The sequence below is a fragment of the Eleutherodactylus coqui genome, chromosome 4, assembly GCF_035609145.1.
Source record: "Eleutherodactylus coqui strain aEleCoq1 chromosome 4, aEleCoq1.hap1, whole genome shotgun sequence".
Classification (NCBI taxonomy): Eukaryota; Metazoa; Chordata; class Amphibia; order Anura; family Eleutherodactylidae; genus Eleutherodactylus; species Eleutherodactylus coqui.
The window spans coordinates 75,333,360-75,405,448 of record NC_089840.1 but is presented as its reverse complement, the minus strand read 5'-3'; the positions used below and the strand labels follow the sequence as shown (position 1 = coordinate 75,405,448).

General features: G+C 45.5%; 1 protein-coding gene across 1 annotated transcript; it reads right to left on the bottom strand.

Moving 5' to 3' along the window:
• Positions 1 to 13,296: 13,296 nt before the first annotated feature.
• WDR81 (WD repeat domain 81) lies at positions 13,297 to 59,558 on the bottom strand. The gene is made up of 11 exons (XM_066599686.1): positions 59,408 to 59,558; positions 52,576 to 56,128; positions 51,363 to 51,470; positions 49,659 to 49,834; positions 44,527 to 44,708; positions 39,104 to 39,269; positions 36,831 to 36,996; positions 35,721 to 36,386; positions 31,647 to 31,792; positions 28,464 to 28,643; positions 13,297 to 16,815 (listed from the first exon to the last, which is right to left on the bottom strand). The coding sequence occupies exons 2-11, from the start codon at positions 56,066 to 56,068 to the stop codon at positions 16,489 to 16,491; spliced, it is 5,610 nt and encodes a 1,869-aa protein (XP_066455783.1). The 5' UTR covers positions 56,069 to 56,128; positions 59,408 to 59,558; the 3' UTR covers positions 13,297 to 16,488.
• Positions 59,559 to 72,089: the final 12,531 nt, after the last annotated feature.

Here is a 72,089-nt window from a genome sequence, read left to right as displayed (position 1 = left end):
GTTCGGGTGTTTTTGCACTCGAGCACCGCTTTTTCCGAGTAACTGACTACTCGGACGAAAAGATTCGGGGGGCGCGGGGGGGGGGGGGGGGATGCGGCATGGTGGAGTGGGGGGTAGCAGTGGGGAACAGGGGGGAGCTCTCTCTCTCCCCCCCCCCACTCCCCTCTGCAACCCCCACGCCCCCCGAACCTTTTCGTCCAAGTAGTCAGTTACTCGGAAAAAGCAGTGCTTGAGTGCAAAAACGCCCAAACCGAGTACGCTCGCTCATCTCTAACTACCATTATTTATGTGCACCAATACAGTAAAATCCAACCACAAAATGCCCCCTTGCACAGCCACTCAAGTCTTTCTTTTTGACATTTTCCATGTGGATCCTAGTGTGTGGTCTGCTCCTCCTGACTTGTCCAACACTGGCCATGAGCAGGAGTTTTTACAGTTACAGTATGTATATCAGTCTTCTGTAAATCAATACAGATTTGTTTCTCCTTGGAGAACAACTGGCCATATTCATGAGGTATTCCTACCAACTATACAATATTCATGCACACTTGGCTCAGCTGAGCATACACATTATTTTGCTATGGGTAAAGGGGAATAAGCTGATGCTAGACACTTTCGGAAACAAAGGTTCTTTGTTTTATGTGATGCTGCCATCATAGGAGAGTCGGTAGGCTTGTCAATGTGGTTACCTTACGTCTTGCAAGTAGCGGCAACTTGCAGATTACAAGAAATCCATCATTTTTGATTTCTTGTTACATGCAGGCCACAACTACTTGAGAGCCACAAGGTGACCATATTGACTAACATTATATTGTGAAGTCACAGGCCAACACTACGATCTTTGGCCACGTGACCCGTGTCTTGACCAAAGTCGCCATGTAGCCCTAGCCTTAATGTTACTGGCTCTCATACTGACAAAAAGATTTCTAAGTAACCTAAAAGGCTTAGAAAGTAAATTGAAACAAATGCCAGTAAATCCACAGTGTTCAGGAACATTCCAGCGAGATCTGTGATTTATTTCATTGCTAGTTTTTGCATATTAAAGGCCCCCTTCTGCTGCTGATTACAAGTTTCGCTCTTGAAACCGTAATCAGTACAATGTGTTGTACAAAGAAAGAAATTATTCCAAAGTTCATGGTGTTCTTGACTACAGAAAGAAACCTCCTAAGAGTTCATCTGTGGTCAACACTTCACCCGAATGACCTTAATATCACAGTATTAGAGGTTACAAAGGGCCCATCTTGAGTAGTTATTTTAATTCTTCTTCCCATTTTCTCGGTAAAGTTTAATATTTGTCTTTGCAAATTCAATACTGAGGTATAAGCAGAAATAAATAGATTCATACTGCTTCAAGAACTGCTGCTTTATTTTTAGGAAAACCTAGTCCATCAGCAGCAATAGAGATTGTTATTTTACTGTGTAACAATAAGGTACGTCACAATGAAATGTAGACTTCTTCAGTAGCATAATATACTACAAATAGTAATATAACTAAGAATACGGAGATACTAGGGGCCAATAATAGATACCTGGAGCCATATACTAGGACCTACAAGACCATTTAGTGGCCTCTGAGAATGAAGCCTCATATTCATAGACATCTTCAGATGGGCTCTCTACTGTACCTCTGTAAACCTTTAGTTGTGTATGGAGGCAAACAGTTTGCGTCCATATTTCACCTCATACAATAGCCAGAGTCATGGCATGCTTCACTGGATGCTGTATTATGAAGATCTTAAAATATTTCCAACATGTTAGGCCAAATGGCGCAATATATGACCACACATATAGAGTTGCTTGTAGCTCTCTACCATGGAGCTACCTTCGGCTCCATGTGCCACCAACCATTTCCCAGCATTAGGCTTTGGGGGTCTTAATTCTAAAGTAGATGTAAAGCTAATGAAAATGTCTTGGGGTGTCTAAAATGAAGAATACACAATAAAGTCTGATAGGCAAAGACAAGATGAACCCATGCCTCCCGGGCACAGAATTTACGAAACAAATATGAGAAGATCAGACTTGAAGGCACGTCTTATTTTTAGGTTTTATAACCTCATGTCTTACTCCAGTTGCTACAAGTAAAAAGTGTTGCGAACCTGGTTCACAGCAAATGAGTTAGCAATTTGGCTGAATGGGTTTCATACTTTTCCTCTAAACAATGTCCTCTTTGGTTATGTAGGGGGCTTTTTTCATAGTTGACCCATGCAGCGATGTCACCATTATCAACACACAGGACTAAAACGAGCGATGCTGCTGAAGATAGAGGCTGCTCAGAGTTGTTGGTAGTCTTATCTGTTTGTTGGGTAGTTTTATGGTAGTAGATAAAGGACAAGGCTTGGAGTATTTAGGCAACATGACAATATAGTCCTTATTGAGAGATTGTTCCAACTGCTGCCAATAGCGTTCGAAATTGCCTTGTTGGGAGTAAATATACCTCCTTCTCCTTGTGGGTAGATGCCATATATACTTCCAATAGATTTGGATTTTGGTACCATCTGTATACTGACAACAGCCAATTATACACTTTCCTGTGATATCACACCTTCACTGCTAGAAAACAGCAGTGATTGTCTGTCCACTGTCTCGAACACCATGTCATCTCTCTATTTAAAACTGAATTTCTCAAAAACTTCTCGTGTTTCCATCATTAAATAGCTGACCTATACCTGATATTTTCATCTCATCTCAGTTTGTGGTACCAACATACCTTCTCGGCACCAGGCCTGTTGTCTTGGGAGTCATATTTGATTCTGATCTTTCCTTCATTCCCCATATGCAATCATCTCCCTTATCCTTGTCTACTATCCTACTCATTCTCTCCTTACCGCTAATCACATTAGATTGGGAATTCTTCTTTAATCCAAACCTCCCACTCCTGCGTCGAAGATTTTCCCAGAGCTGCATCAGTTCTCTGGAATGTGCTACCCCAGACAAACAGGTTACTTCCCACCGCCTACAGTTTTAAACATGCCTTGTATATGTGTATAGCACCCAATATAATTTTTTTCTCCCTGGATTGTACAGAACAAGCTTTTATACATCTTATAACACCCCATATTTCCATATAGCTTGTAGCATCCTGCAAACAGGGCCCTGACTCTTATTGTTGTAACTGTTTATTGGTTTAATATCGTATGTTACGTCTATGCTCCTTCTGACTTGTAAAGCGCTGTAGAATATGTTGAGGGCTATAGAAAGATTTATTATGTAAAACAGATACACAGAAGTATACTGTAACCTTGCTGTACTATCAATAGAAAATGAGAATAGAGAAAGCAACACTTGACTTTCACATAATTTCGTTCTAAATAATATCACAGTGCTTGAATCTGCAGGGAATACAATCAGGCAGTCATCAGTGCCACAAGTACTTCAGGGAATTTTAATATTTTTTATTTACTTGTCAACTTGAAGATTTTGATGTAGCTCTATCAATTAGTACTTGAAGTTTAGAAATCTGACTTACAAAGTTAAATGAGATGCCATTGGTTTACTTCATTAGGATGTCCATCACAGAACTACTGTATACAGACACATGTCCATGGGCTTTAAATCCACAGCGTTTCTCCCGCACGCGGATCCGTGCCCCATAGGGATGCATTGGACACCCTCAGGTAGTTAAATACCTGCGGATGTCATTTTTCCTGTCAGGCACGGATCTGCGTGCGGGAAAAAATTGGACATGCTCCATTTTCGTGCGGGTCTCCCGTGGGGACAGCTCCCGCAGGCTTCTATTGAAGCCTATGGAAGCCGTCCGGATCCGTGGGAGAACCGTACCAGAATTAAACTCACCTGCTCCGGACGATGCGGTTCTTCCCTTCTTCACGGCCGAATCTTCTTTCTTCGGCCCCGCGGATGTGCCCGGCGCGCCGAGCACATCGGCCGGGCCGAAGAAAGGAGATCCGGCCGCGAAGGAGGGAAGAACCTCATTCTTCTTTTTAGGCCTCATGTTCGTGGGGCAGGAGGGACCCGCTATGGATTCTACATGAAGAATCCGTAGCGGGCCTGAGTTTCCCCGTGGACATGAGGCCTTATAGTTTGCTATCAGTCCTCACATTGCAGTTGAGAAATGTTAATTCAGCTCTAGCTTCATTCCGACACATTGTTATCTGTGCATGAACAGTCTCTGCCACAGCAGCTGTATTGGGTTCAAGTCAGGACTTTAACTAGACCATTCCAAAACAAACTTTACTTCTCAGCCATTGAGGTGTGGACTTGTTTTTATACTCTGGATCATTATTTTGCTGCATGACTCAATTAGGATACATCCACACTTGTATTCTATTTCTAATGCATTTTTGTACCGAGTATTTATGTAAAAAATACAACCCCAATTCCAAAAACGTTGGGACTCTGTATAAAATGTAAATAAATGTGAAGAAAAATAGAAATGGTATGAGATTTAGAAATCTCATATAACCATATTTTATTCACAATAGAACATATCAGAGGGTGAAAGTGGGATATTTTCCCTTTCATTTAATAAAAATTACAAATTTAGAAATTGATGGCAGCAACACATCTCACAAACGTTGAGCCAGGGCCATGAATACCATTGTTTAGCACCCTCTCCTATTTTACAACAATCTGTAAATCAGGTTTGACTGTTGATAGGTTACCTTGAAATACTGCCTTGCTCCTAATCTGAGTTGTCCATGAGCAACTCAGCACCATTCTTGAATATGCCCATAGATTCCAACATCTCTGGCAATTTTAGGATAATGACTGGGTGTAATTAACAATAAACTGTACATTCAGGATACCTGCAGTTGGGCTGAGCCAGTCATCTATATTACGGACATATAAATGAGTTTGTGATATGCTTTTGTGAAATCGGCCTTGCAGTAAAAAGCACCAGGACTCACATTGTGTTTGTATTACTGGAATGTCAGAAACATTTTTAGTTCAATCTCATGACACAAAAGAGATTCTCTGGGACTATTCTATAGAAGAAGTGCACACTCATGGAACACACAAGGCAAAATGGACAGAATTCAAATAGATCTAGACTAGAGATGAGCGAGCATACTCGCTAAGTACAATTACTCGAGTGAGCATTGTCCTTAGCGAGTACCTGCCCGCTTGGAAGAAAAGGTTTGGGTGCCGGCGCGGGTGAGCGGTGAGTTGCGGCAGTGAGCGGGGGGGGGGGGGGGGGGGGGAGGGGGGGGGGGGAGAGAGGGAGAGAGAGATCTCCCCTCCGTTCTCCCCCGCTCTCCCCGCCGCTCCCCGCCGGCACCCGAACCTTTTCTTCTGAGCGGGCAGGTGCTCGCTAAGGACAATGCTCGCTCGAGTAATTGTCCTTAGCGAGTATGCTCGCTCATCTCTAATCTAGACAATCTTGCACAGTGGGCAGCGACTAACAGAATGGTATTTAGCAAGGAGAAATGCAAGGTCCTACATCTGGTTAAGAAAAATGAAAAAAGCACATACAGAATGGGAGCAAATGAGCTAAGCAGCAGCACATGTGAAAACCACTTGGGTATACTAATAGATCACAGACTGAATATGAGTCAACAGTGTGATGCAGCAGCAAAAAAGGCAAACACAATTCTGGGATGTGTTAAGAGAAGCATGGAGTCTAGATCACGTGAGGTCATTATCCCCCTCTACTCTTCCTTAGTCAGACCTTATCTGGAATACTGTGTCCAGTTCTGGACACCCCAATTTAAAAAGACAGACAAACTGGAGCAAGTTCAGAGAAGAGTTACCAAGATGGTGAGCGGTCTGCAAATCATGTCCTATGAGGAATGTTTAAAGGATTTGGGAATGTTTAGCTTGCAAAAAATAAGGCTGAGAGGAGACTTAATAGCTGCCTACAAATATCTGAAGGGCTGTCACAGTGCAGAGGGATCAGCCCTATTCTCATTTGTACAAGGAAAGACTAGAAGCAATGGGATGAAACTGAAAGGGAGGAGACACAGATTAGATATTAGAAAAAACTTTTTGACAGTGAAGATAATCAATTAGTGGAACAGGTTGCCGCAGAAGGTGGCAAGTTCTCTTTCAATGGAAGTCTTTAAACATACCCTGGACAGACATCTGTCTGGGATAATTTAGTAATCCTACACTGAGCAGGGAGTTCCAATGAAACTGGAGGTCCCTCCCAACCCTACCATTCTATGACATACAACTGGAATGGCATGGTGTGTGGCACAGTATCTATTTTAGGTGTTCCATAAAGCTTGGGTCACGGACTACTAGGCATAACACAGGATCAATTTTGCCTGGAGTGTTCCTTTAAAGCATGCCACACTGTTCAGATTCGGGGAAGGTGTTGAGTGTTAAAAATGCAGACAGCTCTCCTGTTACATCCTATAGTTCATAGCTAACAGCACAGTTGATAATAGCCCCATCATGTCCATAACACTGCACTATTTGGGTCCTAAATAATTGAGAAAATATGTAGTTGCATGATGTAATGTTGGACAAGGAGGGATGTGGACTAGAGCTAGAGCATGATGTGAGCAGGATACATCAGAAGAGCTCGCACCTGTAATGCTAGCCTCCTAACTTGGTTTTCTTCCTGAGGCAGTGTTTTTGACTCTGCTATGCTGGCTGCATTGCTGGTCCTTGGGACTTTGGTTGTGCTGCACCATTGTTCCTGTTGTGGAGGAGCAGTGATATCAGAGGCCAGTCTTTTGTGAAGCCTGTCTGTCGCTTAACTGAGTTGCGATGATGAGAAGGAAAGAAGCCAGTTGTGCATGTGCTCTAATGATGGCACTAAGGAGCAGGCATCTGTGAATGTTACTGCAAATACTTTGCACCGTGAGGCTTCCAGTGCATGATTGGAAGCAATATCGAATTATTGAGATGGGTGACCATTCTGATGTGGCGAACAGGTTGGCAGAATTTGCCTGTTCAGCTCCTGCTAAACCCCAGTAAGAAATGCTCATGGAACATCTACAGCTGTATTTGCTTAATCTCATGGGATTTTTAATGTTATCTCACTCTGTGATTGAGAAGGGTAAGCATGGCCCCGTTTTATATCCTTCATCTGGCTCTGTGAATACTATTATGCAGGCCATTTCAGCACAAGCTAGTGATGTGGATATGTAAAGTAAAATAGAACCAAACCTACTCTATGTGATGTTGTTCTATCTGTGTCTACAAGCAATACTGTTTTGGTTTCCCTCTCTGCTCAGGTTGGTAACCTGAAAAAGAGAATGTTGGATTTATAAGACACAATTTTCAGAAAGTTTCTGGAAGATTGTTTAAAGCAGAGACACATATAAATGAAATAGAAGAAAAAACGTTTACAATTAGTAAATGCGAGCAGTCTATCCATACTTTGCAATATAAAGCAGATGATCTGGAAAATAAACTACGGAAAAATAATTTGCAACTGATGGGGGTTCCAGAAAAGGGGAAAGGATTGGATCAGGGAGAATATTTTGAGGGATGGCTAAAATGAACTGTGGGGGACGGGAAGATGTTTTGTCAGCTTTCTTTGCTGTGGATGGGCCTCATAGAGTTCCGGCTAAACTACCTCCACCTGGTGCCATGCTGAGAATTGTTTTGATAAAACTCCTGCATTATAAAGATCGGGACATTATTTTAAGGAAAGCAAGAAAAATGAAAGAGTTAACTTTGGACGGTCATTCTGTAGCTGTCTTTCCAAATTACTCCATGGGTATCCAAAAAAAACAAAACGTATGCGGTTTCAAGATAGGAGAAGGTTACGGGGTTTACAGCTGCTTTATGCTATTTTGCATTCTGCATGGCTGAGAGTTGTGGTGCAGCGGGGAGACTTTTTTTGATGATTCTAGGGATGTTGCCTGTTTTTCGTTCTATCCAGCACTTTCAGCCAACTATTGTTTGTCTATTAGAAACACATTTAACAAAAAACTGGGGCGGGGACGAACACGGCTTGATGCTCGTTCGAGTAACGAGCACCATCGAGTACGCTAATACTCGAACGAGCATCAAGCTCGGCAGAGTATGTTCGCTCAACTCTAGTAGTAATATATATTACCCCTCCATATTCCAGTGAATGTATTAAGAAGGTAATGGAATTTGTGGCTATACCCCCTGCTGTTCCTACATTGACTGTGAGCAGTTTTAATAATGGGATTCATAAATTCAACCTCCAGGAAGCAATATTTCTGATTGGTTTTCAAACACTGCTCAGCCAATCAATGCAGCGCTCAATGAACCAATGTGATGGCTGTGATTAGTTCATCGAGTACTACATTGATTGGTCCTTAGTCCGCTGCTCAGCCAATCAGAGACATAGCAGTGTGGAGGCGGGATTTATGAATTGGCCAATCATTGCCACGGCTCAGACAATTCATAAATCGCATCTCCACAATGCAATGGCTGGGACTAGTTCTTCAACCACTTCTCAACCAATCAATGTAGTGCTCGATGAACCAATCACAGCCATCACATTGCTTCATTGAGCGCTGCATTGATTGGTTCTCGAGTGCTGCTCAGCCAATCAGAGCCATCGCTTTTTGGAGGTGCGATTTATGCATCCTGTAACCAGAAAGTGATCTTCTGTGAGCGGCCAAGGACTGCAAGAAGCGCGTTGGAGCTCCGGAGAGCAGCGGGCGGGACCTGGCCTGAGCCTGCTAGCATAATAAGACATCCCCCCAATAAAAGAGCTAGTGCCTCTTTTTTGGGCAAAAATTAATATAAGACAGGATCTTATTTTCAGGGAAACACTATCTCCAGTAGTCCCAATCAAATGAGCGGAGCAGTGGTGAACATGTGTGATCACTGCTGTCCTCTCTTCAGGATGCACCACTCCTGTTCTATGCATAGTAGATATCTTTTAATCATGGCACAACCCCTTTCATTTTATAAGCTTTCTAATACTGATGTTAGCTCTTCTTCAAATTGAATGTTCATGAATTATACACAACATTTTTATTCAACATTTCCGCCATTTTGACTTTTACAAAAGAAGTAGGAATCTCATTTAGAATAAATGCATTCAACCTGTTTCGTTTAAATGAATTTCTGTATGCAGCAAAAACTAATACATAGTTTGTGAATTCAAATTTCATTGCCTCCATAGGCTACTCAGATCTTGCATGGGGAACAAGATCTCCATAAATCATGATGTTCCATTGATATGCCCTTATATAAATATTGAAATAAAACATGGTTATTACAATGACACCTGATTTATGAAAAGCCTTTGCAGCTGTGTAATGCATATTCCATTTCTAATAAAGAGCTCTGGCTGGTCCTCATGTTTATTACATGACTTGAGGCAAAAATGCTGAATACACCTGAAAAAGTAGACAAATGCTTAACAACAAATAAGACGCGGCATAACGGATTCTCTATAAATATGAGTTATGGAAGGAGGAGGATGGAGGACACCACGTCTAATTTAAGGGGAATTTGTCCCTAAAAAGTCCCCTGTAAAAGTCTTTGAGTAGTTAAGTTGTAAAAAGTCTATGAAATTGTTATTTTTTGTTGTATTCATTTCTATAAAGGCTACAAAAGTAGTTTTTACAGCTTTCCTGGACTCATAGATCCCAGACCAGTCTAGTTAGACTATGCTCAGTACTTTATCATCTCCATTTTGCTTACATTGTACAGCACCATACAGAGATCAATGCTATACCAATAACATAAAAGCCGGTACGTACGCGTATGGAAGTTGGAATAGAAGCCATATTGGTGGTCAACAAGCTCTTCCAGAAACCGATAAGCAGCTGAATGGTCATATTTTTTACAAATTTATATTAGGTAAAAATGCCCTTTAACCCTTTCAGTGTCAGGTTTAATATTACCATGTCATGCCTCAACGGGCAGGTTTTTTTTAAATAAGTCAACAATGCAATTAAAACCCCAGAAGATTTCAGATGACAGCTCAGTGCTCTGCAGATTTCAGCACTAGCGCTGTCCACGGAAATCTTCCGGGGTTTAACTGCATGGTCAGTGCAGCAAGCCCCAGAGATTTTCTGGGTATGCCACTACAGTGGTTCAAGCATACATTAAAAAAACAAAGTATCACTATAATTTATGGACACTGGTAGAAGGGAAAAGTACAGGAGATTCCCAAACAAAAACCAAATTAGGATGCTGCTTTCATGGACATGAGTAGCAAAGCTTTGATTACTCTGAACAAGATCTTAATTTCACTGTACTTATTTTGTACTAATCCGGAATCACAGCCAGAATTATAGACTATAGCTGCTTTCACAATGCTTCAGAGCTGAGCTCTCCACCTACTCCCTGGCAGTTCGGAGCCTGCTCTAGTAAGTGGATTCTGGGAGAGGCAGTCTTAGGGATTCACACACACTGTAGTAGTGTAATCCACAGCAAACTTGCACATATTTTATTCTGGCTTTGCAATGTAGTTATTGGCCATGCAATTTTTACAGGTGACATACTACCGCAACGTGTGAACACAGCATAAAGTTGGTAATACAGCTTAGAGAGGTGTTGGCTAAATATTTGCTTAGCTGGCAATTATTTCTTCCAGCTAACTCCCCATTTACAAGTGTGCATTCTCAATACAGAGAGGGAAATAAACCAATACCAGGTACTGCTGTCTCTGTTTAGAACATAAGGATTGGGCATGTTGATTGGGTCAGCTCTATCCACATACGATGGTTGATTGGTCTTGAAGAAATTGCTGGGTTTGGGGGCAGGACTGTTGCGCAGGTAAGTCAAACTTCTGACTCCTTCAACAAATAGCTCATGTATATAGCAAATTCTAATTAAATCCCCAAATCCGATTGTTTACCTGTCTTTTGTAGTTAGTGATAAATTTACTGTAATGAAAAAAAAAAAGCAGAACTGGGAAGAGGAAGGTTCAACGTTTATGATCTACCAGTAAGTTTCAGCTTTTCATGAGATGGGCATGGACAACCAGTGCTTTATATGCATAAGCAAGTTCAACATATTTTCTATGCCACTGGTAATTTTGCTCGTGACAAGGCGGCTGCTGGAATTCACATTGCCCTAGAACAATGGATTCACTCTTGGCATGAAAGATAAAAGTGATTCCTCTTGTGGGGTTGCCATTTTCGTGTAAATTAAACACTACAAAACAGTGTGGCAAAAAATAGAAAAAAAAAAATGGAACTTTGACTATCCCTATTTTTGGTGATGAGGGGATTTGTGTACCTGTCTTTTGTAGTTGGTTTGTAATTAAATCCCCAAATCTGCGCCTTCTTTTTGTATAACCCTGTATTTATATTTTAAAGCCGAAACTGGAGTTGGCACAATTTTACCAATTCCAACCTCATAGCCCTCTTCGGCCAACATTCATCCAATGTGTATGACAGCCGTAGATTAAATTAAGATCCTCACTTAAGGATGCAACTCTCCACAAGCTTGTTCAACATTTGCAATAACCACCATCTGAATTTTTATATATCTGTAGATAGAATTAAAGCAGCCGTCCAGTTTTGGGAAAAAATTCTGTCCCACAACCGAAGAGTTAGGGGAGTATATTACCTGCAGTTTTTCTCTGCAGTCCTTCTGATTTGCCAGTTCTAGGCACCATTTTCAGCCATCTAGGATAGCCAATGCAATTTTCAGACTGATTCCCAGAGTGCCTTGATAATCTTGGACTACCTGCTCTCTGATTGGCCAGAGCTGCTTTCGTGATCAGCATTGACCAATGAGAGTGTAGTGAGAAAATTACTAGAGCCATATTAGAAAACATTGCCCAAAACTGGCCAATGGGCGGCAGCAGAGAACAAGTGCAGGTATTATAACCCCCCCCCCCCCCCTCCTTCAGCAGGACAGAATATTATCCTGAGGCTTCATTCACATGAGCATATATCGGCCCTGTTTTTACAGCTGGCTGATATATGCTACCCATTTGGTGCATTGGTTACAATTTCCTCAGTTCAGTTTTAAGATAATTCTGGAACACGGCGATTGGTCCAATAGACTCCTATGGGAGCTGTGGCAAAAGGGAGGTGGGAGGGAGATTAGCAGCATCTCTTTCAACAGCCGACAAGGGGCGGAGAGGTGGAGGGAGTTTAACAAAGGGCGGGGCGGAAGATTATCACACTATCTTAGAAAGCTAGCTCCCCTCCCATTGTGGACAGCCAGCTAAACTCTTCCTTCGCCTGATGGTATTCGGAGTGCAGAGTATACACACCACACTCGATCGGCTGAATGGGCGCATACATAAACGGGAGATGCAGCAATGACTTGGTAACAGCTGCCCACATTCATGCGATTTTCAGTTGCGCTGTGGCCGTGACACAGCCGGCCCAAATTCACAACACCCATGTGAAAAAGTCCTGGAGCAGGGGAGGGGGTCACTAAGATTTCCACTGAAGGCTACAACTTTTCACATGCTTGTTGACCATTTCCAACAACAATAAGAAGAATTTGCATTTCCGCTTTGGACAGGGCAAGTACAAGACAACTAATGCAACGTATCCAAGTTAGAGCATATGCAAACAAGCAATATTGTCGTGAGAGTTTTGCACGATGTGATTCACACAAAACACACGTGAATATGAAATCCATTCTTATTCAAAAACTGCAGCATGTTCTATCCTTGGGTGTTCCCGTGAACGGCATCGCCCATTGTTTGCAATGGGACCTTAAAAAGACATTGCATGGCACTCGCATGCCTTGCGAGGCACATAGGAGTGTGATGTAATGTTTAATAAAGGAATCAACAGGAAACCCTTTCGATCCTTTGACATGCATGAAACCGGTGCCTGAGGATCACAATTTCACAGAAGTGATACGGGCCATTTTTGAATAAAAACCGCCTTGCATTGGCATGACAAACACGCGTTGGCAAGCACGATAGCGGGCAGAGTTTCTAGGTCTAACACAGCGCTCGCCTGTATGACTGTAACCTTAGGCTGACTTCACAGAAGTGGTTTGTTTTCAGTTTTACTGTTCCATCCAAAGTACAGGAAAAAAAAGGGAAAAAGTGATCTAATAGAATCCGCACGGCTTTTAAACAGGACTTTTGTTTGCATCCGTTGCAATCTGGTTCCGTTTTTTTCTTTTTTTTTTACGGAAGAAAAGACAAGTTAGGGACTTTTTTGCCATTACAAAAAAAGGAAACTGTAAAGAATGGACACAAACTACATTAAAAACTAGTCATAATGGATAAGAAACAGATGCAAATGAACCCAACTCCCCATGGACCAATCATGTACTTCGGTTCGCATCAGTTAGACATCCATTTTTCAAGTTTTGAAAAGAAGAAGAAAACCAGCGAAAAGAAAAGAGATGTGAACATGGCCTAACTTTTTCTTTCAGTCTCCAAGGTGTTCGAGAACACGAGAGCAACTCTACAAGCACTGAAACAAGAACACCGATGTAAAGACGAAACATTTTACACAAGCAGGGTTATTGCTAGAATCATGAACTTTAATAGAAATCTAATATATATATGTTTTTTGCCTCTTGCTTCTTTCATACTGGAGTGCAGAACAGTCTTCTAGTTCATTAGAATTCCCAACAGTAAGTTCACCCCCGTTTGTACCTCAATGCACCGAGGCGTTCTCCTGTCAGTCACCGGGTTATCTTTAGTCATTCCCTCAAGCAATAGAAAATTAGGAGCTAATATTAGTCAATTTCTGAGGCTTCACTTGGAATTACTCCAAGTTCAGCAAGTTTCTTTGCTACTGCAGGTAAGGTACAGCTACATGTTCACAGGTTTCCAGAAAATAAGAATCTTACAGTATATACAAACAAGAACAGATCTTTTGACGTTAATTATATTGAGTAAGGGACATCAACACTTGTTTCTCAACTCAAACTTCCTCTTATGACATGTTGCCAAGCACGAATGTGTGATGTAACTAGAGCGCATACATGGAAAAAAGTATAAAATCATGCTGCCGAAGATGTAAGTGGAGTGCATGCAGCCTGAGAATAGTATATATATATTTCCTGAGATGCCCAGGCTTGCATTTCCAGACAGAATATATACATAATTTGTAAGAGTGCATATAGTGGTTTACTGCATGGTTATAAGGCTATGTACACCTTTCCTTTTTTTTTTTTAAATTAATGTGTTTTTGCAAATGAAGACTTTTTGTAATTCGTTTTCTTTAAAAATTTCAGAGAATTTGATTTTTATGCTTGTATTGGTTTGCCAAGGCACTGCAGACTGGAGGATTGAAAAATCTTAGCAAATCTTGTCAGTCAGCGTAAACCGACAGCTCCTCTCCATGCCTGCTCCCATTAGGAACACAGGCTGTAGAGGAGATCGGGAAGACAAAGCAGAGAAAGCTACTATTACAGAGGTCTATCTTTATCTCTGGGTGAAATTTCTGCTCTTAACAGGTGGAATGAACCAGCAAATACTCTGAGAGGATGGAGGGATAGCTGTGTAGTATGGAGTGGGCATGGTTATGCTACACAGCCTCTGAAAGAGGAGAGGGGAAGGGGAGCTGAGCTTGTGCTGGTTCATGATCCTGAGCAGCTGATCAGTGCTGGTAACGCTCTCCAGCCAGAATAATGAATGTAGCAGAGCCTGCAAACCAAGTATGAGGCTTTCTAAATGCATTAAATGAAAACTCAATACTAAACAAAAAAACAGTAAGTGCATCATTATTTTTTTTCTGAAGGTACTTGGTAAGATGTGTGTATTGATTTTTCATCTACAAAAAGGTTTTGATAACCTTTAAGTTAGACACGTCTAGTATTTCTTTTAGGACATGATTGAAAAAGCTATGGTGATCATAACTATTCAGTACATTCAATCTGGTGGCATGTTACATAAAGTGACAGACGATTGTCTTAGCAACAATTCCCTAAAATGTCATTCCTAGGAGAATCTGCGGTTTTACAAGGGCAGGTTCACACATTCACAGCAATAGCAGCTTATAGCTTTCATTATTACCAGAGCCATAGCCGATCCTATCGCCTTATAATGAATCGGTCAGATCTATTTTCCCTTCTTAAAAACCACAGTAGACGACACTATTCTGGCAGTCAAAAAGCAAACGAAACCTGACATAAGAGACCGACACAGAGTGATCACAGTCTAAGTGCAGTAGAGTAGGTGTTCCTTCTCAACCAGCTGAGGTTAGATTGTAGGTTTGCTACTTAAGGGAGGATCATCAGTAATACAGGATACTGCCGTTAGAAAAATATATAAAGGTGCTCAAAAAAAAAAAAAAAAAAAAAAAGCACATACAGTGCACTACTCTGTGCTATGAATAGGAATTTGGAATCAGTATAACATGCAACATTCGGCTGGTGGGGTTGTATACAGAAGTCGCACAAATACCCTATATGTAAAGCTGGTGATCTGAAAATACCAGAGGGTAGTTGGGGTAATACCTTGTGTTGCCATCACCGAGCTTTTGACCAGCCAATTTGGCAGTCCACAAATTGTGTGCAGAGAAAGAAGCTCCATGATATCTGAAAGCTTCCCAATTGTCCTCCCTTATTCGCTCTAGCTCTCAAAAGGAGCCATTCACTTAAAAGAAGACCGTTACCAGCATTTAGCATATCCAGGCCGTCAAATATAATGTGCCAATAGTAGATGAAGATTTAAAGAAAAAAAAAAAAAAGATAGTTCAATTCATCAGGGCTTCCAATCACCGAAAATCCAATTTTGCGCATTGCTCATGATCAGTATGTGAATGACTAATGAACTGTCCAATGGACGGTTCCACCGCCAAAGTCGCCAAGCCTCTGCCTTCAGCTGGAGATGTCAATTAACAGCATACAGGAGTGTTTGAACATGTGAAGGAGGGAATAGGGCAACTTCAACAGTGGGACTCCCCATCGACGATTGGATAGTCATGGGATAGGAAGCACTAATAAAAAAATATATATATATATTTGTGCCAAATGTAGATAAATGTAACTCGACCTTTTTAATGGACAACCTGAATATTCTACGTGCTGATGCTAGACTGCCTCTAAACCATAATACAATGTTAGGGAATTGTTGCTATACTTCACATAAAGTGCCTCCAAACCGGACATACAGAGTCGAATTTATCAAATCTACCTGAAGAAGGTCTTACCAACCAGTCAGGATGCAGATTTTATATTTTCTGTTATGCAGTTTTGATAAAGTAGGCCAAGTGTTGTAATACACAGTAATAATGCTACAAAAATAACCCATATTATCTATATACGATCGGTCCACAATGCATATTTCATCACTAAGGGGAAACTAAACAGATAGTGGAAGCGTCGTACTCTCCGCTCTTGACCACAATGGCTTTCTTGTAGAGTAGAAAACTATTAGCATCGCCTCTATGTTTGTGTAGGCAACGCTACAAACTACATCGTCTTGAATGTTGATGCAATTGTACAATTAGAATTGACATTGAATTAATAAAATAAATAGTAATGTATCCCATATATGCAGTTCTCTTCAATGCTAGCAGCATCTTCTCTAATACTTCATGAGTAGAAATGCCACCTGGGCCTACAATATAATGGTTGCTGGTCTTGCTAGGATTTCTATTTAACACTAAACGGTAACCTGTCTATGGCTTTATGAAGAAAGTTCTGTAACAATATAGATACATTGTATTTAAGGAGGTTTCCCCGAACTGCTAGCAATGTCCATTATGCCAGGAGACGGATTACTCCATTGTCGGAGCCCAAGAGTAGTAGTCTCTTGGTAGGTAGGACAGCCAGGTTAGTTAAGGTCCCCTTGAAATTTTCCGAGCTGAGTTTGGTTGTGCTGTTTGGCTGTGCTGAGGAGTCGAGGAGAGAGTAGATGCCAATTTTATTTGCCACGGTCCCGGTAATTATTTCGCTGCCATACAGGTCAAGAGCATGAATGGGATCAGAATTAGACTTGAACTGGTGCAAAGGCTTCTGCTCAAGCTCCTTCCAGACACTGAGGGAATGGTCAGACGAGGAGCTCACTATGAGGTTTCCATCTGCTGCCTGCAAGACAGAGAAGTCGTTAGAAAACTGTCAGAATCGGTACGTCAGGTATAAGCGTTGTACCACAAAAGACACGGGGACCAAGTCATAGAAATAACATTGAAATATTGATAAAAGCCGGAAGTAGAGGTCTGAAGGATTCAAGACAAGGATGCTATACATCATATTCATGCACACGGGAAACGTATGAATTGCTGCACACAGGGGCGCAACTATAGTGGATGCGGATGACCCGGGCCCAGGAGCCTTAGGGGGCCCATAAGGCCTCTCTTCTCTATATAGGGAGCCTGGTACTATGAATAAAGCATTATAGTTAGGGGCCCTGTTACGGGTTTTGCATTGGGCCCAGGAGCTTCAAGTTACGCCCCTGGCTGCACAGAAAACTTCTGCACATCTTTACACTGGATAGTAGGAAACATATCCAATATTATATAAAAGGATGTATTGGTATTCGTGTACCTTGACGCCACCGGAATCTAGGGGTTTCACAGCGGGAATGCCCCTCTCACACCCCTAGCTGCCGATTGGCTAAATTCGTCAAGGTACTTTAAGGTCCTTTAGTAGCCTGTGCATACAGTTCCCCACTGCAGCTCCTCCGGCAGCGGCTCTGTCACTGCAGTTTAGTAGCCGCCGGTGAGTGCTTTCAGCCTCCCTCCCCATTGTCACCAGGGGTCTGTGGACTGCACGAGAGTCTGCGTCCGCACATACAAGTACGGCAGCGGCGCCGCCGAAGCCACTCTTACAGGTGCGGGGTCCCTGCTGTGCCAACAGTTGCACATCGGTGACTGCAGTCCGGGGTGTCCTCATAGGCGACAATCGCACAGAGCTAAACATCGGCGACAGAAGAGTCCCACCATCGGCGTCCGCCCCGTAACTCCAGCCGCACATCGGTGTACAGCGGCCACTGCACTCCGGGGTCAGCTCTGAGGCCACAGCTGCAGAGGGCTGAATTGCAGGGACGGGCGAGTTCCAGCAGCAGTGTCCGGCCATCAGTGCACAGTGCCGAATGCACTCCAGGTAGTCCTCAGTGCCGGCAGCCGCACTGCGAACCACACTGGGGACTGCAGACGTACAGAGATGCGGGATCCTGCCACAGGCAGACATGGGAGCGCACATTTACAGCGGCCTGAATATAGCCGCTCCGGTCTCCAAGTAGCCTAATGAATCCACTTACTACATTGGCCTGACAGCAAAGTCCTCACAACGACCATGCTAAAGGACCTTAACAAACCTTGATGAATGCAGCTAATCAGGAACTAGAGGTGTGACACAGGCATTGCCCTGTCAAATGCCTAGATTCCTGTGGCGTCAAGGTACACCAATACCGGATGTATTGAGGGTTGGGGCTACAAGTCGACACATCGCCAGAAATTTGTGGCACAATTGCTGCATTACTACACTTCTTCTAGGAGACAGAAACGTGAGAGAGGGCAACCAACATTGAAGAGGCACGAGAATACTGCTCCAGGCTCCAAGTTTACTAATTGTTACCCAAACTAAGAGATAAGAAGCTATTTTAAATATAGTATTTATCTAATGACAAGTTTTATATATTATCATCTAGATCACCAATATATACAACCACCCTTGCAATCAGGGGAAACGAAAAGGAAACATTGTACAGGGTGGCCATGGAAAAGATAGCAGACACCAGACTCTAAAAGCTGCCTAAAAGACTGTCTTTATTGCCCATAATAACCAATCACAGCACAGCTTTCATTTTTTATACTGCTAAGGTAAAATGAAAGCTGTGCTGTGATTGGTTGCTGTGGATCACAGAGACAGATTGTTTAAGACAGCGTTCATAAGAGTAGTGCTGGGATAATTCTCTGCGGCCCATCCTGTACAAAAAACTACACTTTTACTTCAAAGGGAAAGAGGGACATAAAAGCCAAGCTAGCACTTACTAATCATCCTTCCCAGGAAATGACCTGTCTAGGCTTTATATATTTATTATACACCTAGTAATCATATGGGGCTATGATGGGTAGATCACAAAAAAAGGTAGACACATCAGAATTGCAAGCACACACCCATGTATTAAGGAAAACCCATTTATGGACATGCAAGAGGAACAGGGATGAAGCTACAAATGTAGCGATACATGTACTGCCTTTGACACCCACAGACCATCGCCTTTGTTTGCAGTGGTGTCGTAAATGATGAAACTGGACTCTTGGAGTGGAACTGGGTGCCATCAGTGACAAATCCAGGTTTAGTTTGGGCACAGGCAACGACCGTGTTTGTGCCTGGAGACCTCGGGGTGGGAGCCTTAATCCTGCCTTTGCTGTGGAGTGGTACACTGCCCCCACTACTGGTGCAATGGCTCCCTAGACCATCACATACAACAGCAAGAGTGTCACAGGAATACCTCCACAACATAGCCACACTTCTGTGGCCTGCCTGTTTGAATCATAGACTGGTAGAGTTGGAAGGGACCTCCAGGGTCATCTGGTCTAACCCCCTGCTCAGTGCAGGATCACTAAATCATCCCAGACAGATGTCTGTCCAGCCTTTGTTTCAACACTTTCCTTGAAGGTGAACTAAACACCTCCTGTGGTAACCTGTTCCACTCATTGATCACCCTCACTGTCAGAAAGTTTTTTTTCTAATATCTAATCTCTGTCTCCTCCCTTTCAGTTTCATCCCATTGCTTCTAGTCTTTCCTTGTGCAAATGAGAATAGGGCTGATCCCTCTGCACTGTGACAGCCCTTCAGATATTTGTAGACGGCTATTAAGTCTTCTCTCAGCCTTCTTTTTTGCAAGCTGAACATTCTCAGATCCTTTAACCTTTCCTCATAGGACATGATTTGTAGACCGCTCACCATCTTGGTAACTCTTCTCTGAACTTGCTCCAGTTTGTCAATGTCTTTTTTTAAATTGGGGTGCTCAGAACTGGACACAGTATTCCAGATGAGGTATGACTAAAGAGGAGTAGAGGGGGATATTGACCTCACATGATCTAGACTCTATGCTTCTCTTAATACATCCCAGAATTGTGTTTGCCACATGCATCGCCAATAGAACATGCAATGTATCAGCCGGGTCACCAACGTCAACAGCCTAAGAGTTTGCAAAAACACTAGAGGCTCAATTATAGAGGATGTGGATCGATACCATACGGAACCTGTGTGCTTTTATGCCTGCCCATATCACAACATGTATCCAAGCTAGAAGTGGTAAAGTAGGGTACTAGAGCCTTCATGCCTACCCATATCACATCTTGTATCCAAGCTAGAGGCGGTACAACAGGGTACTAGAGCTTCAATGCCCACCTGCATCACATCTTGTATCCAAGCTAGAGGCGGTACAACAAGGTCCTAGAGCCTCCCTTAAAGTGGTCAGTTTTTCACAATAAATTATCAATTTACTCTGATATTGTAATCACTTATATAAACGTTACACACAGAGAAAGTTTCATTCGATTCCGACAACCTCTAGGTGCTTGATTTAACAATGAGTGTATTAGTATCTGTATTCATTACTATTGTGCTGTGGTTAGAATTTCCCTTTATTATATGGGATGCTCCACTCTATTGGTCTAAAGCAGGGGTGTCAAACTCATTTTCACTGAGGGCCACATCGGGCTTATGGTGACCTTCAAAGGGCCGATTGTAAGACAGTATAGTAAGGGCTTGTTCACACCAGCGTATTTGCGTACATAATATGCAGTGAATAGAAGCCATTGATTTCAGTGAGTTCAGTCACATGATGTACATTTTCACACAGCATGACCTATTTTGTTGCGTACTACGCACCCCAATAGGCCATTGAATTGGGCACCATCTCAGCGGGGCCCATCTGCATTCTTTTTTTCCGTGCCGGCATTAGCAATTTTTGATTGCGCAAATACACAGCGTATATTGTGCTACCGAAATACCCATGTGAACAAGCCCTAATAAGTGACCCCCCCCAGCAGCCACCATTTCTCCCCCCCCCTCAGGAAGAAGCCACACATTAACCCCCCCCCCCCTCTCAGGCAGCCACCATTAACCCCCCCTCTCAAGCAGCCTCACCATTAACCCCCCCCCCTCAGCCACCATTTACCCCCTCCTCCTCCAGCAGCCACCATTAACCCCCCTCCTCCAGCAGCACCACCAATTAACCCCCCCTCTCAGCAGCCACCATTAACCCCCCCTCTCAGCAGCCACCATTAACCCCCCTCTCAGCAGCCACCATTAACCCCCCCTCTCAGCAGCCACCATTAACCACCCCCTCTCAGCAGCCACTCATTAACCCCCCCCTCTCAGCAGCCACCATTAACCCCCCCTCTCAGCAGCCCACCATTAACCCACCCCTCTCAGCAGCCACCATTAACCCCCCCTCTCAGCAGCCACCATTAACCCCCCCCTCTCAGCAGCCACCATTAACCCCCCCCTCTCAGCAGCCACCATTACACTTACCCCCCCACCATACCCCCCCTCAGCAGCCACCATTAACCCCCCCCTCTCAGCAGCCACCATTAACCCCCCCAACCTCTCAGCAGCCACCATTAACCCCCCCCTCTCAGCAGCCACCATTAACCCCCCCCTCTCAGCAGCCACCATTAACCCACCCCTCTCAGCAGCCACCATTAACCCCCCCCTCTCAGCAGCCACCATTAACCCCCCCCTCTCAGCAGCCACCATTAACCCCCCCCCTCTCAGCAGCCACCATTAACCCACCCTCTCAGCAGCCACCATTAACCCCCCCCTCTCAGCAGCCACCATTAACCCCCCCTCTCAGCAGCCACCATTAACCCCCCCTCTCAGCAGCCACCATAACCCCCCTCCAGCCACCTTAACCCCCTCTCAGCAGCCACCATTAACCCCCCCCTCTCAGCAGCACACCATTAACCCCCCCTCTCAGCAGCCACCATTAACCCCCCCTCTCAGCAGCCACCATTAACCCCCTCCTCTCAGCAGCCACCATTAACCCCCCCTCTCAGCAGCCACCATTAACCCCCCCTCTCAGCAGCCACCATTAACCCCCCCCTCTCAGCAGCCACCATTAACCCCCCCACCCCCTCTCAGCAGCCACCATTAACCCCCCCTCTCAGCAGCCACCATTAACCCCCCCCCTCTCAGCAGCCACCATTAACCCCCCCTCTCAGCAGCCACCATTAACCCCCCCCCCCTCTCAGCAGCCACCATTAACCCCCCCCCCCTCTCAGCAGCCACCATTAACCCCCCCCCCTCTCAGCAGCCACCATTAACCCCCCCTCTCAGCAGCCACCATTAACCCCCCCCCCTCATCAGCAGCCACCATTAACCCCCCCCCTCTCAGCAGTCACCATTAACCCCCCCTCTCAGCAGCCACCATTACCCCCCCCAGCAGCAACCATTAATACCATTAACACCCCCCCTCGGCAGCAACCACTAAATCCCCCCCCCCCCCCAGCAGCCACCATTAGCCCCCCTAAACCACATACTTACCTCCTCCTTGCTGTCTGCGCTGCTTCCCCTCCGCTCACATATTAACATTTTCCACATCACTTCTGCTTATTCAGCAGTTCCAGCAGCCTGATTGGTTGTTTGGGTTGGCTGATTCACCAAGCAACCAATCAGTTGCTGGAATTGCTGAATAGGGCAGAAGTGTTGTGAAAAATGTTAATATGCCAGCGGAGAGCTGCAGCACTCCAGCTGGTAATAGCTTAGTGGTGAGCAGCGTCGGCACGCCGCGGCCACATGAAACGAGGCAGCGGGCCGGATTCGGCCGCGGCCTTGTGTTTGACACATGTGGTCCTAAAGGATACTGCTCTCTCCTGGTTCTCTTCCTACCTCTCTGACCGCTCTTTCAGTGTCTCCTTTGCTGGTTCTATCTCTGCTCCACTTCCTCTCGCTGTCGGGGTACCCAGGGCTCGGTCCTTGGTCCCCTTCTTTTCTCTATCTATACTGCCCCAATTGGACAAACCATCCACAGATTTGGCCTCCAATACCATCTCTATGCTGACGACACCCAACTATACACCTCCTCTCGTGAGATCTCTTGGACCATTCCTCCAAAATATCACCGACTGTCTGTCCGCTGTCTCTAACACTATGTCCTCCCTTTTTCTCAAACTAAACCTCTCTAAAACTGACCTCCTTGTCTTTCCACCTTCTAACCGACCTCCCTCAACATCTCCATTCCAGTGTCTGGCACCATCATAACCCCCAGACCCTTGGGGGTCACACTGGACTCTGACCTCTCCTTTGCCCCCCATATCCAATCTCTGGCTCAAACATGCCACATGCACCTCAGAAATATTGCTAAAATACGTCCGTTCCTAACCACGGCCACGCTAAAGACGCTCGTGGTTGCGCTCATCCACTCCCGGCTTGACTACTGCAACTCGCTACTCATTGGCCTCCCCCGCACTAGACTCGCTCCGCTCCAATCCATACTAAATGCAGCAGCTAGACTCATTTTTCTATCCAGTCGTTACTCAGACGCCTCTGCATTATGCCAGTCGCTGCATTGGCTGCCCATCCACTGCAGAACTAAATTTTAAACTCCTCTACCTCACTCACAAAGCTCTGCATGGCGCTGCGCCACCATACATCACCTCCCTACTGTCAGTACACCACCCAGCGCGCTCACTCCGATCGGCTAACACCCTCAGACTAAACACCCCTGTAATACGAAACCTCTCATGCTCGCCTACAGGACTTCACCAGAGCAGACACCCATCCTCTGGAATGCTCTACCCAAGGCATCCGGACAATTCCCGATGCACGAAATTTCAGACGTGCCTTAAAAACCACCTCTTCAGGGAAGCATACCAAATCTCCTGACCTAGTCCCTCGCCCCTCCCTATGGTGCTCCACCCTGTTTGCCTTCTGATAAATGATCTGTACATAAAATTCCTATTGCCTGTGTTCACCCAACCCCTGCACCCCCCTGTACCACCCTCAACCCGTTTGTGTCCTAACCCAATGTAGCTCGCATTGTAATTGTTGTATTGTTTTGCATTTATCCATGCCTGAAAGCGCTGCGGAATAAGTTGGCGCTATACAAATAAAGATTATTATTATTATTATATTGACAATGATGGATTGATTATGTAAATTCTGCTTTTCAGTGTTTCATTTGTTCCTGTTTTTATATGTCAATAGATGGCCTTCCTTATTACATGGGTGCACATGCAGCTCTGTCTCGCTTCCATCCTCCTTTTTGTGTTCTATTAGGCCCATTTCACACTAGCATCTTTTTCCTTTCAACAGTTCTGTCACGGGAGCCGCAAAAGCAGAAGAAAAGGTTTCAGTTTTTCTGCCACTAAAAGTACATTGAAACTTAACCTTCAGTTTCAATTTGTTCCTCAATTTTCCGCCTCCATTCCATTACTTGCAACAAAAAGCGAAGACTGCTGATCTTTTGCGTAAAGTAATTAAAAATAAATAAATAAAATTATTTTTTTTAAATGGATTTTTTTAAACATTGTAGTCAATGGGAGTCCAGAAAAAAAGTTTTCATCTGTTTCACTTCCGTTTTGGACAACGGAAGCCAACGAAAAAAATGCTAGTGTGAACGCTGCTTTACGCAATTATTCTGAAATGGTCTGAATGGTTGAAAACATAAAACGTTTCAATCTTAATGCTATTTGATTGAGAAATAAAAACATTTGAGATGTTCAGAAAGGACATCAGATTATTGCTAGAATGAATCGTCCTTCGCCACTTTTGAGGTTCAACCAAGTAGCGGTCTGCGGGGCCGGAGTAATCATTGTGTTATACATTACATTCACTAGATGAGCCACTGTATCCGTGTATATTATATACCCTGCTCAGGGGGCAGAGGAGGCTTTACTACACTCTACCCACATTTCAAGGGTCTCCGTACGATAATAAACAAGTTCTGATGGGAATGAACATTATTTCACCTTGACTCTTGGTAGGGTTAAAACAAACTATCACAGCGTGCATCGGGGCAGGTAAATATAAAGAAGAGTTACTCATTACTGGGCCTTGGGTAAGACACACACGGACACTTGTCTTTCTTATTTAAACAAACTGCTAAATACATCCCACGTAAGTTCTGGTTAGTGATGCTGCTTGCCATGTAAGTGCGCTCTATAGATCCCATGAAGATCAATAGGGTCTGACATTGGCATTTTGATCCATTGGAGACCACAGTGCTAATCTGAATCAGCTTACAGCAAGCATAAATGACTTAAAAAGGGAAATATTAAGGAATAATGAAAAACCATTATGTAAGGACTGAGTTTATAGCTAGCAGTTTAAAAGGGTTATTCAGTTGTAAAGTATTGATGGTGTATCCGTAGCATAGGCCACCAATAGTAGATGTGGCGGGGTCCATTACCAGGAACCCCTCTGATCACCTGTTTTCCTGGGCTGATGTGCACTCATGAACTGAGTTCAATTATTGCAGGAGAAGACAGCTCCGTTCCCTACTGCAGTGGCCAGGCTTGATATTACAGCTAAAATTCCCATTCATTTCAATGAGAACTTTGCCTGTAACTACTAAGCCTGTCCACTGCAGTGGGAGCGGTGCCGTATATTTCCTGCAAAAATTGACTTCATTGGCCCAAAGGGGGTCCTGGCCTAGGGATAGGCTATCAATTGTTGACAACTGAACAACCCCGTTAACTAAGACCTCTGAGTAGTGGCTGGCGCTTGTAACTGCAGGCACGGCACCCATTGACTTCAACAAAAGCCGTGCCTGCAGTTACAAGCGCCAGCCACCATACAGAGGTCGGCGCAGAGGCTTCAGCTTCAACCTCTGTTGTGGCACTGACAAGCATGCGCCCATACAACTGATCGGTCGGGGACCCTGGCTGATCAACTATTTGATGACCTATCCTGATGATAGGTCATCAATAGTATTTACCTGGAAAACCCCTTTAAGAGGTAAATTCATTGTATACTGAAAAGTTTTACAATATTCTAATATACTTGGGAGTAAAAATAAAATTCTGCCCGTTTTCAAGACCTCTGCTTGCCTCGATGGCGACATGCATTGTTTATTTCTAGAGGATGAAAATCTGTCTTCCCAAAAGTGCACAGCTTCCTACAACAGAGCTCCGCCATGACAGGTCAGATTGTCATCCTCCAGAAGTAAACAAGGACGTTCCCATACGGACCCCTTGAACAATGGTTGTGCATTCATAAACTGGTATAGAAGACAATTCTGTATTATACAATCACTAAGCTTTGTTTGCTAAACCCGATACGTCACTTAATTGCATTAATCTTAACACTGGGCTTTGATTCCACGGAAAGGCGTTGCAAGGCTTCAGAGATTTATACTGTGAAATGTATCCGTACGATCAGCAGGAGTGTTAGCAGAGATATACGCTGCATGCAACGGTCAGAGGCATCACAAACGGTCAATATGGCAAATGCTCGCCCGTCTCACAAGCTCCTGCAGGGGGCAGGCTGTAATAAAGAATAATAGTGAGACTTCTACCAAGTCACCGGTCAGACAAACCTGAGATTCTTCAAGTGAGAAAGGTCTATGAATTCTTTACTTAAAAATGAAATCCTGATACATATTTGTATATCATCAACATAAATGCGGCCCGTCCACAATGTCAGCTGTTAGCGTGCCGCGGATCAGACTGCTTCCACCGACTTCAATGGAAGCAAAATGGAGCATGCTGCGATTTGTTTTCCGCACCAAAAGGTCCGCAAAACACATCCGCATGCTTTAATTCAAGTTCGTCCATGGACATGCGGCCTAAGGCTCCTGCACACTGCAGAACCGAATTCCGAATGTGGAATTCGGCTCCGGGAGCAGCGGCATCCGCATGTACTGGCTTACTTTAGTTTTCATCTGTACTGCGGATGGTCCGCACGGCTCGCCATCGGACATGCGCAGTACGGATTTTATTTTTAAACTCCTGCTTTTCCCGCATGATTGCCCAGCAACAATGCAGAATACACGACCTTTCCGCAATGTCAATTGCAGAAGGGCCGCAGACCGGACGGTTTCCACTGACTTCAATGGAAGGCGTCAGTGTAGAATCTGCGCAGAAATGGAGCATGCAGCGATTTTTCCTTCGCTTGCAGAAACAGCAATTGGTTTCCGCAAGTGTGCAGGAAGAATCGATTTCCCGTAGCATGCTATGGGCGGTATTTGCAGCAGTTCTGCAGTGTGGACGCCAGCAGCGGATTCCGCAGCAAATATCCACCCATGAGCAGGAGGCCTTAGTCAGGCGTATCTATGCACTTTTATGACCCAAACGTGCCAGAAGAGTTTCCTTTCCATCAGTACATCCTTTGTCAACTGCATTGGATATAGAAGTCAACTATGCTATCCATTACTAGTCAGAAATGCTATCTTTTCTCCTTAGGGAGAGCACCTAGACGGTGAGTGAGGAGACTCAAAAGGTCATGCATGCTCCTCTGGGTAATATGCAAATAAGGGAGATGGAATAATACCTCCACAGTGCCACCTATTGGAAGGCAGCATTCCTTCAAGCCGAAGTCAGACTTTTTATACAAGCCTTGTAACAATGACCGGGAATTAAATGCAAAGCCAGACTCCATGCCTTCCAACAGGTGGCACTGTGGAGGTATTATTTCATCTCCCTCATACCCGATACAAGGAATAGATTTTTAAAACAGAAGTCAAACTCTATAGTATACAGTTGCACACATTTGGTCTACAAATCTGTACATGTTGGATGTAAAAACTAAACATGGTGTGAACAAAGCCACGCTGCTATAAACCAGAATACCCCAGAACCGCTGAAGCTTTCCAAAATGAGCTAAAATACAGAAATACACACATGCATGGATAAAAATACACAGATATATTAAAGGGAACCTGTCGGCACTTTTTACTACTACAAACGAAGAATCGCGCCACAGTAATAACGATCCCTTCTTTCCTACAATGCCGGTTGATAAAAGCATACCGGAATAATTCCAGCTCAAAGTGCTCCCACGTTGCATGTAAATGAAGCAGAGCGGTTCAGTAGTGTTGCCAAAAAGCCCACCCCTCTCGCCTTCTGTGAAATGCATTGAGCGCTGCGAAGCCTCGCATGTGCCGTGAGGCCGCCAACCGGCGCATGCACTGTAGAGCACCGCAATTTTACACACAAAGGGGAAAGATAATCTGCATAGGACGCCACAGCACACGCAAGACTGCACAGCGCTGCGTGCATGTCACAGAAGCGGAGAGGGGTGGGCTTTTTGGGAACACAAGCAGCTAGCAGAGAATGACCGGTTGGCCCACTGGACCGCTCTGCAGCGCGGGAGAATTTCAAATGGATTTATTCAGGTATGCTTTTAATCAACAGACCCATTGTAGGAAAGAAGGGATCATTATTATTGCAGCGCAGTTCACTTACATTAGTAAAAAGTGCCGAAAGTTTCCTTTTAACCCTTTCCAATCCACTGTCTGATGTCTGAAGCCATTATGATTTAAGGCTGTACAGCTCCGATGTTGGAAGACATCCGTCGAGGTTCTCTTACTGTATATTGCCAGCCTCTCTGCTGTCGGAGCCTATCCAATGTGTCACCTCATGCAGTACTGGCTTAGGCCAGCAGATAGCACCATTGTATAACGGCAAAAAAAAGAGTAAGCCCCCTAGGAAAACCAGGATACAAATTGGATTGGAAAGGGTTAAAGACAAAAAAAAAAAATTCTATTATGTCAGTCAATTCTGCCTGTTAATATTTGGAAGACCGGCTGCTTTTTAAATGAGCGGAAGTCCTATTACCTTCATCTGCAGGATGTCGCCCTCATGAGCGGGCCACCCTCTTAGTACCAGTCCGGTCCTGGTGTCCAGCAGGATGATGAATCCAGAAGAATAACCTGCAACCACGCTGCGTCCGTTGGGGCTGACGGCCAGGTAGCGGATAAGTCCCGCATTCACATTACTAGCCAGCTTAAATTCGTGCTGAGGGGGGCAAACATAACAAACATGAATATGAAGATATATACATTAGTGAGATTTCGAGCAGTCACCTTGAAAGGCAATAACATCGACTTGCTAACAAATCCTGTAAAGCTGAAGCTGTGCCTAGGCTCTTGCAGTTGCCTTGCATTTTTTGCAAAGCTGGAGAGAAAAATATATATGTATACACTGAACGATCACTGCATTAGGAACATCCGGCGCTTGACATCTCGTGGTCAGTAACACGGTACCACGTAAAGACCGGATCACGATCTGCTCTCTTCCGCACAGCAGAAGGCAACATTTACTAGTCTGACTTAGTGATTGACTGTTGGTGCCCAGAAGTGTGGTGCCGGTATTTCTGAAACAGTTGCACTTGTTGGTTGTTCCCAATCCACTGTCTGACGTCTTCCTACATTCTGATTGAAGCTTGTATAGCTCCAACGACAGAAGACGCCCGACAGGGTATTTTTACCATCTATCGCCAGCCGCTCCGCTGTCGGAGCCTCTCTGGTGCGCACACACTGGTTTTAGCCAGCAGATGGTACCGTTGTATAACAGCAAAAAGAGAAAACTTTCTAGGAAAGCTTGAATCCAAAATTGGATTGCAGAGTGTGCCAAGGCTGGTTATACCATAGACTGGCATCAGAAAGAAGATCACCCAGCAGCAGGCCACGTGTGTTTGATCTTAGAGGTGAGCGTTGGGTGGCACGTCTGGTATCTCAGCAATGACATGCCACAAGGACCAACTGACCCAGCAGTATCACAGTGGTGAAATTAGACAAATTTCTTCAATGACCATGCAGTGTATTTTGTGTCGACTAATGTTCAATAGCCGAAGACCGACAAGGGTGCCCCCAATGACCAGTCATCACTGTCAACACCACCTCGCATGAGCCCAGGAAAGACATTAATGGACCTTGGACAGATGCAGAATGTCATCTGCAGTGACAAGTCCCCATTTCCCGCTGAACCATATTAATGGCCAATCCACATCTGGCGTAAACAGCATGAAGCTGTAACCCATGGGTGCACTGCTGGGGTGGTGGTGGTAGGGTTATGGTCTGGGGAGGCATTTCCAACATGTCCTAGGACCGCTAGTCTACATACCACAATCCTGGTATGGCAAATGCTACAGGGACCCGTTAGCCGATCATCTGTACCTTTATCTTCAGAAAGTCTTCCCTAACCACAGTGCCATCTTTTAACAGCCCCATTCTCCCTGTTATTGAACTTGGATCACTAGGAAGTGGTTGGAGGAACATGACAATGAATTCTCCATACTACGTTGGCCCCAAAACTCACCAGACTGTAACCCTATTTTAGATATGCTGGAAAGGACTGCAAGATCGGCTCCTCCTTATACACAACATGTCCACCAGCTGATAGAGCTGCTAAAGAGGGGCATGGGTCGAATTGAGTATGGAGGATGTTTGCCACCTTGTAGAATCTATTCCCCACCCTGCATCTGAAAGCCATGATTGTGTTTTTATAATGGAGTGCTCATATTTATTATAAAGAAAAAAGTTTTTAATTTCTTCACAAGTTCAACAGCCCCCCTGTTAAATGCCATGTGACCACCTGTGCGATCCATTATTTAGATGGCTCTGTGCAGCTAAAATATTAAAAACAGCAAAATTGCAAATGGCCTTAACCATATCCTACTGTTCAATGTCTACAGCTCCTATGCATCCCTCTGTGGATACAGATTACAAACTGCGTATGGAAGGAGAATTATTTACTGCTGGGACTTTAAATTCATAACAGCTATTTAGAAGTATTCAACATCTACTCCTAGCTTGGAGAGCCCATATCTTACACAGGCGGACGCTCCTCAATCATGATGCTAATGGACATGCTTCCTGCACACAGTAGGTTAGGTTGGTTTCCATGGATTACCAGTTTGGTTGGACACCGCTTGCATTCCCTAAAAGGCACCATGTCACGGAGTTATGGCACTCTTCGGGGACGTGACAGGGAGCCCGGTGATTTACACTCCTCCGCTCCTGTGATCCAATGCCCTTGGAAAAAAATAAATAAGATTGTGCAGCGCTAAAAAAATGTGACTCTTTTCAGAGACCCCGTGCGCGCTTCTCCAGTAGACTTGCATAGGAGTGCGCGTACATGGGACTTTTCAGAGTCAGATTTTCCAGCGCCGTACAATCTTTGGAGGGCAACATTGCCGGACCAAGCCAGATGGATGGATGGATCAACTTGCTGAAAAGCATGACTATACCTTTTAAGTATGTGTAACACCTGAATTGATTATTCACTTGTGCATTCTGTGATTTGATTGGTTGTATGTGTACTGCTTTTCCTATTGAAAGCGTGTCATGACATACATGATTGAGCTTGACAAAGACTGGGTTGCTAGTCGAAACGTTGCTGCTGTATGGAAAAATAAACGCACTTGAATTTCTTTGCACCATTTGATGCTGCCACTTCATCTTTATTGCTGGATCACCGGAGTGGGATAAAAAAAAACACATCACCCGGCTCCCTGCCACGTGCCCTAACCGCTCCATAACTTATGTTATGGTGCTGTGGAGACGTGAAGGTTTCCCTTTAAGGAATATAAAACATTCTGACCTGTGATAAAAGCCTTGCAACACTTTACAGAATAAATGTCAAATCTCTCACTGAATAACTTTGTAGAAATATCATGCGGCGTCATCCATGGTTTATAAGTTCACTGCACAAAATGGCGGGGGGGGGGGGGGGGTGTCTACTGGGGAAGGGTGATGGTGAAGTTTACTCTGGGGCTGATGACCATTGGGTCCTTCACTGGACCCAGACTGGATTGGGTATTTCATCTGCCTAGATAACCTCTTTCAATCTTTTAATCAGAGGAAAACAGACTCAGGTATCCAGAGGACGACTGTTTCAAAGTTACAATTCTTTAAAGTTGATTAATAGTTGAGACAAGTATCAGGGAAACCATTCATGAAAATGATCAGAAGAAATGTAACCAAAGCAGGGGGGCTAAAACCATCTACAGATCACTACCTGAAGTCCTGGCTTCCGGGGGTCAATGAAGCGCAGTACAGAATCGGAGCTTCCGAATGTCATGCTGCAGTAAGGAGGCGGCATTGTGGCCACTGCTGTTATGGGGACTTTAGTATCTCCACCCTCGTAAGTGCGAATGGTTTTACCTGTCAAATAAAAAACACTCGATACATTAGGTTGTTTTCTAGGAGAAATCTCGACAACACACTACTTGCCGGCTTGAATAACCAAACACGAATATAATGAGGTATAACAGCCATATTAAATATTAATCGGTCATCGAGTACCATTTTCTTCCAAAATAAACGACAGCACAGTTATAACATTCGGGGTGGGGTGGGGGGGGGGGGGGGCCCACTCCATTCCCAACATGTTCTGTCCGTTTCTGACACCTGACATCTGCCTGCAAAAGCCACAATTGGCGCTGGTGCTGAATGCTTCTATTAACCATTTTCTCATATAAATAAAACATAATTTGTATTGCTGCGTAAAAAGTTCAAACTACTAAGAGATATCATTATTTATCCCACAACAAAATAAATAATGAGCGTCAAATAAATAAATAAGTCAATCTGAATTGGTGCTTTTTTGGGCACCCCCCTCTTCTAAAATAAAAATTGAATAAAAAGTAATCAGTAACTTGTATGTACCTCAAAATGGTACCACCCAAAACTATAGATCATCTCCCCCCAAAAACAAGCCCTCACACAGCCCTATTAATGGAAAAATAGAGTTATGGGTCTCAGAATCTAAAGACGGGAAGCAACTAAAAAGACATTAAAATAAATAAATAAAAAGGGGGGGGGGGTGGAGGGGTTAGTCTAGCTTTTTAAAGTAATAAAACAAAGTAAAATCTGGTTTTGCCATATAAAGACCCAAAGAATAAAGCCTGGTGAAGACGCAGCGATTATCGCTCAAAAGAGGTCTCGTTGTGTGCATTTAGAAGGCAAGGTGATCGCTCAAACAGCAGTTTGATCGACAGTTTTGAGCGATCACCTTGCGTTCCAAGCGGGGTATGCAGAAGAGACGCGGGGCCGCTTGTCTTCTGCATCCAGCTGTTCTCTTCTCGGAGTGCTCAGAGGGGTATGCAGAACACAGCTGGAGTCACAGCCTGTGTTCACAGAGTGGGATACAGCTGAAACAATAGTATCAGCTGTACCCCGCTGTGAACTCCTGATAAGGCTGATTGTTCTCTTTTAGCATGCTGAAAAAGAGAACGATCAGCGATTAGTTAACGAAAACTGCACGAGGTCCGTGCAGTTAGATAGGATTATCGCTCAAAAGATGGTTTTTGAGCAATAATCGTTGTGTCTATATGAGCCTTACAGTTAACATTTTTGCTCTACCATGAACAAGACAGAATACTCAAAAACAATGGCATAATTGTGTCTTTCTATTTCACCCCACTTAACTTAATAGATTTTCAATACATTATAGTACATTAAATAGTACTACTAAAAATACAAGTCATCGAGTAAACAAACAAACCCTCACACAGCCATAACAACCGAAAAATAATGCTGTAGCTCTTGAAAAACGGGGATGAAAAAAGGAACAAACTCTACGGCCTGCAGGAGAAGTATAGCCTTACATGGCAGCCAGTCATATGAACGGCAATCCATGTAATAGGATGATGGACTGAGTCCGCCAGAATGGAGACCACTCATAACAGGTCTGTCCTGGCCCATATAGGGGGTCCCCAACAAGTGACCCAATGAATTCTATGTGTCTCAATAGGAGCTAAGTGGATGCCCTGATGTGTTGACACATACTTGCTGCACGGGCCAATCATGCAATCAAGTCCAGCAGGGAGGTAACAGTAGTATATTTTGGAAAGTTTGTAATTTTTTTTAAATTTTAGGCCCCAAAAGTTCTCTAAATTTCTGAGAAACTCAAGATTTTTTAGCAAGAAATGAATCCTAGGAGTTTTAGAAGAACTACCAGAACCCCCCACTAGATGGCAGTAAAGATATTCTGATGTTACACTACAACATTACAGTACTGGACTTCTTCCACGCACTGTAGTGACAGACTAATAAAGACAATATTCCGCATAGAGCAATAATCTATAAGTATGAACGATAGCGGCCAGCAGTAATATAAAACTAACAGGAGCTCAAGATTTACTATGTGAACTTAAGTGCGGAATCCCCTTTGCAAAAATTAACAAATTACATTAGAGAGCAATTCCTAATGTATCCCCATGATTAGAATTGGTTCAGTTATGTGTGGGAGATGTTTATTAACAGAGCAGGGCAGTCAAAGCAAAGGGCTAACTCCTTCTTAGAAGGTAATGGCAAACAGTAGACCATGCTATCAACTTTATGATCGTGGGGGGTCTGACCTCTAGGACCAACGTCAGTCCTGATAGGTGCTGTAGTGCTGGGTTGGCGCGGCAAGGCAGCGCTCCGGTCTCATGCTTTAATTTTCGAAGAGTGCCCACTGCACTTCCCTGCACAGCCAGAGGGGCTGGGGGTGCCACTGTGCACGGAAAACCTACAAGAGGATTTGGTGCCAAGTCATCTGCACATCCTTCATTCTCAGAACTGGTGGGGGTCTCAGAGACCAAATCCAGACAATCGTAGAGTGATGGCACATTAGTAATAAGTATGCTATCGTTTTATAAGATGGGAATCTTAACAAGCCAGTTAAATGGCCCAGAAGAGCAAAGCTTAAGGCCCATTTAGACACAACGATTATTGCTCAAAAGATGTCGCTCAAGAGACTTTTGAGCGATAATCGTTGTGTCATTTGCAGCTCAAGATGATTGCTCAAGATAAGCGATCACCTTGCGCTGCCAGTGGAGGATGCAGAAGACAAGCAGGGTGTCCCCGCTCGTCTTCTGCATCCAGTTGTTCCCTGCGCCGAACGCCTGGCTGTTACACAGCTGAGCGCTCCGTACCGGGTATGGAGAACAAAGCTGGACCGCTCTGTTCTTCATACCCAGCCTGTCATCAGGGAGCGGGATACATCTGAAATAATAGGCTCTGTGAAGCCGATACACGGCTGGTTAGAGATGTGCACACCTGGCAATTTTAAATATGACTAAATAAAAGAAGATTACAAATTTTACTCTGCAAGCAAGCGTGGATAACACACTTTCCTGCATGGAATTTTTTGCTGTACTTGAATAGGAAGGCATGGATGTACTACGCAACAGTATGGAGCACGGGCCCCTGGGCGCCTTAGAACACGCATTTCAATTTTGTGTTGTGGTCCCCGCTGCTATGACCAAGATAAGGAAAGTATCCTCGTAGTGGCCTCCTGCTACGATACATGCATGGAGTCGTTGTATCCATGTTCATTCCAAGGGACTCCACGTGGATCGGTACCTGAATCTCCTGCAGATGATGGTGGATGACATCCTGGATGATCGGCCCCTACTGTAGCGGAGGGAAGCCACTTCAAGTACACTTTCCTTACTTCAGTCATAGCAGCGGTCCCCTGGGACTTAGAGAGACGCAGAAAGCAGATTTCTGCTCCTCACATTCTACTCTACAACCTTGCAAGTGGGTTTTGCGCTCTCACTTTCTTACAGGGTCACAACACAAAATTGAAATCCATATTCCAGGGCTCCCAAGAGCCCACACACCATACCATCCTATAGCGCATCCATGCCTTCCTATACAAGTACACTATTGTTACTGCAATATAGGACACCAGTATTGGTATAGCGCAGGATACAGCTTTCTGACTACACCCTATAAAGCCTTACATGGTGCCAATTTCTAAAAACGTCTGACTAGGTATAAAAAAGCCAAACATAGTCCTCTCCAAAGCAGGAGCTGCCTTCTGCGGTAGATCTTCACTAGAGTCTTGAGCATGGCGACTACTTTCCAGCATGAATATACAGTAATTGAGCATATGGACAGGCGTTCAAGCAAGCATTTTAATCACTGTATAATGGGAAGTTATGCAAAATTTCAATCTTCATACGTCAAGCCCAGAACTTAAAAACAGGGAAGAACTGAAATACCAAAGCATGTTAGAATGTTGCATAAGTTCTACCAAAACTTTCAAAAGTTGGTAATGTTTTGAACATGCTGTAACCGCCATCTATAGTATTCTATATACCTGTATATTGGTCCCATATGCAAACTCCTCCATCACAGCTCACTATCTGCTGCACCGACTCTAGCTGACCCACATAAAACACAGTCTTCTTATGCTCCGTGTAGGTGAGACGTGGATCAAGCTCTCTAGTGCCATCCCCATAGTTATACAAAGGCCATAAGCGGACGGTTTTGTCCTTGCTACCACTCAGAAAAAAATCTTCTCCGCTTAGAGGTTTTACACATTTGATTGCGCCGGAGTGGCCTACAAAGCTCTGAAGCTTGATCTGGTGAAAGTAGAAGTGAGGCTCTTGTTGACTCACGCCAATCTCATACTGCCAGTATGCCAGCCAATTACCACAAAGGCCATGGGCGCTTCTTTGAAGGTCCTGCTTAAAGGTGTTCTCATCGCCTTGGAAATTTTCCACTATGGGACTGTGGCAGGATGACCTTAATGTTGTTGGCTGCGTATCTTTTGGGACTTGAATACGGTTGCCAACCATAACGCTTCCGAACGTGCCCGAATGAGTGTCCTCCTCCAAGCTGTACGCAGGAGCGCTCATTCTTCCGCCATATTCAAAGGATTGTGCCCTACTATCGGTGTCCTTTGGAATGACTGCTTCTTGATAAACCATAGTGAGTCTCCATAGTAAATCGTGGTTTGGAACCAACTGAGCGATGACATCACCTGAAATACATAGAATTTATAACCACTTTATAAATGAAATATTTGTGAAATATTATGAAATATAAGTAAAAAGTAATACACCTTTACTGTATAGACCGGGACAGAATGAGCAGTGCCATACTGTGATCATTAGAGGGCAGGGGATTTAAGAAGGTTGGCCCAACAAAAAGACGTTATCTCATAGCCACAGGATAGGGGATATTTGTCTAACTGATGAGGGTCTAACCTTTGAGACTCCCACTAACCACAAGAACGGGGATCCCAAATGAATGAAATGTTGGCCATGCTTTGGCACTACTATTCCATTCATTTCAGTGAGACTGGTGGAGATAACACTTGTACGTAGTTATTGGTTTTCTAAAAGTATCCATAAAAAGGAGAAGGGCAATTTAATATGGTCTTGCAGATCAGTGTGCAGTGTGGTTAGAAATGGACTATGCTTACCTATAAGACATGAAAATGGGACGAAAGTTGCATACGCCATTTCCGCATTAAACACTTTCTCCAGCTCATCAATCAGGGTCAAGTCCACCGGCAGTGTTCTTCCATCAGAACAGACGACGCTATGCACAGACGATTCCACTGTATTGTTATTCTCCGCTGCTAGTCCCTAGTAATGGGATATGAACAGGCAGATAACGCATTCAATACATTGGCCTTGACGTTTCATAACTCGGTGCTTCGTTTCCCTGATGGTAGATCTACCCACACATTAGAGCACTCAGAGAAACTGGAATTGTGTGTCTGACAAAAGAACACTTTTCAATTAACGGTCAAAGGAGAAGAGCCGAAGCTCCACAACAGCTGAGATCGGCGACAACAGTTCTCAGACGTTTTAGATAGAAGACGCAGTCTCCGATCCTCAGAGGAATTCTTACATAAATCGGCGGAGCAGATAATGACTAATTGCCATCTAATTTTTGCAATAATAGACATTTTTTTAACCTACGTCTCCAATTCGAAACGGAATGTTCTTGTGGTTATGACATCTCCTTTTGTCCCCAAATAGCGAGGCTACTTGAGTTTTGAGCCATTTACAGAGTAACTAGCAGGGAGCAATGGCTGAACGAAGCTTTGCGAGAAATTAGAGAGCTCTGAAGCAAGAGTCATTGCTTTACTGACCACTTTCATAGTATGTCAAGAGTCTTCCGCTTCAGTACTAGTGATCTGCTCTCCACCTACAGAATGTGACGCACTATCAGTAATTGCTACCCATCTCTTTCTCAATGGTACTTGATGTTTACTGTCCAACAGGACCAAAAAGATCCAATGGTTTAGGTCTTTAGATCTTTTTTAGCAAAAAGACCCTTGCCAAAAAAAACTAAAAAGTTATCCCCTATAAACAGGATAGGGGGTAACTTTATGATTGGTGGGGGTCCAACCATTGGGATTAACTCTCTGCAGGCAAACACACCCTCTAAGTACTGTGACCTGTATTAACGCACTCTGCACCCTTCCAAGCTTTATCCCCACAAGTCCAATAAGCTCACTTATCAGGAAGTGTTCATTGTAGTGATGTCAGGGGAGAGGTGGAGTCCTGCTTTCCATGCTCCGAGAATGCTCTGAGTGCAATGAGGAATACGCCACAAATCTAAAATTGCTTGGGAAAGAAGTCCCAAGCAAAGAACAGTCATGGATTTATTTGAAATGCACAGTTTAAAAGTCAGAAAGTGTTGTTAGAAGATGTAAATCACTTTCCGCAGAGAACAAGAGTTTGTTCAGAGTTCTGCACAGAAAATAGCCACCCTCGGCTGATGTCCAAAGGAGCAGCTCGTCCTGGTACAGGCATAGTAGTACAGCACATGTAGTACCACATTGTACTGTAGAGTGGCGCTATTCGACCATCAGCCAATCAGAGCATGCACTTCAGTAATGGTATGGTCACATGGTGGAATCCAATGCAGATTTTTCAGCCATGATTCCATCTCCAAGAACAGCCGAGCTGTGGATTACGGTCACAGCTAAGCAAATATACTACTGCGGATTTGCGCATGTCCTTTTAAATGGGCAAACCCATAAGCAGATTTCCTGAAGCATAATCCACAAGAGGAGGTGTTAATTCTCTCTCCCCCCTTTCAACATGCAGATTGAAAATCTGTGCCATATAGACGACTATGGCACCGATTCCCACTGAAATGAATAGGACCCAGATTTGCCAAAGAATCCGCGCAAATTCACCTGTCAAATCCATGGCACATTTTCCACCATGTGAAGAGACCCAATGCAGGAGTTTTACTAGTGAGATGCCACGCTGACCGCATGAACTTTTGTAACATTGTATGTCAGATCTGGGTTAAAGTTACAATTAGAGAAGAGCGAGCATGCTCGGTTAAGGCAATTACTCGATCGAGCATCACTTTTTTCGAGTAACTGCCTACTCGTCCGAAAAGATTCGGGGGGCGGCAGGGGTGAGCAGGGTGGGGAAGAGAGAGAGAGATCTCTCCCCCCCCCCCCCCACCCCGAATCTTTTCAGATGAGTAGGCAGTTACTCAAAAAAAGTGATGCTCGCTCGAGTAATTGCCTTAACCGAGCATGTTTGCTCATCTCTAGTTACAATGGTCCCAGAAAGACCACTGTATCTTGAAATGATTGTATCCTGAGGCCATTGTTCCCCGAGGGATCACTGTAAATTAAAAAAATAAGTGATTTTAGAGGGCTGTGAGATTGCTAGCTATGGCCCGAGTTTGTTGGTTTTGGCCCTTTAATAGGAGTTATACCTGCTTATGGATGTCCTGCAGTACAGTGAAGTTACTGAAGAAAAGCCTGAGAGCGTCACCAAGATGTTGCTGCACCATTTCTCTTCCTATCCGAAGGCAGATGAGGGAGATGAGGCTGCTACATTTTACACAAAGAGCTACCCGGGCTTGGGGACCGCTTGGAAACCTGGAAGAGAAAAGACCTTAGTACTGATCAATGGACCTTTGGAGTTAAAACCTAAGAAGTCAGGTGCGATCGTGAGTCAACCCAATGTCAGAGTCCAGGATATGTTCTCCATTACATCGGAATACAGCAAATTGCATATCGGTATGATAGGTGCACACAACTAACCCAAAATGTTACTCTAACAAAATTGCAAGATGGTGCATGGGGTGTAATGTTGACAGGGCTTTTCCATGACACCTTCCAAATAGATATTCTCCTATCTATCCAACGTCTCAATAAAGTTATAAATTCTGCATGACATTAACCATGACAGTTGGCGAAACCGGCTGCTGATAAAAATCCACAAAAGTGTAGATAGAAGATAAGAGTAAGAGCTCTACAAACAGCCGTCTCCTTCCTGCATTTCATGCCACGTTACTATGTACGTTCCACGTTACAATTATCACATTATTGACACTGCAAATAAAAGCGCCCAACGTCCCCGAATGAAACCAGATGACCTTCAGGATAAAAGGAATATCTCCGTGTACTCTGACTGATGAGGAGGAAATTAAAGGCCGATTGTGGAGGAGCATCGGATACTCATCAGAGCGTTATTAGCTACTGAGATTGATTCAAACCCCAGAAATTATCAGGATGGGTTCACAACAGCGTTCCGTTTCCCACTTTAACCCTTTGCAATCCAATTTTGGAATCAGGGTTTCCTAGGGGGCTTTCTCTTTCTGTCATTATACTATGACGCCATCTGCTGGCTAGAGCCTGTACTGTGGTATTGGACATACTGGAGAGGCCCCCCGACAACAGAGCGGCCAGTAATATAAAGTAAGAATACCCTGCCGGACGTCTTCCGACATCGGAACTGCACAGTCTTCAATCAGAATGTCTTCAGACGTCAGACAGTGGATTGGAAAGGGTTAAGAGGAGAAATATAACACACTTATGTAAAATCCCCATCAATTTCAATGGGTCTTTTCTCTTCTCAGCTTGCTTCAGTTTGCCTCCGTTATGCTTTGTTACCATTTTTTGATGGTGGTAAGAAAAAATTTTTTTTTAAATTCCAGGACCAAAAGGAACGGAGACGTGTCCATGGGGGACAGAAACAAACTATTCAGGTTAATACATGTGCGGTTGTAAACTAGAGCCACATTTTAAGCAAGCAAAAAAATGGACCAGTTAAACTTGAAATTGATGTGTAGGGCTGCCGTCCAACAGAGGTTCCAACGCAGATGTGGAGGTTAAATCACAGATCTGGCCCAAGGATCGTGGAAGAAGACGTGCTGCATGTGGTTTATTTTCCCAGTAAAATGCCAGGCAGCCGAGCGGATCCCATTCCAGTCAATGGTGTTTGTGCGGCAGTGTTCAGTTCGGTCATCTCAAGATGGAGACGTTCAGCCAGGGGATTCCGGAACGGAGCAGAAAAACGGAATTTCCGCCCCAGATGTGAGAGTAGCCTGATGCAGAAGGAAGTTATCTGTCGGACAAGTCCATTTGCTTCTGTTGGCAGACGACATCTTTTTTTGTTTTGAAAAGATTAAAAAAAAAAAAAACACACAACACAAAACACTGATGTGAATATAAATATAACTCATGGCTCTGTTCACATCAGTACTAGAAGCTCCGTAGAGAGTATCGTCTGATCATCCGAAAAGCACGAGCAGCCCAACTGTTACATTGTCTGCTATGCAGAGACATGTGGCATCACCGTTACACCCCTGTGTCTGCCGAAACCGTTCCCAGGCGCTTGGCTGAAGGACATTTGGCCTAATGATGCCTAAAATGTGTAAAATCTTTGAAATCCACCCATCACCTCTGTTTACACTGGTGTCGTGAAGGTCAAAACTAGATGCTACGAAATAGAACCGGGTTGTCTTCAGTGACAAATTAAGGTTTAGTTTGGGCACCGAAGATGGCTGTGTCTGGAGACCAAGGGGTGAGCGCCTCAATCCTGCCTTTGCTGTGGAGCGGCAACCTGCATATGACACATCGCAAATGACAGTTAGTCCACCCTAGTAGAGGTATGAGGGACAATGACAGCTCAGTGGTATGTTTAGGACATCCTGCAGCCACATGTGTTCCTCTCATGGTGGCTTTCAAGAAGCAGCAGGATAATGCTCGGTCGCGCACACATGGGTGTCACAGGAGCCTCCACAACATTGTCACACTTCAATGGGCTGCCCAGTCACCAGATTTATCACCAATAGAACGTGTATAGGACCTTCTGGGATGCCAACCTCAACAGCCCAGGAGTTTGCACGATCTAGATACTCAGTTACAGCACATGTGGAACGAGATGCCACAGACTACCATATGGAACTTGTATGCCTCCATACCCACCCGTATCACATCTTGTATCCAAGCTAGAGGCGGTACAACAGGGTACTAGAGCCTCCATGGCCACCCGTATCACATCTTGTATCCAAGCTAGAGGCAGTACAACAGGGTACTAGAGCCTCCATGCTGCCTGTATCACATCTTGTATCCAAGCTAGAGGCAGTACAACATGGTACTAGAGCTTCCATGCTGCCTGTATCACATCTTGTATCCAAGCTAGAGACGGTACAACAGGGTACTAGAGCCTCCATGCTGCCTGTATCACATCTTGTATCCAAGCTAGAAACGGTACAACAGGGTACTAGAGCCTCCATGCCACCCGTATCACATCTTGTATCCAAGCTAGAGGCGGTACAACAGGGTACTAGAGCCTCCATGCCACCCGTATCACATCTTGTATCCAAGCTAGAGGCGGTACAACAGGGTACTAGAGCCTCCATGCCACCCGTATCACATCTTGTATCCAAGCTAGAGGCGGTACAACAGGGTACTAGAGCCTCCATGCCACCCGTATGACACATCTTGTATCCAAGCTAGAGGCGGTACAACAGGGTACTAGAGCCTCCATGCTACCCGTATCACATCCTGTATCCAAGCTAGAGGCGGTACAACAGGGTAGTAGAGTCTCTCTTCGAGGGGTCAGTTTCCCCCAATAAATTCTCCTTTTGCTCTGATATTGTAATCACTTATATGAACGTTACAATCAGAAAAAGTTTCATTTGATTCCAACAACAACTTCTAGGGAAGGCAGTTTTTTGGACAATGAGTATGTAGAGCATTTCAACAACTAGTAAATCAAATTCACTGATCTGCGCACACCATCACCGGAAGGCCGGAGTTGTTCATCCCCAGAATACAGGCTGTTATGTAGTAGACAGAAAAGAGAAAAGCAGCAGCTTTAAAATGAACCACAAACTCAGAAGCTCCACACACAGGCAGCAAGTCTTTTTCCCGAGCCCACAACATCTTACTAGAACTCCCCAATGACTGCTATGAAGAGCTAATACTCAGCCGATATGCAGCGCTCCAAGTGACAGCTGTAAAAAAGCTTGAGATTCATGTCCATCGACATGTTGGCTAAAAATGGTGAGATTGCAAAGGTGTTTAGAACTGTTCAATGCAGAACACCCATCCAGAGTATTGGTATTCCCATCTCAGAACGTCCTGCCTTAGATGAGAAACCTGCGTCTGGTTTCCCGATCAACCCAACGGGTGTTATGGAAGCAGCTGAGTGCGGCAGCCATAAGCTCTTTTAGTAACTCCCATTAAAGTGAGTTATGGGTAGTTGTTTGTGCAACTCCTGTGTAATGGAAACAGTGTGGCGCACTGCACTATGCCGTTTCCATAACCGACACTCACGTCAATGGGAGTTACAGAAACTGCGTAACACCGTTTCTGCAACACCTGACAAAGTGGTCGGGGAAACAAGCCGTGGCTCCCTCATCTCCAGGAAGTGCTGAGATGGCACAACTCCCTTAACCCTTTCCAATCCACTGACTCACATCTTCCTACATTCTGATTGAAGCTTGTACAGCTCCAATGTCAGAAGACGTCCGACAGGGTATTCTTACCATCTATTGCCAGACACTCCGCTTTCGGAGCCTCTCTGGTGCATACACACTGCTTCAGCCAACAGATGGCACCGATGTAGAACAGCAAAAAGAGAAAGCCTTTTAGGAAACCCTGAATCCAAAATTGGATTGGAAAGGGTTAAGACCCAACTCCAGACTCTTCTTTCTGACACAATGATTTTAACTGCAAGTCAAACGGTTTCCAATGGAAATCATCCCAACATGCCATTACTTCTGAGTGGACTTGTGTTTATACACAGCAGCTAAGCAACCAAAGCTGCAGTGTAAAGCACAGGGGAGAAACAGAGCAGCATCCTAAAGTACTGATGAGACAGGAGATAGGTTTCAGACTTCAATCGCTGCCAACTATCAAGTCACTAACCATAGTTCTGTATTAATATGGAAAATCTAAAAACCAGCCAAGCAGCAAGTGCTGAGGATAACAAATAGGTAAGCATGAGGCAGTGGCTTAAATATAGTTTATAGACCTTTCTTCAAATCCCATTGTAAGGGACCATTAATCATATTAATATGTGCTAACAAGTGTCTGTGTGAGAGGTATTGTCTCACTCTACTCATTAGACGGAGATGAAGCTCAATGTGAATGTGATGTATTTTCCATCAGTGACAATAAAAAAGTACTTTTCATTTAGTGAACAGCGTTCATCATATCAAGCAGATCAGCAACCTCCTATTATAGTGACGGGAGGATTACTTGGAATTCCTTCAGAACATTTAACCCTTTCCGATTCACTGTCTGACGTCTTACGACATTATGATTTAAGGCTGTACAGCTCTGATGTTGGAAGACATCCGTCGGGGTTCTCTTACTGTATATTGCCAGCCTCTCTGCTGTCGGAGCCTATCCAACATGTCACCTCATGCAGTACTGGCTTTAGCCAGCAGATAGCGCCGTTGCATGACAGCAGAAAAAGAGTAAGCCCCCTAGGAAAACCAGAATACGAATTTAATTGGAAAGGGTTAATCACCTAGAACAATGTAAAGCCTTCTAGATTCTGGTAGCATTCAGAAGCCGTAGACTAAAGAGTTCCTTCCGTACAATATATTTACATGTATGTGCACTTCCTCAATTCTTGTAGTCTGCGGGTAATGTGTGACAAAGGGATTAGGAACTAGTCTGCAACGGTAACAAGCAGCTATTTTATTGCATCTTTGTTATTCTCTTTTCCTGTTATATCACATATTTACACTGAATCCCTTATATATGGGCCAATGATCAAGCACAAATAGTCGCCCGAATGTTAATTTCCAAGGTTATTGGCCCCTGTGAACGGACACCTGATCAGCTGACAGATGAGGTGACATGTCTGCTAGAACAGAAATATATGCCTTACCCAACTGTGGTGGAGGTCAAAAAACTCAACACTGGTAGCAGAACATCTTGGTTGATTTTGGGTAAGATATCCATGAGGGTGGTGTCAGACAGGTAGATGATGATCTTCTGAGTAAGGGTGACAGCACCGAGGAGGCCAGCTTCTTTACGGCTGTTCAGTCTGCACCCGCTGCTGGGAGCCACCTGTATGCATACAAAGAACAATATCAAAATGTGATTTTGGGTTTGTTCCCATGTCAGAAGGTTTAAATGAACTGTATTAAATAAAGCGTGACAGTAGCCTGGGTTCTGGCCCCGTATCAGCAGCCTGGCCACGTACTGCGGACCATCCTTAACAGGTGTAGTGTAGAGGCCTGAAAAATATATGAGACCATCTGAGTCAAGACGACAGTGGCTTAAAGTGCAGCTTCTTTCCAGCATAGAAACGGCAAAGACCCCTCCGATAGTTTGACATTGAGTTGCACCTACGACAGGAAAAGGCAGGACAATTTACATGCCCAGGCTTAAAAGTCATCACGTTTGAGCCCCATAAAGTAGATTATGGGGCTCAAATGTGAGTCCGTAGAGATGCATTTCATACTCCCTGGGCGCCCTGTTACAGCGCCGAGTCCCCATGTGCACACAGTATGATTCTTTTCAGCTGTGTGCATACACTCTGCCATAGAGATGAATAGGAGAGCAGGGTGAAAAGTTTTAAGGCTCATTTACACGAAGCAACGATCGCTCAAAAATCGCTAAAAAGCGATCGTTGCATCTAAACCCACGCCCATCGTGCACTTTTCGTGCAATGCTAGCTGATTAAATTCAGTCCAACCTAAAAAAAAAAAAAAAAAAACGTCGTTCAGCCTTATCAGCATTGTTTCCCGCTGGAGAACAAAAGAACTGAAAGCTAATAAGAGCCCTTGGGCTTTTAACTGCTTTCAGCTAAGGCTTCAATTGCACACTAAATAGCTATTAAGTAGCTACTTAATAGTTTATGCAAAATGATCGCTCAAAGCTGTCACTCAAACTGTCATTTGAGCAATCTTTGAGCAATCATCGGGCCGTCTAAATGGGCCTTTGCGCTGTGTGCGTGTAGCAACCTCGGTGACACAGCGCTGGAGCGGGGTATCAAACCCCACTCCCCCTAGTTTCCTCATGTTTGAGAGCCATAATCTAGTTTATAGGGCTCAAACATCATGATAGGTTCCCTTTAAATGAATACTAAACCTAGAAGTGAATGATACGAGAGAAACCGAAAGACGTTTGATACCCTGTTAGCCAGTAGAGCAAAATGTGATTGTTCTCAGTAAGAGAAACCAAGTAATCTTGTAGCTATGATACCTTTTAATGGCTAACAAAAATACATAATGTTACAGTTAGCTTTCAAACCTACGCAGGGTTCTTCCTCAGGCGTAATAAAATAGATCAGAAGGGGCATATATACACAAATACATATGGTCTCTAAATTGATGTTAGGAGGTCACTACACCAGCATGTTACGTCTCCTGTAGAGATGAGCGAACGTACTCGGATAGGCACTACTCGTCCGAGTAATGTGCCTTATCCGAGTACCTCTCCGCTCGTGCTCAAAGATTCGGGACGCGCTGCGGAGCGGGGAGCTGCAGGGGAGAGCGGGGAGGAACGGAGGGGAGATCTTTCTCTCCCGGCCGCTCTGCCCCGCTCCCCGCTCCGACTCACCTGTCAGCAGCGGAGCGCCCCGAATCTTTGAGCACGAGTACAGCGGTACTCGGATAAGGCACATTACTCGGACGAGTAGTGCCTATCCGAGTACGTTCGCTCATCTCTAGTCTCCTGCAGATTTCTCACATTCTCCACTGATGCAAGAAGTGCCCTCCAAAGTTCATCCGGTCTTGCATCAGTGGAGAATATGAGAAATATATATATATTTCCCATATTACACTTACACACACACACTTACACACACACACACTTACACACACACTTACACACACCTTCTGATCTATTCCATTGAAGCCTGAGGAAGAACCCGATGTAGGTTCAAAAGCTCGCTATAGCATCATGTACTTTTGTTAGCCATTAAAAGGTATCATATCTACAAGATCACTTGGTTTCTCTTACTGAGAACAATCACTTGATACAAGAGATAAACATATTCACATTGTTGGCAGTCTGTGGGATTTTCTGCATGTTGCTCAAACAGTCCTGTAGAAATCCTACAGGGAACACAGGGGTTGATCTACTTATTTGTTCCATTTTAGGCTGGATACTGGCTGAGGGGGTGTGGCTTAGCCTTTGCCCTACTGCAGCCAGAACACATGGGGGGAGGCTCCTGCTGCAGCCAGAACACATGGGGGGAGGCTCCTGCTGCAGCCAGAACACATGGGGGGAGGCTCCTGCTGCAGCCAGAACACATGGGGGGAGGCTCCTGCTGCAGCCAGAACACATGGGGGGAGGCTCCTGCTGCAGCCAGAACACATGGGGGGAGGCTCCTGCTGCAGCCAGAACACATGGGGGGAGGCTCCTGCTGCAGCCAGAACACATGGGGGGAGGCTCCTGCTGCAGCCAGAACACATGGGGGGAGGCTCCTGCTGCAGCCAGAACACATGGGGGGAGGCTCCTGCTGCAGCCAGAACACATGGGGGGAGGCTCCTGCTGCAGCCAGAACACATGGGGGGAGGCTCCTGCTGCAGCCAGAACACATGGGAGGAGGCTCCTGCTGCAGCCAGAACACATGGGAGGAGGCTCCTGCTGCAGCCAGAACACATGGGAGGAGGCTCCTGCTGCAGCCAGAACACATGGGAGGAGGCTCCTGCTGCAGCCAGTTGCCTTAGGGTGCTCTCACATCTACTCTGGGGATTTCGCTTTCCTGTTCTGTTCGGAGAGCAGGAAATGGGAATCCCCACAGCCGGACGGTTCCGTCTCTGGACCTCAATGACCGTAACGGGGGTCTGCCCAATTTCCTCCCGGCTTTTGGATGGAAAAAAAAGCGCGCTGCACACAGTGTTCTTTCTTCCGGTATTTTGAGACGGATGTGTGATGGAACCTCCGACTGGACGTCCCAACGCAGATGTGAAACCAGCCTAGCACTCAGACACAGGACAGTGAGGAGACACAGCTGAGCACATGCATCACTTCCTTATTTCCTTACACATTTCTCAGTTTTAATTATAGTAGGAGACAAAGTAGGATCAAAAAGAAGAGGATGAGATTAACGGGGGGGAGGAAGGGAGTGGGGGAGGGGAGAGGAGTGATTTTTTATATATTCGTGTAATTTTCTGTTTAGTGTTTCTTTATAAGCCTATGACTGAAGCGGCACCTGGTGCTTGGCGTAGAGCCTCGATGACAAAGCCACAACACAATGCAAGCACACAATAAGAGATTTCTATTACAACAACATAACCTTGATACAAAGACAGTAAATGACTAAGGAATGAAGTTGAACGTAAATAGAAGGAAAATGAGAAAAAAAAAAGTCATTATTAATACCAATCCCATTCTACATTTTCAGGAACTGGAGGTTCTATTCGGCGTTTGTTTTTTTACGCCGGGCTTTTAAGTCTCAGCATTTGAGACGGAGGAGAATCTGAATAATGAATCTATTGTGATTCGGATCCAACTATTCAAAAGGCAATATAAAAATAAATCATTTAAATCAATTTATGAGCAGAAGAGGAAGTACGAAGTCCATAAACGACAGATAACATGCAGAGAATCAATGAGCATTTTAGGATCACTTGCATATTTTAAAGCGATTCCCACCCCGATCCTGGACAAACAAAGATGGCCGCACCAGCTTCTTTGACTCCCCGATGCGCACTGTGTATTACCGTGTTTCTCCGAAAATAAGACAGTGTCTTATATTGATTTTTGTTCAAAAAGATTTAACTTTTTTACATGTATAGCTGCCTGGACACTATTTAAATTGACTCGTTTAATTAAACTGTTAGCAGGGCTTAATTTTGGAGTAGGGCCTATATTTCAAGCATCCTCAAAAAGCCTGAAAAATCATGTTGCATACTCAAAAATTCTGGTAAATCATGCTATGTTTAATTTTCGGGGTATGTCTTATTTTCAGGAAAACAGGGTAGTATACATCATTAGTTTGAGACCCCACGCCTGCTTTTCCAGTGCTGTCCACATGAGCAGCACTGAACAGTAGCGTTGTTGACTACCCAAGGATACTATGCCTGCTGTATATTGGGTAGTCATAGAAGCCCTTCGGCCATCTTTATTTCTCCAGGGTTGCTTTAATATTCTGATGCATTTCTCAGTTATCGCAGGTAACAAATTCTGGAAGACAAGCCAATGACACATTAACACAGAAGTGCTGTGCATCCCATCAAGACAAGATCACTCTAAGTAATTAAATGGCCTTGTGGAATTACATTTGGCTACACTGTCTATGTTATTTCCACTTGCACAACAAGTTCTAATTAAAAATCATCTATTAGGCATTTCTACTGAAATTATGACTGGTTGAATTCAAATTTAGATAGTTTATTAGGGCATATAACATTTAATATGGTGGGACTCACGGTATCAATTTCCATTTGGTGGTGGTCCACCGCCAGGACCCCTTCTGATCAACTGTTTAAAGGGACTACGGTGGTCAGGCAAATGTTGTAACCTCTTCACTGGATACCGGGCAGAGTGCCGTACAATCCTTAGTGGCTGTACCTTGTATAGCAGCTCAGTCCCCTTCATTTGAAAGGGACTGAGCTGCTCGAAGGCAAAGTGACATCACTGGACTAAGAAGCTGCATCACTCACAAAAGCAAAACGGCCTCTTCAAACTGCTGATCAGTTGGGATCCCAGGAGGAAGACCCCTCAAAAGGAAAGTAGTGGAGAGTTCCACAATCAAGTATATAGTTTAAAAAATAAACCATCTAAAAATAAGTGAACCAGTCGTGTCATTTAGTCTCCATTCACATCTCATCTGCATTGTGGTGGGCACTGAAGTTGAAAAATGGACACCACAAGCACCGAATGACTTAGAAGGGATCTATTAGCTTCCATTGCTGTATGTATGTGCTGTATACATTACTATTCAACTGGCCAACCTGACAAATCTATAGCAAAGCTCCGTATGGAGCATCCAACACAGATTAACAAAGACTCAGGCAATAAGTCTACTAGTTTATAGATGAATATATGCAAACTGGGACTTACCAGGTAGCTAATGTAAGGCAGATACTGATACGTCAGGAAAGGTTCTCCATAGAGATGTGCCATGTGCATCAGACAGTCCAGCACGGGTTTGGACACCTGATCTCCGCATACCGGTCTCTTGACGTTCAGTGGGCTATTCTCTTCCATGTTGGGTAAAAAGTGATGTCTCTGGTGACCTAGACAAAATAAACTTGTTCACGCACTGGTCTGACTAGCACTACAATATCTACAGACCATTTAGGGTTAGAAAGACATCTGCCCATAAGACCATAAGAAGTTTTACTAATTATTAAAAAAAGCAAAAAAAAAAAAAAAGAAACCCAAAAAGGAACCTTTGCCATATTAATGATAAAAGAATCTAAATAAAACAAAAATACATATTTGGTATCGTTGCATCCGTAAAAGTCCGATCTATCAAAGTAACACTTTACCCCCACACAATCAATGTCGTCAGGAAAAAAAAACCAAAACGCCAGAAATGCACTTTTTTGGTCCTCGTCTCATAGAAAAAAAAAATGCTATAAAAAGCAAGCTTGCTTAAGAATAACATACTTATTGAAAAAAAATGACCAAATATGGGATTGATGAGGCAACTGTTAGGTGGATTCATAACTGGCTGAGTGACCGTACTCAAAGAGTGGTCATAAATGGCTGCACATCCAAGGGGAAGAATGTATCAAGTGGGGTACCACAAGGCTCTGGTCCTAGGCCCAGTGTTGTTCAACATTTTTATAAATGATGTGGAGGAGGAAAAAAAAAAAAAAAAAAAAGAAAGCACATACAGAATGGGAGGAATTGGGCTAAGCAGCAGCACATGTGAAAAAGACTTGCATATACTAATAGATCATAGACTGAACATGAGTCAACAATGTGATGCAGCAGCCAAAAAGGCAAACAGAATTCTAGGATGTATTAAGAGAAGCATAGAGTCTAGATCACGTGAGGTAATTATCCCCCTCTACTCTTCCTTAGTCAGACCTCATCTGGAATACTGTGTCCAGTTCTGGAGACCCCACTTTAAAAAAGACACAGACAAACTGGAGCAAGTTCAGAGAAGAGTTACCAAGATGGTGAGCGGTCTGCAAATCATGTCCTATGAGGAACGGTTAAAGGATCTGGGCATGTTTAGCTTGCAAAAAAGAAGGCTGAGAGGAGACTTAATAGCGGTCTACAAATATCTGAAGGGCTGTCACAGTGCAGAGGGATCAGCCCTATTCTCATTTGTACAGGGAAAGACTAGAAGCAATGGGATGAAAGTGAAAAGGAGGAGATACATTAGCTATTAGAAAAAAAAAACTTTGACAGTGAGGGTGATGAATGAGTGGAAGCAAGACGCACTGAAAGATGGCAGAATTTCATTTTTTCCCCCATTTCCTCCACTGAATTTTTTGAAAGTTTTTCAGTACATTATATGGTACATTGAAATACAACTCGTCCCACAAAAAGCAATCCCTCATTTCAGCAAAATCGATGGATAAAGAAGTTACGATTTTTTTTAAAAGTGGGTGGGGGGAAACAGAAATGGAAAAACGAAAAAAGCTTGGCCACTAAGGGGTTACAAGTGGGCCAGATTAAGAGATACTACATCATAAACATTCATCAGGAAGTATATTCCTCTGTTACAGCAGGGACAGGCAATTATTTGCTCATCTATCTTCTAGCATGCCACGCAGCCATCAGAGGAGACAGGAGGCAAACAATTACCAACATAACAGGACGTCAGCAGCCTCAGCAAATTCCTTGCGATGCAGCGGGAGGTCACGGTGGGACCCAACTTGGCCGACAGCCACCTCACCATTTTACAGGCTGTATCTGCAACACAAGCATACAGTATGAGAAACACCCAGTAAGCAGGAAACAAGCCTGACATCCCTTGATAACCGAACGAAAAATGGAATTCGTTATTTGTGCTAAAGTTCACCATTTCTAATGTGGAGTACTAGGATGAATTCATACATTCATGTGCTAGAGAACTACATTATAATGTCCGGGAACCGCTGAAAACAGCAGCCCGACGCATTAATACGATTAACTATGTAGATAGGGATTGGGAAATGTAACTTTGTTTTAGGCTATCACCAGTATGTTCTTGCTGTTCTCACTTGTTAATTACTTTGCTTGTGAAGTTTAAAAAACAAACAAAACTATTTGCTACATGGAAACTGTCAACAAGCTGCCCTTGAATAATTGGTTATCAGTACTGTCTCTAAGACAGTGACTGCAAAAATAAGGCTTATTAAAGGGAACCTCCACAATCGTGGACAAAATTCTGTACTGGGACTGAAGTGTAAGGGTGGATTATACTAAAAGCTGATGTTCTTCTCTGTTGTCCCTTTGCTCCGCTGGTCCCATTTTTAGCCGTCTGAGATGGCCAAAGCAATCTTCAGACCACCTAATCCCCACAATGCATTAGTAGTGTTAGACTAGCAATGCATTATACCTGCTTTCAGACTGTCCAGAGCTGCTCATGTGATCAGCACTGGCCAATCAGAGAGCACTGTACAGTGTGCATTCAGTAGTTAAAAAATTGAAGTGGCCATCCTGGACAGCCAAAAAGGGGGCCCAGAACTGGCGGATTAGAGGGACAGCAGAGAAGAACTGCAGGTAATGTATAATCCTCCCCTTCAGTCCCAGGACAGAATTTCATCCTGACACCAGAGGATTGCTTTAATGCCTTTATAACTCTGCAGTCCAGATCAGTAGCACAAGAATACTCACACTGCATAAACTATTCTTCATTTTCTCTAATCCAATATTAGTTTCCTGCAACATCTGCTAAGCTGAACTTTGTTGGCTGTATTCTAAAACGCCCATCTTGGCCACGAAGTAGTTGCGCATTTCGCTGCAGTTACCACTATACAGAACCCACCCCAAATCAGCTACATCCGAACTGCACAGAATGAAGCAATCGTCTTACCAATTAAGATCTTTTGTTCTTTTTCCTCCGTTTGGTTAGTTAAATCAGGTTCATCTTCTTCCAGTTCTCTACTGTCACCGGCCAGCGTTGTATCAGAGGCATCAGTATTGACCGGTAGGGTTAGCTCGGAGGGACCTGGGGAACATTCTTGCTCTTCCTCTTCTTCAGATTCCTCACTCTGCTTTAGATCTTGGCTACTATCTCCCGATTTCATACTACCCTTTTCCTTAATGGAGTCATTATCTGTCCCTTTCTCATCTCCTAGAGACACTTCGCTTGCACTGCTTTTGTCACTTAGCCTACCAAGGCTGAGAGATTCCGCTTCCTGTGGTTGAAGAGGATCGCTGACGTACAGACCAGACTGAAAGTCCTCATTTTCGGCCAGGTAAACCTGGTCATGAAAGCTGACCCCCGAAGTATAGTCTAAGAGTTCGTGGGATGAGGAGCTTCGATCTACACTGTTGTGTCTACCTTCACCAAACTCACAAGAGACTGGACTTTCACCACCACTTTCCTCATCCTCGGCAGCTCCCGACAGTAGCTTTCCTTCATCCCCTGAACTTTCCACACCAACAAGTATTTGTAGCACATGATTAAGTAGATTGGAAAGAAATGCTTGCAAGCCCAAGCGTACTATTAGCTGGGCCACAAAGCAATCTGTGTATAGGTAAAATCTTCCATGGAGATATGAAGGGTTCTCGTATGCACCAATGAGTGGCTTCATTAGATATTTATTGGCATTTTTAGGTCCCAAAGCTTTGGCCACAGGTTCAAAAAGATACCAGGCTGCATATACTGCTGTGCTCTGCTCCGTCATTAAAGACAAGACAAATGGAAGAATGATCTCTAAGCCTTCGGGAGTGATATCACAAAGTATACCATCTATTTGCTGCCACAATTGAAACACAAGTTCCCGGCCCTGGCTGTCATCATCCGTTCTTCGGGACTGATAGGTCAAAATAAATTTATGCAGGTTTGGAAAGTATTTAGGAAAAGGAATAGTGGAACAAAAAGGACTAAGGAGCTGTGAGGGACAGGGTGGAGGAAGACCATTAAAAATGTGAGGGAATTCAAAAAGTTTGACTTCTTCCTCGAAGTTCACCCCACTGAAGAGCTTGTCATCTGGCGTGTGGATCTGCAACAAGGACTCTAGCATCTGTAAAAGAGGAGTTGGGATCTCTTTAGAATGATGCCGGCTCAGATTACGGACCAAAGAATACCGCTCCTTCAGTGAAGCATTTGGTGCCATAGTGTGAATCTTTGGTGCAAAAAGAATTTCGGCAATCATCACACCCAGAGCTTGGATATCTCTCTCAAAAAAATCCAGTAGGCTCGGTGGAAGCTTCTTCTGAGACTCTTTCACAGGAAGAATAGTGCTATGCAAACCCCGAACTAGGAAGTTGTCCAATTTTTCCAGTTCTTCTAGAGCCTGAATGGGGTTAAAACCTTCAGGAAGTACTATTTTCCCACCATTTTCCTCAGATATACCCTTATATTGTCTATTCGACTTAACTGGTGGTGCTCTGCTCTCACTTGAAAAGTTACCAGCACTAGTGATTTGGAGAGAGGGCATAGCGGCAGGCTCAATATTCTTTCCTGCAGATCCTAAAGCATCTAGAGCTTCAGTCCCTTGTTCCAGATCTTCATCCACAGAGCTTATCTTTTCACTTGCCCAGTGGCTTTCGCAAGCAGTGGCCTCAAGGACTAAACTACTGACAGCATCTTTATCATCACATGCAGTCATCTCAATTATATTATGTTTAGATGGGACTATATTAGGGGCCTCAAATAAAGAATATCCAGGGCCTAGAAGTCGCTTAGGATGTGGTTGATCAAACAACTGTACAACTCCGTAGCACGTCAAGTTAGTATGATTATCCACCAGATGAAGGCAAACATTCTTTTCTTTGACCGCATTCTTCCCCGTCAACTTGTACCCGAATGTGAGATCAATCCAATGGTGAAGATCCTGAGAAACATCCCTGCTTTCCAGAAGTGCTCGGTGAACATGGATGAAGTCTTCATAGGAGCTACACCAGGACGGGATGTCAAGATCTGGCATGTCTGGATGGATAGACTTGAATATGGTAGCATCTGTATAAAACTCTGGGATACATTCATCTGGTGTCCACCCTTGCATACGCTCCATGCTTGCTGGATATTCATTTGGCTCCCACTGAGAGCGAACGTGATTGCACAGCACTGCTTTTGGCGTCCTTCTGGCTTTATACACATAGTATGTGATGTCAGATAGTACATCAGAGATATGATGAGGAACGTGCAAATGGTCCGAACTGCCACCTCCTGCAACAAAGGCTTGCTTTGTCATCTCGTATGTGAATTCCAGTTGCTTATCCCCTTTGTTGAGCCGGAATTTTGATTTTTTTAGGTCTCGAAATCTGCCATTTTTGGTAGTGAAATCAACAACCCATGGTAAGACTGGATGGTAATTAGGATCCCCTTCCCTTCTCCCAGCCAGTTTGTTTAGGTACATTAGGTAGTCGAAGTTACTAATTTTTCCATGAATCCAGCCGATAACTAGCTCTTTCAACTCACTATTGCATGCCGTACAAAGTTGACCACACTTCAGTTGATCCACAATGTCTGCCGAGTGGTCTTTGCTGTCCGTAACGTTGTCAAATGGTGACTCGTAATCAATAAAGTTGGGTCTTAACTGACTGCAAAGTTTCTCATCAACCGCTACATTGCATAATGAAATTGCTCCACTTGACAGGCCCGCCTGGTGACAAGCTTTCATGGCCTGTAGGACATTATAAAGAATAAAGAGAACTTTGGCATAGCTGTTTGCCAGCTTTGCTGGGCTGAAAGTGACGGCATCGTACAAGGAATACTGCATATAAGGTAATATAATATAGATCATGTCATCAGACTCTATCAGAGCATCAGCTGGAACAATATTCGGACATGAAGGAGACCCTACAACAAAATTGGCACTTTCTTTAGTGGGAGAGACACTTGTGCTCGCCTTAGCTATGTGCATGAAGGAGCAACCATACACCTTTTGGAGCGACAGTTTGAGGGCATCTAGGGCCTGCATGCTTGGCACTTTAGTTAAGCTTTCGTAGGGCTTGACGTAAGTCCTACAAGCTTTTTTCCACATATTCTTATAGTTCTGCTGAGCAACATTGTGCATAAACCTAATCAAGGACTCCGAGTCACCGCTATGCCTTTGGAGGAAACCATTGTCTAAAGCCACAGTATAGGATAGCTTTCTTTTCCGCAGTCCGTGGATCTCGATTCTCGTCCAGCCGACTGGTATTTTCTGCACAGATCTCTGCAAAAAAGTCCGTATTTCCACACAGCTGAATCCTTCCGGTTTCGGGCATTGCACTGGAATTGCTCGACGCTCCCTCAGATTCAAAAGCCATTTCTGAGACACGAAGGCAACCACATGATTCTCCGCTTCACATACCGCAAGCTGATTTGGGTCAATGCAAAGTTCTTTCTTGATAGACTTGACCAACCACTTCATTTTGGCAAGAATATTGTATAGTGCAAGTGTGTAGACTCATCACATTTTAGTAATTGGGGCCTACAAATAAAAAACAAAGTAATTAAATATCTAATAAATGTGCTTCACTACTTGATAAAGAGCCGTATCATCAGTCACATACAACATATCTCAGTCAGGGTGGCATTGCGGACAAAAGAGATATTTCCCGTCATTGGAAAAGCCTTTAGATACTAAATATTCAAAAGGCATAAAAAGATTCTTACCATTAATTAGCTAATTTAAAAATGTAACCATAAAATCAAGTACACACAGCTGCAAACAATCGGTCCGTTATGTATTGCACGATTCGTTAAGTTAACCCCTTAAGTGACGCATTTTTTTGTTATTTACGGGTTAAAAAATGTGTTTTTTTATTGGCAATTTAAATTCTATGATTCTTCCTGAACTGGGGAGTGTAAAGTTTTTAAAAATGTTTAGTATAGGAGATGTGATGCTACAGCCGCCGGCCTCATTGAAAGCAATGGGATGCAGGCAGCCCCAGCAGTGATTTTTGGGAAGGGGCTTGAAATATAAAAAAAAAAACAACAAAAAAAACCAAAACAGGAATTAGCTCCCCCAGTCCGATGTCTCTGCACGATTTCCATTAGGTGCGGCCCTCCTTTATTCATCAGTCACATCGTCTAGTCGTCGCAGTTTTTTCACAAGCAGCAAATTTCCAAAGAATGAGGAACTGGGTTTTTCATATAAAGAAGGTGCCCTGCTTGATCCCATATGTGCCGTTTAAAACAGGATACAATCAGACGAGGATAAGGCAGCGCACTTTCTGCATATGAAAAGCCCAGTTCCTCATTCTTTGGAAATTTGCTGCTTGAAATATAAGCCCTTCCCTGAAAGTCGTCCCCAGCTGCATCTGACTGGCTGAGTGCTGTGACCAATCACAGGCAGCATTCGGCTGTCATTCAATGAAGGGCTAAGTGCTGCCTGTGATTGGCTGAACGCTCAGCCAATCAGACGCAGCACTTTCAGGAAGCGGGGTTTTTAAATCCCTGTTGGCTGAAAGATCTTCAGTACAGAGCCGGGGAGCGAAGTGGGAGGCCGCGCCGAGCCCCGGCAGCAAGGTGAGTAATATACACTCCCCCCCCCCCCCCCCCCCAAAACACATTTGGGATGATTTTCAGGGAAGGGCTTATATTTAAAGCCCCCCATCCCCCCGATAATCATTACCACGAGGAGTCCCCTCATCAGGGAGCACAGTGTTCAGTGATCTCCACGTGCCGGTGAAGGAATCCTCTGGCACTGCTGTTACAGACATAAAGGGGATTTCAATGGGGCCTTGCAAATCTGCATTGGAATGCGGCGTTTTAAACGTCACGATTTTCGGCCACTGTCTGTTCTATTTGTGCGTTTGCACATTTTTTAAATGCACCGCATCACACATCACAACGCTGTTCAAAAACGCCGCTCGAAGATTACATGCATTTCAGCACTGTGGCTCTTCCTGGTATATATGACCAACATGTTTGTTTTGGTCCCCATTGATCGTGCCGGCCAACAAGGTCATCTGGGATCGGTAACGCAGACAATACGCCTATTTACTGACCTCACTAATGGGCTTTTACATTTGCGCATATAAGGTGATTGGTTAGCTGACTGACAGCCAGGCTCCTGCTCCAACCGCCAGATGCAGAGAAACCTCAGATCCTGGCAGTTTAACCCCTTATATGTCACAATAGACAGCAACCTCAGAATGTAAGCAGATGACAAGGGGCTCATTCTGTCACCCATCGGCACCCTGCAGTGTGATTGCAAAGTACCAATGGGTTCCCATGGCAGCTGGAAACTTGACAAAGGCCTCCATTTCTGCCATGTAACTCCGCCTACTAGGCCCCGCCTCTAGCAGACTCTAATGGGCCACTGTTCTAGGCTTAGTAGAAGGCTCTACATACGTAATGCAGTGTACGATCCAAGAGATCGAACTATTGCATCTTCAAGTTCCCTGGAGGGGCTTAAAAAGTTTCATTAAAGTTTAGTTAAAAAACTAGTTAAAAAAAAAAATTGCGCATTCGTTCCTAAAGACATTATGATTTAAGGCTGTACAGCTCCGATGTTGGAAGACGTCCGTCGGGGTTCTCTTACTGTATATTGCCAGCCTCTCTGCTGTCGGAGCCTATCCAACGTGTCACCTCATGCAGTACTGGCTTTAGCCAGCATATAGCGCCGTTGTATAATGGCAGAAAAAGAGTAAGCCCCCTAGGAAAACCAGGATACAAATTGGACTGGAAAGGGTTAATACCATTTTTAAAAACTAACACCAGAATTGCAATTTTGTTTTTGTTCGCTTCCAAAAAACACCGCAATAACTAACAGTCCAAAAGTCATAAGTACCTCAAAATGGTACCAATAAAAACTGCAGCTCTTCCCGCAAAAACCAAAACCCCACAGAGCTCCGCTGCCCGAGAAATAAACCCGCCATCGATCTCAGGCCTCTTTCACACGAGTGTATGCGGTTTCTCACCCTCACCATTTATCGGCATGAACGGACGTTCTTCCGCAATTACGGCCAGCAGTTTCTCACCCATTCACACGAACATCAGCAGCGGTTTTAGCAAAAAATAAATAAAAATACGTTTCACCCCGGAAAGCCCTTGCGATGCCTTCCAACACCTATATAGAGTCACCTGTAAGTTGGACACTGCTAAAATGCCTCCCCCTCCCTTAGGAGTCTATGGGAGCTGCCGCCACCGTATATCGGGCAAAAGAGAATTCCAGAGCTATCTTTTTGCCCGCCGTCTATGCGTCGCGCGTATTTCGGTTGTGTATGTTCTATTCTTCACCGTATAGTCGCCCGTGTGAACGGATGCATTGGAAACCAACGCCTTAGATGATCGTGTACATCGGCCGGGCGTAAAGATAACGTTTATGCGGCGATGCAGTCAATTGTTTTTCTTTATAAAAATGTGTTTTTATTGTATAAAAGTAGTAAAAAAAAAAAAATCTCTTAGACTTGGTATCGCAGTAATCACGCGGATCAGATAAGAAATTCAGGTCATTATTTCTATCAAGTGGAGCAAACTATAAAAACCCCAAAACGGTGACATTCCCTTCTCCCCCCCCCCCAAAAAAAAGTAATACAGAAAGTTCTACAACCCCTTACACGTACCCCAACGTGGTACTAGTAAAAAACTACAAGTGGTGCTGGGAAAAAAAAAAAAAAAAAGCCCACATACGCCAAATAGTCTGCACACTAAGGGGTTAATACATACAAGTCCATTATATGCTATATATATCCCGCCCAGCTGCCAGTATGGAGCACACAGGCTTATGTTACATGGTGGACTAACAGATGAGGCTACTTACCTGCTCCTCTGCACCACACAAGGCACTCATCTGAGGACACATTGCAGACAAGCGCCGGTGTACACAGCACCGCTGCGGAGGACTGACAGGGCAGCTCCGGACTCAGACCGCCCGCAGCAGCGCTGGTCAGGTGAGATCAGGGAAGTCTGGGCTCAGCCATGTTGGATCAGCTGACCGCGGTCATGTGACCGGCGCGTCACTACAAGCGGAGGAGCAGCACGTGGCTGTGCGCCCGGCTGTGGGTGACCGCAGCACGTGATCGGCTGACTGCAGCGGGCAGCAGCGCATCATTGACTTGTCCCTGCTTGCTGACATGTGTCCGTCACACGCTTTTTAACCCCTTGGAGGCTGTCTGGTCCTGTAAGCGCCATAGAGTACTTACTCTATGAGTTTACAGGACAAGGGCCAGAGCTGTCCATAGTACAGAGGACTCCATTAGGATGGGGCCGCCTATGGACTGCCCCCTCCCTCCCATGTTAACCCCTGCCAGTGGATTAAACAGCAGCAAATTGATAAGAGACGCCCCTTTTATACTAAGCCACGCCCCCTGTAAGGGCACTTTTACTAGAAAGTGGGAATCTGAATAATCATTCAGAGTGAATGTCGGCGGCAACTGAATGACAAATGATAATTCGTTTGCTGTTCAGTTTCCGAAGGCATAAAAACGAACGCCCGTTTACTGTGAATGGAGGTGGGTGTCTGGAAGCGATCTCCAGCGTGCGCCGCCTCCAATCACAGAGCAATCCTCACTCCTGTGTGAAAGCGACTGTTAGGTAAGTCCCTGACAATCATCCCGTGTAGAAGGACCCTAATCGTGCTCGCTAGTGACCCATTCGTAATAATAGTATATCTCAGCTCTGCATAGTGACGTTGATTACAGTGCGTTACAGGTTGCATCATCTCTGGTGTCTTTCTCCCTTTTCTTCTCTATCCGTGCCCAGACCATCACAACGACTACTCCCGCCCATAACTTGTCTCTGCAAATGAAGATTATAAAGCGTTAATGGACATCAGTGTGCATATGCAAAAAGATCACAAAAATTTTCAATCGTTTGAAAGATTATCTTTGCGTGTATTCCTGCCAGGTAGCAAAAGAATGGTAATGAAGGCAGGTATAAGTAATACATCCCTCAGCAGCCCCTGAACCCATAAATTTAGTTTCTGGTGTTCATAACTAGCCCCCGACAGGTTCCCTTTAAAGGGGATGTCCCATGAAATTAAGTAATCCCATAGATATAGGATAACTGTCTGATTGGTGGAGGTCCAAGGGCTGGGACCCACACTGATCTGAGAACTGTTGTCCCAAAGGTCCTTGAAGGAAGGTAAGGATGATCAGGTATGCACGCTGCCTCTCCATTCATTGCAGTCCACAGAGGACAACCCGTGGATGCTTAAAGGGGTTGTCTCGCGGCAAACCTCAAAATTTTACCTTACCCCATTCCCCCTGTCACCCCCCTGGCATAAAATAGCAAAGTTAAGCGGTTTTTAAGCCGCTTGCTACTTACCGATCCGACGAAATAAGGACTTTAAAAAATCTTCTCCCTAAGATGGCCGCCGGTCCTTTCCCAGGGATGCACTGCGGTTTTCTCCCATGGTGCACCACGGGTCTTCTCCCATGGTGCACCATGGGCTCTGTGCGTTCCATTGCCGATTCCAGCCTCCTGATTGGCTGGAATCGGCACACGTGACGGGGCGGAGCTACGCGATGATGCGTAGAAGGGGCGGAGCCAGAACGCCGCTCGTGCCTGGACCGAGCAGAAGGGGAGAAGACCGCACAGCGCAAGCGCATCTAAAAAAAACAAAAAGACATCAGAAGTAGACGGATCCATGGCGACGGTGACGCTAGCAACGGAGCAGGTAAGTGAATAACTTCTGTATGGCTCATAATTAATGCACGATGTATATTACAAAGTGCATTAATATGGACATACAGAAGTGTATAACCCCACTTTCTTTCGCGAGACAACCCCTTTAATGATCGCGACCGGCAAGGTTTGGCTAGAACCATCCATGCAAACAGGAATCACATCCACATTCAGTGCAGGAGGCCCCACATACATCCTGCAGGTCAGTGTAGTGTTCTTCAGCTTCCATGGGATATAGAAGAAGAAGACCGACCAGATGCCCCTGCTAACGCCACGACACCAGACACAGCACCTCATCTGGGCTTGTGAGGTTTCTAACTGGACCCTAGAGCATGGGCAACATATAGCATGGTCCAATGACTCACAGTACCAACTGTTTCAGGCTGATGATGAGGTTTGTGTTTGGCGATGACCCCATGACGCCATCGACCCCAGTTGTCAGCAAGGCACTGCGCAGGCTGGTGGTGTCAGTGACTGGTGCCAGCGACATCTCAGCTTGGTGACCATTTGCACCCCTTCATGGACTTCATGTACCCCCACAATAAAGAGATATGCCAGTAGGATAATCCATTGGGCAATAATTGTCCAGAATTGGTTGAAAGAGCATTCTAGAGAGTTCCTACAAATGGTGCAACCTGCACGTTCACCTGATATGAGCCCCAACAAACATTTATGGGATTTGGTGGAGAAGTCCATTCACACCCAAGAACCTGCACCTACAAATACCTTGGAGCTCTGGGTGTTTATATAACATGGCTCAACATCCCTCCAGGCGAATTCCATCCACAGGATAGGACATCAATAGTTGATCGGACGTTGGTTCCGCCGCTTGCGACCCCAATCGATCAGCTGAGCAGGTGCATGCTGTCAGTGTCGCAAATACAAAGGTCAGAGCAGAAGCCCCCCGCCCGACCTCCGTGTAGTGGCTGGCACTTGTAACTGCAGGCATGGCTCTCATTAAAATCAGTGGGAGCTGTGCCTGCAGTTACAAGCCCCGGCCATTACATTAGAGGTCGGCGTGGAGACTTCCGCTCCGACCTCTGTGTATTTGGGGAAGAAGTCTCCGTCCCGACCTCCCATGTAGTGGCCGTCCTCTTTGTTATTGTGGCGTTGACAGCATGCGCCCGCTCAGCTGATCGGTCGGGGTCCCGATCAACAGACCCCAGCCGATCAACTATTGATGAGTTTTCCTGATGATAGGTCATCAATAGTATTTCCCTGGAAAACCCCTTTAATTTCTTTCGAGTTATACATATCTAGACAGGATTGATATATTTTGCCCTGACATTATATGTAGGGTCCCAGAATTGTATCTTGTGACTAGAAGGCGATATGTCTGAAGACCCAGTCTATGGCTCTCCCGGAGCCACCGGTAGCACTTTGTATTCATTAAAGGCCCCCATATACATTCAACAACTGTCGGACCAACAACCGTTTGTGTGACAGTTCATTTCTCCCGGCTTCCCCATACACAAAAACATTCAGTGTTTAGGCTTCACGTCCACGGGCATAATTGAATTGTGGAATTCGCGTGGTTCTCCCACATGGATGATCCACAATTTAATATGCCTATAGACTATCATTGGGCATCCGCAGGTATTTACATACCTGCGGATGTCTTTTTTTTTCCCCAGCGTGCGGATCGCACAGAAGGGAAAAAATACAGAATGCTCCATTTTCTGCAGTTTTCCTGCACGGGCAGCTTCCATTAAAGTCAATGGAAGCCGTCCTTATCCGCGGCATGTCCACAGCTGACACCGCGGACCATGGGAAAGCAGAAGTTTAAAAAAAATAAAAGAAGGCACAGAGCATGGGTGCGGCACGTCGCCGGCGTCCTGAGTGCATCTGCCTTGCAGAAGAAAGAAGATCTGGCCGCAACAGAGGAGAGCCCCACAGCGTCCAGACAGGTGAGTAAAATGTATTTTTTGGCCTCACGTCTGCGGGCCGGGTGGAATCCGTTGTGTGATTCTGCACGGGGGAAACCATGCGGGCCCGTGGGCATGAGGCCTTAGAGAGTTAAGCTGCAGACAGTCAACAGGATATTGAGGGAAAGTTAAAATGTAGTGATGAGCGAGCATACTCGCTAAGGGCAATTGCTCGAGCGAGCATTGTCCTTAGCAAGTACCTCCCCGCTGGAGAGAAAAGGTTCGGCTGCCGGCGGCAGGGGAGAGTGGGGAGGAACAGAGGGGAGATCTCTCTCTCCCCCCTGCTCACTGCCGCAACTCACCTGTCACCCGCGCCGCCAGCTGAACCTTCATCTCTATTAAAGAGCCAATACGGTTATTCTTTTTATTCCTTATGTAGCTAGCCCCTCCCCTCCCTATACATAAGTGAGATAGTGTGACCTTGATTAGTTATTTCCTTCTATCTGAAGCTCCTGGCCTCTTTCTTTTCAGATGGTCATGTGATTTAAATTCTGACCCGCTCAGATTTACTTGGAGTTATTCGTTCAGTTTCTAGTCAATTTCTCAGTCTGTGTGATGCTGTTACATGAACCCTACCACAGAAAGTGCCTGGAGGACACCGTACTCATATCACAGTTACCAATGATGATCACACAGCTCCTGTCACACAGTTATAACAGAGGAGCTCACTGCCCATCCACTTGACTGTATATTTATGATCCATAGCTTATTTAGATGAATGTAGAATCAGTGCAAAACTGAAAAACATGGAAGGAGCTCTCCTTTAGGATCAATGAGGGTTGTGAACAACTAACCAGCTGACAACAATACTAGACTGTCCCCCAGCAAGCAGAAATGGTACAGCCTCTAGCTAATGCAGTGCTGATGCATCATGGGATTGCTGTGAAAGTGAAACCAAAAAAATCTCACCATCAAGATATCCCCTATTAAATATCAGATGGGGCTGCAGTGTATGGAAGTGTCTGCAATACGCCTAGAAGACCTTTAAAGTGTGATAGGCAATCAGGTAAGGGTGGCAGTGGTGGATAAATGAGTTTTTACTGGAGTGGCCCTTTAAGCCACTCCCATACATATTAGAGATTGTCGAGTCCCACTGATATATGTGGGTTTGGATGACTAAATTCTAACATGTATAGGGGGATCATTACTAGAGATGAGCGAACACCAAAATGCTCGGGTGCTCGTTACTCGAGTCAAACTTCCCGCGATGCTCGAGGGTTCGTTTCGAGTAACGAACCCCATTGAAGTCAATGGGCGACCTGAGCATTTTTGTATGGGACCTATGCTCCGCTAAGGTTTTCATTTGTGAAAATCTGGGAAATTCAAGAAAGTGATGGGAACGACACAGAAACGGATAGGGCAGGTGAGGGGCTACATGCTGGGCTGCATCTCAAGTTCCCAGGTCCCACTATTAAGCCACAATAGCGGCAAGAGTGCCCCCCCCCCCCCAACAATTTTTACTTCTGAAAAACCCTCATTAGCAAGGCATACCTTAGCTAAGCACCACACTACCTCCAACAAAGCACAATGACTGCCTGCATGACACTCCGCTGCCACTTCTCCTGGGTAGCATGCTGCCCAACCGCCCATTTCAGTAATAGTAGCAGTCAAGACAGGCCCCAGTAACAATTCCAAAGCAACAGTATAGGGGGAGCACAGTATTAGTTCCATTTCAGTAGTAGTAGCAGTCTGAACAGGCCCCAGTAACATATCACTAGCAGCAGTATAGGGGGAGCACAGTATTAGTTCCATTTCAGTAGTAGTAGCAGTCAAGACAGGCCCCAGTAACAATTCCAAAGCAGCAGTATAGGGGGAGCACAGTATTAGTTCCATTTCAGTAGTAGTAGCAGTCTAGACAGGCCCCAGTAACATATCACTAGCAACAGTATAGGGAGAGCACATTATTAGTTCCATTTCAGTAGTAGTAGCAGTCAAGACAGGCCCCAGTAACAATTCCAAAGCAGCAGTATAGGGGGAGCACAGTATTAGTTCCATTTCAGTAGTAGTAGCAGTCTAGACAGGTCCCAGTAACATATCACTAGCAGCAGTATAGGGGGAGCACAGTATTAGTTCCATTTCAGTAGTAGTAGCAGTCAAGACAGGCCCCAGTAACAATTCCGAAGCAGCAGTATAGGGGGAGCACAGTATTAGTTCCATTTCAGTAGTAGTAGCAGTCAAGACAGGCCGCAGTAACATTCCCGTTGCAGCAGTTTAGGGAGATAACAGTCTCTTTCACATTTCAGTAGTTGCAGTATAGACAAGGCCCCACTTACATTTATGTAGCAAAAGTGTAGGCCAACCCCACACACCTTGCTGTACCATGAGTGCAGGCGAAGCCCATAAAAATTACTAGGATTACACTGTAGGCGAGGGCCCAAAAAAATTGGTGTACCAACAGTACTAATGTACCTCAGAAAAATTGCCCATGCCCAACCAAGAGGGCAGGTGAAACCCATTAATCGCTTTGGTTACTGTGGCTTAATTTGTAACTAGGCCTGGAGGCAGCCCAGTTAAAATAAAAATTGGTTCAGGTGCAAGTTTCAACGCTTTAATGAGAATTGAAACGTATAAACATTGTTTACAAAAGTCATATGACTGAGCCTTGTGGGCCTAAGAAAAATTGCCCGTTCGGCGTGATTACGTGAGGTTTCAGGAGGAGGAGCAGGAGGAGGAGGATGAATAGAATACACAGATTGATGAAGCTAAAAAGTCCCCGTTTTTTATGGTGATAGAGAACGATGCTTCCATCCGCGGGTGCAGCCTACGTATTGTTTAGGTATCGCTGCTGTCCGCTGGTGGAGAAGAGAATTCTGGGGAAATCCAGGCTTTGTTCATCTTTATGAGTGTAAGCCTGTCGGCACTGTCAGTTGACAGGCGGCTACGCTTATCCGTGATGATTCCCCCAGCCGCACTAAACACTCTCTCTGACAAGACGCTAGCCGCAGGGCAAGCAAGCACCTCCAGGGCATACAGCGCGAATTCAGGCCACGTGTCCAGCTTCGACACCCAGTAGTTGCACGGAGCAGAGGCGTCACGGAGGACGGTCATGCGATCGGCTATGTACTCCCTCACCATCCTTTTACAGTGCTCCCGCCAACTCAGCCTTGACTGGGGAGCGGTGACACAGTCTTGCTGGGGAGCCATAAAGCTGGCAAAGGCCTTGGAGAGTTTTCCCCTGCCTGCGCTGTACATGCTGCCTGATCTCCGCGCCTCCCCTGCTACCTGGCCCTCGGAACTCTGCCTTCTGCCACTAGCGCTGTCGGATGGGAATTTTACCATCAGCTTGTCCACCAGGGTCCTGTGGTATAGCATCACTCTCGAACCCCTTTCCTCTTCGGGTATGAGAGTGGAAAGGTTCTCCTTATACCGTGGGTTGAGCAGTGTGTACACCAAGTAATCCATAGTGGCCAGAATGCGTCTAACGCGAGGGTCACGAGAAAGGCATCCTAACATGAAGTCAGCCATGTGTGCCAGGGTACCTGTACGCAACACATGGCTGTCCTCACTAGGAAGATCACTTTCAGGATCCTCCTCCTCCTCCTCCTCCTCCTCCTCCTCAGGCCATACACGCTGAAAGGATGACAGGCAAGCAGCATGGGTACCCTCAGCAGTGGGCCAAGCTGTCTCTTCCCCCTCCTCCTCATGCTCCTCCCCCTCCTCAACGCGCTGAGATATAGACATGAGGGTGCTCTGACTATCCAGCGACATACTGTCTTCCCCCGCCTCCGTTTCCGAGCGCAAAGCGTCTGCCTTTATGCTTTGCAGGGAACTTCTCAAGAGGCATAGCAGAGGAATGGTGACGCTAATGATTGCAGCATCGCCGCTCACCATCTGGGTAGACTCCTCAAAGTTTCCAAGGACCTGGCAGATGTCTGCCAACCAGGCCCACTCTTCTGTAAAGAATTGAGGAGGCTGACTCCCACTACGCCGCCCATGTTGGAGTTGGTATTCCACTATAGCTCTACGCTGCTCATAGAGCCTGGCCAACATGTGGAGCGTAGAGTTCCACCGTGTGGGCACGTCGCACAGCAGTCGGTGCACTGGCAGATTAAACCGATGTTGCAGGGTCCGCAGGGTGGCAGCGTCTGTGTTGGACTTACGGAAATGTGCGCTGAGCCGGCGCACCTTTCCGAGCAGGTCTGACAAGCGTGGGTAGCTTTTCAGAAACCGCTGAACCACCAAATTAAAGACGTGGGCCAGGCATGGGACATGCGTGAGGCTGCCGAGCTGCAGAGCCGCCACCAGGTTATGGCCGTTGTCACACACGACCATGCCCGGTTGGAGGCTCAGCGGCGAAAGCCAGCGGTCGGTCTGCTCTGTCAGACCCTGCAGCAGTTCGTGGGCCATGTGCCTCTTCTCTCCTAAGCTGAGTAGTTTCAGCACGGCCTGCTGACGCTTGCCCACCGCTGTGCTGCCACGCCGCGCGACACCGCCTGCTGGTGACGTGCTGCTGCTGACACATCTTGATTGCGAGACAGAGGTTGCGTAGGAGGAGGAGGAGGGTGGTTTAGTGGAGGAAGCATACACCGCCACAGATACCAGCACCAAGCTGGGGCCCGGTATTCTGGGGGTGGGTAGGACGTGAGCGGTCCCAGGCTCTGACTCTGTCCCAGCCTCCACTAAATTCTCCCAATGTGCCGTCAGGGAGATATAGTGGCCTTGCCTGCCTGTGCTTGTCCACGTGTCCGTTGTTAAGTTGACCTTGGCAGTAACCGCGTTGGTGAGGGCGCGTACAATGTTGTGGGAGACGTGGTCGTGCAGGGCTGGGACGGCACATCGGGAAAAGTAGTGGCGACTGGGAACCGAGTAGCACGGGGCCGCCGCCACCATCATGTTTCCACAAGCCTATATGGCAGCATCTCCAGGCTGATCAATTTGGCTATGTACACGTTTAACGCTTGAGTACGCGGGTACGTGGCGGCGTACTTGCGCTTGCGCTCAAACAGTTGCGATAGCGACGGCTGGACGCTGCGCTGAGAGACATTGCTGGATGGGGCCGAGGACAGCGGAGGTGAGGGTGTGGATGCAGGCCGGGAGACGGTCGTGCCTGTGTCCTGAGAGGGGGGTTGGATCTCAGTGGCAGGTTGGGGCACAGGGGGAGAGGCAGTGGTGCAAACCGGAGGTGGTGAACGGCCTTCGTCCCACCTTGTGGGGTACTTGGCCATCATATGCCTGCGCATGCTGGTGGTGGTGAGGCTGGTGGTGGTGGCTCCCCGGCTGATCTTGGCGCGACAAACCTTGCACACGACAGTTCATCGGTCGTCTGCACTCTCAGTGAAAAACTGCCACACCTTTGAGCACCTCGGCCTCTGCAGGGTGGCATGGCACGAGGGGGCGCTTTGGGAAACAGTTGGTGGATTATTCGGTCTGGCCCTGCCTCTATCCCTGGCCACCACACTGCCTCTTCCAACCTGCCCTGTTGCTGCACTTGCCTCCCCCTCTGAAGACCTGTCCTCAGTAGGCTTAGCAAACCAGGTGGGGTCAGTCACCTCATCGTCCAGCTGCTCTTCCTCCAAATCCTCTGTGCGCTCCTCCTTGGGACTTACTGCCCTTACTACTACCTCACTGATAGACAACTGTGTCTCATCGTCATCGTCCTCCTCACCCACTGAAAGCTCTTGAGACAGTTGCCAGAAGTCCCCAGCCTCATCCCCCGGAGCCGGGGAACTTTCCAAAGGTTGGGCATCGGTCACGACAAACTCCTCCAGTGGAAGAGGAACCATTGCTACCCAATCTGGGCAGGGGCTCGAGAACAGTTCCTGGGAGTCTGCCTGCTCCTCAGAATGTGTCATTTTCATGGAGTGAGGAGGCTGGAAGGAAGGAGGAGCAGCAGCCAGAGGATTCAGAGTTGCAGCTGTGGACGGCGTAGAAGACTGGGTGGTTGATAGATTGCTGGATGCACTTTCTGCCATCCATGACAGGGCCTGCTCACACTGCTCAGTTTCTAATAAAGGTCTACCGCGTGGACCCATTAATTGGGAGATGAATCTGGGGACCCCAGAAACTTGCCTCTCTCCTAATCCCGCAGCAGTCGGCTGCGTCCTCGCCCGCGTCCACGTCCACGTCCTCTAGGCCTACCCCTCAGCATGGTGTATTACGAGTAGAGCAGAAACAGAACGCTGTAATTAAATGTGCTGCTTATTGGCCTGTGGTTGGAGGCTGACTTCGCTTACAGAATGCACAGCAGAGCCAGGAAACAATTATGCGCAAGCCTGTAGTGAGACCTAGGTGCGTATGACTGAGCTACTGGAATTCACAGTGCAGAACCAGTCAAGTGGCCAAAGGCCAGTGGTAGGCCTTAAGTATTTTGCTTCAATTTTTTAAAATGGTGAGGTGAAAAACCAGACCGACACCGTATGCAGCGTATATATGTATACTCTTTCCCTCTGGCGGGATGACGGCGATCATGTAACGGACACAGCAGAGCCAGGAAACAATTATGCGCAAGCCTGTAGTGAGACGTAGGTGCGTATGACTGAGCTGCTGCAATTCACAGCGCAGAACCAGTCAAGTGGCCAAAGGCCAGTGGTAGGCCTTAAAGGGGTTGTCCGGCCATAAAGAATGAATCTCATTACTTCTGTTTGCCCAATACAATGCACTTTGTAATATACATTGAGCATTGTAAATTAGGCAAACAGAAGTTATTCACTTACCTTTTGGGGTGCCCTCCCCTGTGTTGCTCCTCGGTTGCCATTGGTTCCGACAAGTCTCTTGTCCTCTTCTTGTCGGGCCAGCTCCAGGTGTTCTCTGCACGGGGACGCGCTTCTTCTACTCTGCGCATGCGCAGTAGATCTTCTTCTGCCGGCTGCTTCAGGAAGCTCTGGTCTGCCTGCAGAGGCCGCGCGGCCGCGGGATCTTCAACTGACAGGTAAGGGGAGTGGAGGAGGGGGAGTGGAGTGCCGGTCTCTCACGGGGGAGGGGTGGTGCGAGCTGTCAGTAGTCAGGGGTGGGGGTGGGGAGGTGTAGGGGTGACAGACCTGTCAGTCAGTAGTCCCAGGATGGGGGTGAGGGGGAAGGTGGGGGAGCTGCTGGTCGGAGCTGTCAGCCGGGGGGGGGGGGGGGGGGAGCTGCTGTCAGCCGGGGGGGTTGGGGGCTGCTGGTCGGAGCTGTCAGCCAGTGTGGGGGGGGGGGGGGGAGCTGCTGGTCAGAGCTGTCAGCCAGTGGGGGGGGAGCTGCTGGTCGGAGCTGTCAGCCAGTGGGGGGGGATGCTGCTGGTCGGAGCTGTCAGCTGGTGGTTTGCGGGGGAGGGGGACACTGTGGGGTACATGTGTGTGGGGGCAGTGTGGAGGGGGCGCTGTGTGTGGGCACTGTGAGGGGGGGGGCATGTGTGTGTGTGTGTGTGTGTGTGTGTAGGGCATGTTTGGTGCTACTTTCACTTTCAATAGCAGAGGATCGCGATCGTCTGCTATTGAAAGTGCTGCTAGAGATCACGATCTGCTCCTACTGCTCTGACAACTGTAGCAGGAGATTCCTTCATCTCCTCATCATGTCCCCTCATTACTGGACACTGTTGTCCCAGTGTCCAGTGATGAGGGGACATGCTGGGGAGATGAAGGAATCTCCTGCTACAGCTGTCACAGCAGATTCAGGAGATCGCACTGCTCTTCCTGCCCTCTCATTGCTCTGAATAGGTCCGGACGGCTTCTGGCTCCATTCAAAGCAGTGAAGTGTGCGTTTGCATTATGACGCTGGTCCTCCAGTCATGTGACCGGCGTCATCGGGAGTGCGCACGCAGAGGAGAGAGAGGCAGCAGTGCATCATGGGAACTACCCAGCGACGCCATCTTTGAAAAATTCTTCAGGCAAACTTTATAAAGGGAAGAAAAGAAATAAAAAGGTGAGCAGAATATCGATTTTTATGGGAAAGGCTGTTGTGTGTGATGCTTCTACTCTACAGGGCATTCATGGGGAAAAAAAAATCAGTTTGGGCGGCGGACAACCCCTTTAAGTATTTTGCTTCAATTTTTTAAAATGGTGAGGTGAAAAACCAGACAGACACCGTATGCAGCGTATATATGTATACTCTTTCCCTCTGGCGGGATGACGGCGATCATGTAACGGACAAAGCAGAGCCAGGAAACAATTATGCGCAAGCCTGCTGTAACACCTAGCTAGGTAATAATGAGCGACTACTACCCCCAGCAGACACGCAGTAAACTGTACACGGTCACAGGCTTGGCTGGGTAAAAATGAGCGACTACTACCCCCAGCAGACACACAGTAAACTGAAGACGGTCACAGGCAGCCCAAATATAGTATTTTTTTCCAATTTTTGGGAAAAAGCCCACTGCCTATATAGCCTGTATTTGGATTTCCCTGTTGGAGGATGACTGTGGTTATTGAAAGCACAGTGCAGCCAGAAAAAAGTATGCGCAAGGCTGGGTATTAATCAGCGACTACTACCCCCAGCAGACACGCAGTAAACTGAAGACGGTCACAGGCAGCCCAACTATAGTATTTTTTTCCAATTTTTGGGAAAAAGCCCACTGCCTATATAGCCTGTATATGGATTTCCCTGTTGGAGGATGACTGTGGTTATTGAAAGCACAGTGCAGCCAGAAAAAATTATGCGCAAGGCTGGGTATTAATGAGCGACTACTACCCCCAGCAGACACGCAGTAAACTGAAGACGGTCACAGGCAGCCCAAAGATTTTTTTTCCAAAGCCCACTGCCTATATAGCCAGTATATCTCTTTCCCGGTACCACTGTCCCTGCCTCACCAGTACTGCCCCTATACTCAGTAAAATGACTGCAGACTGAGGACGCTATGGTCTGCACGCCCGATATACAAAAAAAAAAATGTGCAAAACTGCTAAAAGCAGCCTCAACAGTACTGCACACAGTCAGATGTGGCCCTAAGAAGGACCGTTGGGGTTCTTGAAGACGAAGATA

What these genes read in the sequence shown, in the direction of transcription:
- WDR81 (XM_066599686.1), bottom strand. Translation starts at nt 56,068, where the DNA reads ATGAAGTGGTTGGTCAAGTCTATCAAGAAAGAACTTTGCATTGACCCA. An exon ending in TTGACCTCCACCACAGTTGG is followed by an intron (nt 39,270 to 44,526) that starts GTAAGGCATATA and finishes TTTCTCTTCCAG; the next exon opens with GTTTCCAAGCGGTCCCCAAG. An exon ending in CCCATTTTCATGTCTTATAG is followed by an intron (nt 36,387 to 36,830) that starts GTAAGCATAGTC and finishes TATGTATTTCAG; the next exon opens with GTGATGTCATCGCTCAGTTG.